Consider the following 72,089-nt stretch of genomic DNA (forward strand, 5'->3'; position numbering starts at 1 on the left):
ACCTACTATACGAGATGCTGGAGGAACTCAGCAGGTCAGGCAGCATCTATGGACAGGAATAAACAGCTGACGTTTCGGGCTGAGACACTTCATCAGGACAGGGAAGGAAGAGTGAAGAAGCCAGAATGAGAAGGCAGTGGGGGGGGGGAGATGAACGAGCTAGAAGGTAATGGGTGAAACCAGGTAGGTGGGAGGGAGAGGGGGGTATTAAGTGAGAAGCTGGGAGGCGTTAGATGGGAAAGGTAAACGGCTGGAGAAGAAGGAGACTGATAGGAGAAGAGAATGGACCATGAGAGAAGGGGAAAGGGGAGGAGAACCAGTGAGATGTGATCGGCAGCTGAGAAGAAAAGAAGGGATAAGAGGGCATCCAGAATGGGGAATGCAAAAAGGAAGAAAGGTGAGGAGTGGGGGCAGAAATTACTGAGTTAGAGAAATTGATGCTCATGCCAACAGGTTGGAGGCCACCCAGACGGAATATGAGGTGTTGCTCCTCCGGTTACTAGTAAGCCACAGCAGATAGCTATACATTCATACAGCAAACTATAACAATTTCATGTGTAACTTCTGTGCATGAGCCATTTGAAGATTTTGCAATGAAGCAACTTTTTGTCTTGTATCAAAAGTAAAATGTTTAATGTAATTACTGAACAAAACTTAAAAGCAACCCATGTTTGTGTTGGGAAAATTAAAACTTCAACTGAACTGAGATGTAGTTTTATATTTATCAATTTCTTAAAATGTATTGCACCCTTACATGAAACCTCAACTGGAGATGTATCAAACAAGATCTCAGCAGTTATGGAAACTTCCGTGCATTGAGCAGTAATGGGCATATATTGTAATTAGTCAATAGTGGGATTATTTTAATTATGTTCTCTCACAAAATAATGCCTGAGTCATGAGAATAAATGCAGTTCATCACTCCAGACTATACCTTTCAAGACTAGTACTGCTTTTCAGTCACACTGAGAACAATTTTTGCATTGCAATGACACTTTTTAAAATAACATAAAATACTGTTTTAAACAAGTATTTTGAGATCAGTGCATCACTTCTCATCTAGCTTCGCTCAGTCAAGCTTGACATAATCCTTAGTTAGACAATAGAGGACACATTTTCGGCCATCAGTTTTCAGCATTCTAATGAGCTAGGGTTGAATAACCAGTGACACTGAGGAGCATTAAAGTCTTTTCTATTATATGCAGTGTGGCCATGTGTGATTTCATCATCTGGAACAATCTGCAAGAGATTTACTTTGTTGAAATACCTCACTCTGTCTATAAGCATATTGAAATAACAAAATATATAAAATAACAAACTAAGTAAGTTTTTAGGATGAATTTGTTCCAATTGTTCTTGGATTATTTAATTTAATGTCATCAGTCATTTCCTGCCCTGTTAACATAATTACTGGCTGATGAATTTGATAGCGAAATTGGCATGATATTGATCTAAAAATGAGATATACATCAGGGGTTTGTACTTATATATATATATATATATATATACACACATATATATACACACACACTGATGGAGATTGTTTACACTGTAGCATATCTATAGATCAATACCTATTGATATGACCTTCTAGAATGTATTGAAAGAATGTATTTGTAATGTAGTAAATTTGTAAAGCCGTGTTTCTTAAGATCAATATTCATTTAAAAATTCTGATGAACTTGCTTTTAAAACAAAGCTTTGATTCTCAGCATATGTTATTATTTAGTATTTAGTACTCCCTGTATCACCACCTCGTATTCTTTAGCATTTCACTGGTATGCAAGTGATGTTACTTTAGCATACCGATTCTTCTGTTATAAGATGTCTCTTAATTATATGTGAACAATTTGAACTATTCTTATCTTTCAAGGGCACTTAATTAACAGCAAAGTATTTACAATTGTTTGGGTTTGCCTTTATTAATAATTGTACTGTCATTATAGATAAAAATCTAGCTGAATAATAAGCACACTTGGTAGTACTTTCCAAAAATGCAGTTTTTTGACACTGTTCATTCTGCAAGGTATTTGCTCATGATCATCAGTAAGGTAGCCATCGTATCTCTGCATCAGTAGAATACATACATGTCTAAAATTTAAAATTTAGTGATCTTAATAGCCTTTGGGAGTTGAAATTTACAATTGCACTAATGCAGGGTGGTAATTAGTTCTGCAAACTCATGATGTTAAAGCTCATAAAAGAGCCGCAATTTAGCACAAACTCACTTGTATTCTTTTCCCTTGTTGGTGATAGACCCTGGCACCACTCAGACAGTTAACAGAGCTTTCCAAATAAACGTAAGATATTCACTTGGAGGAAAAAGCCTGTGAAGGCACCCATTTGCTTGCTGCAAGCCAGAAGATGACAGTGTAGGCAAATCACCTGCCGTTGTCTCATGCAGCTGTCCTATCCACTTGTCATCCCTCATTGACCCCCAAGAAAGTCTTTGATCTTTTTGCTGACACCGGCAGGCCTGACTGTCAACACTCCCCTGGATTGCCATCCCCAGTGGAGGTATTAGCTCTCCCCTGTACCTGACTGTGTACAGGTGTCAGTTCTTCTTCTCAGCCTTGTGAATAAATGAGCAAAATAGCTCTCAAGTCGGAACAGGTGCAAATACTGAAATGACAGCCACAACAGCTTTTTATATGGTTCCAAGTTATTTCCCACCACCTTAGTTCCTTCTTTTATTTCACTTGCTTTGAAATATCACTTCATAATACCACGGAAATAATTTTTAATGTATAATTTGTTAAATCACCTCTATTTTACCTGGCAATGAAATTATCTATACTTTATGCTTGAGAACATTTAATTCACTTTGAAGCACTTTGGGTGAGATAATATCACCTTAAAAGCCTATGATATAATAGGCACATTTGTTAAACTGTACATCAATTCTGAAAGACCCCATCTTATTTCACAGTTATCTTTTATAGTTATTGTTTGATTGATTTAGGGCGTAAATATTATTAAGAAAAGGTTCAAAATTATGAAAACTTTCAATTAACATGATGTACCATAAATGCTGAATATCACCCAGCTTAATAGTGAAATTTTATTTTGAGTCACGTTTGTTTTGCTGGTTAATGTAGAACGGACAGCCTATGCGCCAATCACTATGAAGCTTTTAACTGAAGTTATAGAAAATTGTAATTCAGAGAAAACTGACATTTAATATTTAATAAAGATGGCAGTGTATGCTGCTGTTAAAAGAAGACCCTCGAGTTGGAGGAACTCAGGTAAGTGATGCTTCAGGTTGTAACACTGAAGCAGTGAATTGTTGGTCTTCCTTGCATTTGTTGCAGGAGCGATCTCTCTCTTTCTCCCCTGCTAGTGAGAGAGAGAGAGAGAGAGCCTACTTGAGATGTCAAAGTGTTGTGATGGACAGTAGCTGTTGGTTGTTTCTAGATCATGGTCCCTAGGGAACTTTGCTATTGCTTGCATGGTGGGAGGTGGGGACTGATGCTTTTTGCTGGAGCAAGTCGAGGGAGGGAGTAAGGTTGATATTTTCGCTGCTGCTTGTCCTTGGGAGGGGGAGGGAATGGGGGTGCTTTGGAGTTCCAACATTTTTCTGTCATTCATTCTTTGGGTTTTATTTTCTTCTGTTTTGTGGATGCCTGTGAAGAGTAGGAATTTCAGGTTGTATACAGTATACATTCTCTGATGTTAAGTTGAACCATTGAACCAGTAAACCATTAATACAATAAATTAACAGAACAATCCAAGCCAATATGATAGAGATGCTTAAATGGTTCTTAAATAAGCACTTGAACATGCAGAGAATGGAAGAATATACAAAAGACTTTGCGTAGACAGAAGTACTAGTTTAGTACTTAATTAGCTTAGCACATTACCGAAAGCTGAAGAGCCTGTTCCTGTGCTTGCACTGTTTAACAAAAATATAACAGATGAAGTGAGTTGGGCACTACAAATTTGGCCTTAAAATGATTGTTCTACAAAAAAGTATTTTATACAGCAAAGTAACAAAAAAGTATAGAAATCTGTAATGTATAAACTGTACACTAATTCTTAACTAACTGAATTAGATCTCATTAAATGTTATTGAGGGACCACTGAGCTATTCTATGCCTCAACCTGGTGTCTTGAAAATCATGATCATTACTTGGATTGAACACCCTGAGGAAAGTACATTAAATGCCCAGGCGTCATGATGTCCAAAAAGTGGTATGAATGGTTCGTATGATTCAAATCCCTTAGGGAAAGAATTTTTTTCCTCCTTTTGAAAAGAAAATTCGTAAGCCAAGAGAACTGTGTATGTATCTGCCGAAAAATGCCAGGACAATCCGATTTTTAATATGGGAATTATGTTGAGCAGAAATCTCACCACAGCAATGAAAAGTAGCAAGATATGCTTAACCTGTTGCAAGCTTCTTTTACAGATTGGGGTTCTCTTACCAAAGTAATATATAAACCATTCTATGACATTATGTTGTAAACATGATTCACAAAGATATCACATGACCATTCAGACTTCATATCTGTTTGTCTATTTTCAATGAATCAGATGGTACCAGGTCTGATTCTCAGCCCCAACTGTAATGCCATCTTACTCGTGATAGCCATATTCATGAAACATTTTTTAAAAATTCAGAAAGGCTTTAGGAAAAAATTGAACATAATTGAAATACGTTCGGGCCTAGCTGAAATTTTTCTGTCTCGAGGTACCAGAAGACTGGAGGATAATTAATGTTTAGCCTTTATTTAAGAAGGACAGCAGGGATACTTCAAGGAACTACAGTCCTGTGAGCCTTATAACAGAAAGTTATTGTGAGGGATTTTGAGAGATAAGATTTATTTGCACTTGGAAAAGAAAAACAAACTGTTTTGGGATAGTTAGCATGGTTTTGTACACAAGTTTGAGTGAGTTCTTTTGAAGAGGTAATCAAGAGGGTTGACAAGGGAACAGTGGTAGATAATGGACCTTAAAAAGGACCCATGTAGTAGGCTGATCTGATATGTTGGAATACATGACACCCAGAGTGAGCTAGACAATTGTCAGCTTTTCAATTTCTAAGTAAATTGATTATCAAAGTATGTATATGTTACCATATACTACCATGAGAATCATTTTCTTGCAGACATTTATAAGAAAATAGAAATACTATAGAATTTTACCAAAAAAAACCTACACAAAAGCAGAAAGAGACTGACTGACAACTGTATAAAAGACAACAAACTGTAAATAAAAATAATACTGAGCAATTAATTGTAAAAAGTCCTTGAAAGTGAGTCTGTTCATTGAATCATTGAATCAGTTCAGGCTAGTGATTTAGTTATCCGTGCTGGTTCAGGGCCAATGGTTGTAGGGTAATAGCTGTTCCAGAACCTGGTGGTGTGGGACCTAAAATATCTGTACCACCTGCCCACTGGTAGTAGTGAAAAGAGAACATACACAGTTGTTGGGTGTCCTTTGTAGCTGGTTTCTTGTAACAGTGCTCCATGTAAATGTACTCAATGCTGGGGAAGGCTTTGTCTGTGTTGGACTGGGCAGTATCCACCACTTTATTTAGCCTTTTCTATTCCTGGGCATTGGTATTTCCATACCAGGCCATGATGTAACCAGTCAGGATACTCTCTACTGTACATTGATGGAAGTTTGTTAAAGTTCTGGGATAAACTTTTGATAATGGTAGGTGGCAGAGTGTGTTAGTGGAGAGCAGATTTTCAGATCAGAAGCTTATAACCAATAATTTACTACAGGGATTGGTAATGGATTCACTGTTGTTTATCAGATATATTAATGGTTTGAATGAGAACCTAGGTAACATGATTGGTAAGTTTGCAGCTGGCACCAAACAGTGGTATAGTAGACAGTAACGGATACAACAGAATATAGATCAACTAGGAAAGTGTGAAGGGGAATGGCAGGTGGCATTTTACTCCAACAAGTGTGAAGTAATGCATTTTGGGAAGCTAAACAAGGGAGGGACATATTCTCTGAAAGTCTGGACTGTGGGGATCATTGTTAAACCAAGGGATCTTTGAATACAAGTACCTCGTTCCCTGAAAGTGACAATACAGGTAGATGGGGTAGTGTAGAAAATGTATAGCAAGCCTGCCTTTATCATTTGAGGCACTGAGTACAGAGTCGGGAAGTGGGGAGTTATAAAGAGAGATTGTATAAACTGGGACTGTTTTACCTGGAGCAAAGGAAGGTGAAAGGTGGAATGATAGAAATAAGCAAGACTATAAGAGGCAGAGACAGGGTAAGTAGCCAGAGTCTGAGTCATATGTCTGTCAGAAATTAGAAGGCAAGGACTTAAGGTGAGAAGAAGATGGTTTAACAAGCAACTAAGGGACCTTTTTTTCCACACAAAGAGGAGTCAGTTTTTGGAATGAGCTGTCAGAGGAGGTGGAGGAGGCAGGAACAGTACCAACATTTAAGAGGGGTATCTGACTGAGCAGGGCACAGAGATCCATCGGATTAATGCAAGCAAGTGAAATAGGTACAGGTGGTCAAAACAGACAAGCTGGGTTGAAGGACCTATGACTCCATAACCTTTAATTCTGAGAAATGAAATAAGACAATAATCTGAAATATAATATGTAAACCATTCACTTGCTTTAAAAGTCAGATTAAGCTACTTATAATGGTTGGCATAAACGTGAGGGATCAGATGTAAAGTACATCCAGTTCCTCTGCCAACTACACCAGTATTCTGCGGCTGGACTCTGCTGTGTCCTTGAGTTCACCTCCAGATGTAGTGTCTCAATGTGCAGATGAGTAAGTTAGAGAAAAACTGAAATGGAAAGAGGAGAAACTCTGTAAGGACCATTGCCAAAGATGAATCTAATCCCACTTGTATGTAAATGCATTATATTGTAGACATCTAGGCTGACACGCCTTATGATCATCTGCTGTTTAAACTGAAGAATACTATTAAGTGGGCAATCCTAGTAGATATATAGTTAGTTGATTTGTGTTGTCTGAGGGCCAACATGTGCCCTCCCAAACATTAAATTTTACAACCATTACAGTTACAAAGGCATTGCATTCTTAATGATTTATGATGTGTGTCCATGTGGATTTCTGTGCTGGATTTGTCTCAGTCTGTCTGTATATATTAATGGAAAAATGCTGCTGCTCTGATCAGCAATTAGTATTTTAAGCTGTGGAGAATGGCAAGAAGGAAATAGAAACAAAGGGAAGCTATTTACTGAATAGCAATACATTCCTGGGGTTTAATACTGCAGCATAAAGCCATAAAAACTCATGGCATTTAAACTTGAGGCAAATAGGCAAGTCTGACTGCAAATTATGATATTGGGAGAATATTTGATGAAAATTCTTTCCATAATGAATTTAAAAGTCCTGTGATTTTACATTATCAATTCAGTCCTTCACAAAGTGAATAGATATGCAGGAGTCAAAAGTTCCCACTTGATTTGCACAAGGCATGTAGAGGTCGAGACATCTGCTGGCCATGGTGAGTGGTTGGAAGGGCAGAAAGATTACATCTGTTTCAACGATGACCGTCTCTGTTCAGTGCATCAGTGCCTGCGATCCATGTGCCATGTGTCACTGCAAAGACCATCCTCACTTTGTGCCTTGAAGGTATTTGTCTAAGACCAAGGCAAGGTCTGCAGTGGAGTTGACGGCATGTAGAAGTGTGGGAGCAAGAGAAGAGGTGGCCAAAGGTAGAAGGAGATGGGTTATACAGCTCTTGTTACATGCGGATGCAGTTCAACTCTTTGAGTGAAAATGCCGCAAGTTTGAAGTTTCTCCTCATCTCCTCCTACTTTAGGCCACAAACTTATCAATCACCCCTGCTGTGGACCACTTTCTGGAGGTCCAAAACGCCGACTTCTACAAAGAAGTGTTCCATATGCTCCACAACCGCTGAACTAAGTGTGTACATGTAGGAGGGGACTATGTTGAAAAATAAATATGCTAGGTTTCCTAAAATTGACTCCTTCTACCTTAGGCCACGAACTTATCAATAACCCCTTGTACATTAGAATCTATGAAAAATAATAAATACCAATGACGGACAATTAATGTGCAAATAATAAAATAAATAAACTGTCATGAGTCACAAAGCTGTTGAAAGTGAATCAGTCCTCCAATGCACTCAGAAAGAATATAAGGCAATTAAAACAATAATGAAGGTATTGCTGGAAAATGCATCAGCTTGTGATGGATATGCAGTGGGTTAGGCTTAAGGCTTATGGGTTGGGAGGGGTTGTTTGAAGGAAGTAACCAGACTACACTTGGGAGGAATTGTGTTTCAGAAATTGTGAGGAGTTCCTGGGAAATAGATGAAGGCTGTCGATCTCAAGCACTCCTCCTTTAAGATGGTGGAGACAGGGCCGAGGAGGGGGGTTTTCCACACTAGGAATTTCTTTTTCCCATGTTCACCCAAGTATTTAGAATGCTCTGACCAGAGAGCTGAACAGATGGAGGTGGAGATTATCATTGGAAATTGTTACGTATTCCACAACAGAAGTAATTTATTTGCATGCCATCCAGCCAGATCATTCCAGACACAGTATATCAATTCCATGCATGTATATTCCATTCCATATGCATGTATATCATGGTAGTACAAAAGGAAAATAATAAAAGAATGCAGAATATAGCATAACAGTAACAGAGAAAGTGCAGTGCAGGCAGGCAAACAAGGTGGAAAGGCTGTGATTAAGTAGTCAGAGTGATTAAGAATTATCTTTTTCAGGTAAGTGGTCCATTCAAGAGCATTACAACAATGGGATAGGAGCTGCCCTGTTCTGGTAGTAAGTATTTTCAAGTTTTTATACTTTCTGCCCACTAGAAGGTAGAGAAGAAAGAATGACTGTGATGGGTAGGGACCTTAATTATGTTGGCTGCTTTCCTGAGGCAGAGAGAAGTGTGGGCAGAATCCATGGAGAGGAGTCTGGTTTTCATGACAGACTGGGCAGTGTTCACAACTCTCTGCAATCCTTTGGTGATTTTGGGGTAGAGCAGTTGCCACACCCAGCTGTGACGCATCGGTAAAACCTGGTGAAGGATATCGGACACATGCTCAATTTCCTTCAGCTTCTGAGGAAGAGGATGCATGGGTGTGCTTTCTTGGCTATAGTGTCTATGTGGCTGGATCAGGGCAAGTTGTTGGTGATATTTACACCTAGGAACTTGAAGCTCCTCATCTGGAAGACCTTCAATTCCTTATGGCAGGTGTTTGGATTAGCCAAAGTTAAAAGAACCCAATGCTTGTGGATTCCTTTGATACTGGTAGAAAATGTGGGAGTGATAAACTTCTTTCCACAACACATAATACCTTGGATATATGAAAAATCAGTTTCAATTGAGACACTACATTCTAAGGAACTATGTAGCATTGCAGACAAACATTTGGCCATAGAAATTGGAGCAACAGTTTGCCATTCGGCCCCTCAAGCCTGCTTTGCCATTTATTAAGATCGTGGGTGATTTGATTGTGGTCTTACTTCTGCAATCCAGTCCACATTGATTGTGTTATTTCACCTCACTAAGGCTGATGCTCTGCTGATCATTAGAATTTTCGTCCTTTGTTTAAAGCCAGAAGCCCATTTATGCAGTTCTCTAGGTAATTAGAATAAAGCCCATTTCCTGCTGGTCAGTAGTGAGCATCATAAGCAATTAGTGCCAGAGTTTCTATGGAGTCCAATAGAGCATTTTTATTTTACAGAATTGAGTATAGTGAAGATTAAATGAGCACAGCTTCATTTATTCAACATTATTTTATACATAGAAATACATTTGTTATAGATTTAAAAGTTTATGCAAGAAAACAAACAGGTCAATACATTTTTTTAAAGGGATAGATTTTATTCTTCCAATGCTCAGACATTATTGGGCTGACTGAATAATGAATTCGATCATCTCTGTGCTGATGTAAACAATGGACATTAGGGTAGAGATGAAAAAATCTTATTGTGTTGGCAACTGTATTATGATGACATTTTTTTCAAGTGGAAAAATAAAACCAAGTAGTGCAAAAAGTGTGGAACAATGAAGGATATTTAATGAAAGCCAATAATATTAAGTTATATTAGATATAGCCTTCACACTTAACTTTACTGAAGTATAGTAATCAGCTGTTTGCTAGGAGACTGTTCATCATATTTACAATACTGTAGTGACCACAACACTTGATTCTCTACGTGCATTGATTGGGGAATATTGTATAGTTGTTGTGATAACTAAAAATGCAATTCAATAATTATAAAGTATGACAACAGATACAAATGTTAGATACTTTCCAGTGCTAATCCACAATATATTCTGATATCATTATCATTGTAAGAGTTTGACAAAATACAATGATGTCTGAAGTATAACATGTTTTATTCAATGTTATGTCTAACTAGTGTTTGTCCCAAGTTGTATAAGGATTTGATTAAGCCTGAAATTTGACCTTGGGAACTAAACAGGGCCTGTTATTGCCAAAGCCTGCTTGTGATTTGAAAGAAAGTAAGTTTCAGCAGCAGGTGTTAAAACATTTTTAGAAATAAGTGTTGCATGACTAGGCAAAAGGCAAGAGCAGCACATTGCAACAGAGAATGCCCTGATGTGAAACTTATGTTTTATTCTGCATCAACGCAATTGGAAAAGCACTATTTGAACAGACCTGTGTATATCCTTATTATTTTCTTTTCATCAATCTCATTTGAGGGTGATAAGACTGAATTTTCTTGATTAGCATTGTACTTGTCCATAATTTCATTTGGATCAATTTGCATTCAGAGCCTAGGACCAGAAGTATCTGTTACTCAAGTAAAGATCAAAGTAATGATGTTGCCAGGCATTATGGAAACACTTAGCAGACAGTATTATCGACTTGCAGAACTGGTTGTGGGATGATAACTTGCATCACTACATGTACCATTAGACAGGAAAAGATTTAAGTACATGTTGATCTGCATAAATAATCAACACTTTTCTGACTTGGGGGCCAGGAGTGGGTTGTGGAGAGGAATCTAATTGTTGGATCCTTTGTAATGGCTTTCCATGCACTCCACAACAGATTATTAAACCCCAATATGAATTGATGTGACAGTGAAGCCTGATACTATTTTTTCCTCATTCATTGCACTCACTAGAATGACTGAAATATCTATCAATCAAAGTTTAGCATAACAGCTAATTCATTCATTTATTCTATTATTTTAACATCCAAGAGTTCATAGACCAAGTTATTGAAGGATTGGTTGTTAAAGATGTCTGCATAGTGCAATACTGTGGAGAAGTGAAAGTAGATTCAAAAGTATGCACTTTCATTAAGATCAATGGAGATTCATAGAAATGACAACAATCTGATGTTTGAGCTATAACCGGAATATCTTAGAAATACACAACAGCATAGTCAACAAACACGAAGGGAAAATGATGGTCATTGTTTTGATATGAGTTCTTGCTGGAATCCCGGTTTCAAAAATATTTTTTATGTTTTTGCTTTGCTAGAGCTTCAGTTAAATACATTGAATAAACATGTCAGAACTAGACGTTGGTTATAAATTTTGATCTTTGTATCTTACATATATCAGCATTATTTACACCCGAAGCAGATGCCTGTGTTCTTTACACATGCAATTCTTCAATATCTCTGCCAAGTTAAGCACAGCTAACACTTAGTTAGGTATGAATTAATTTTAACTATTTTTCATTTGATGCTGAGCTGAGTTCACTAAATAAAGCTTGTGATCAGGAAAACTGAAATAATAAATTCTCCATGTTCTCTGATCAATAGGTTACATTGCCTAACTTAAAATAGTTTGTAACTCCCCCAGCATTGTATCTCCCCTGCAACCGTTCATTCCACCTTGTTGCTTTGCAGTTTTCAAAAACATATATATATTAAATGTTCCTTACCACACATGCAAGAACATCTGGTTTTCTTGAAAGTCTATAAATTTTGGCTCCGTTTTATATTATGCTCAGCAACAACCCATGAGCACTTTATTAGACCAGACCAACACCCCACTAGCATAGCCTAGCTTCCAGCTTCATGTTTACGTGAATGGGGGCAAGCAGCTCATATTCACCTCAACAGCTGCTTTAACTGGTGTGCTTACAGCAGACTCAAGGTTGCCTGTTACAGACTTCCAGGGTGGGGTCATATTAACATTCACATGTTTAGGATCAACAGAATCATTTAGATCCCAGCACAATTTAGCCACCTCTGGAAGTTCAACCCTACGCTCCCATTCTGAGGTGGGAGTGGGTAAGGCCGGCCAAGAGGGCTCGGGTGACACTGTATAGGCCAATCACCTGTACAGCTGGTGAAATAGATTGATGAACTCCAACCATGCCATCGACTTCAGAGGACAATCGAGACAGGAGGTCATCGATGGCCTATGCTCCACTTAGGAGCTAAAGGCCCAAGTAGGTAATTAAGAACAATTCTAAGCATTGATTTTAACAGGAACATGCAGTGATGGAGGAGAGAATGAAGTGGTCAGACAGGAATGTGTCATTAGAGGCTCTGTTCACCTAACCCTACGACAGAACTTGTGCTTTCCTTGTTGCAGGATTTCCTTCTTCAATCTGTTTATCTGATCTCCAATTCCTGGTCTAACCTACCTTTATTTTTCCAAATCTCCTCTCTACTTTAACTTTAGAAGATAAACAGAGAAATCCCACAGAAAGGTAACAGCTGAGGTGGGCTGAGGTAAAGGTGTGAAGTCAGGGGGGTGGGGGTGTCAAAGTGAGAAGGTGAAGCCTGGTATCACATTTTGTGATGTCATGTAGGAGTTGAAATTAGAGCCGGATATCAGGGCACAAAAAATGAGAAACAACTGAATGACCAGTCTTTGCATTGAGAACATGAACTGAGTCAAGGAATAGAAATAATGAATAGAGCCAAAAAAAATGTACAGAAGAAGGACGGGGAGCAGACGAGCAGAGTTTAAATGGCTCCAAGGAGAACAGCAAGCAAAGGACAAATTGGTTTTAAGCTGTGACTGAGAAGGAAGGAATCAACAAAACAAATTTAAATAAACAGAGCCAGGAAGAAAGATGAAAAGATCATTGAAGGTTGAGCCAGGAAGAACTCTACATTGCAGCTGAGTAGCAACACAGCTATGTATAGTTGATTAGTGACCATAATAGCTGGAAGGCACAGAGAATTGTAGCATCATTGGTCACAGTTGGGAGGTCTGTATTTTATGATGACTAATTATAAATATTTGAACATTTTATTTAAAAAATATGAGAAATGACCAAACTATTGCCAAGGAAAGATGTGTGGCAAAAAGTAGTGGGTATGTCCCAGTCCATCACAGGTAACACCCGCCCTCCCCCCCCCCCACCACTGAGCACACTTGCAAGAAGCACTGTTGCAGGAAAGCAGCATCCATCATCAAGGACCCCACCATCTAGTTCATGCTGTTTTCTCGATGCTGTGATCAGAATCCTCAAGGCCCACACTATCAAGTTCAGGAATCGCTATTACCCCACAACTATCAGGTTCTTGACCCAGAGGGGATAACTCACCCCAACACAGAACTGATTCCACTTTCTATGAACGCACTCTTAAGGACATCTACCACTTGTGATCTTGCTATTTATTTGTTGTTGTTATTATTATTATATTCTTATTCTGTACTGTATTTGCACAGTTTATTGTCTTTGCGCAGTGATTCTTTGCAGATTTTCATTGATTTTATTGTGTTTCTTTGCATCTACTGTGAATGCCCACAAGGAAATGAATTTCTGGTGATGTACATATCCTTCGATAATAAATTTACTTTGAACGTGAAATTTGCACCTTGCACAATATTTTTTTCCCAACTAATAATTAGTGCTTGGCATGGGAATTAAATTTTATTCTTTTGAAGTAATATTTCAAGAGATTTTTATTATACTTTGGACGTCCATTTTCAATTTGGAGCCATCTGATGTTTAATGCTGTATTGGATTCTGCTATGAATTTTCAATTAGAGATTACATTGAAAATAATTTGAATTACATTATAAGGAAATTTTGCATACAGTACATAATTATTTATATTTTTGAAATTATTTGTTATGTTTGTTTTGAAACATAATTGTGCATATAAATAATGCATCTTTAGCTTGAAAACACAAATTTTTAAAAATCAATAATTAATTGACCGTGAATTTTAGCTGACCACATTTGAATACAATTATTTTCTGAATAATCTCAGTAATCAGAGAATCAAAAAGGAAAACTCTGGTCCTGGAGCATCTTCATGCATGGCAGTGAATTCCAGGGTGGCTCATAAAGGTTATCACCTAGGAAACATGTTTTTCCTAAGCAAAAGTTAAATATTCAAACCAATACACCATCGACGTTTAATTTAGTCAGTCAAACCAAACATATTAATATTTTAACATAATCCAATGAGAATAATTTTTTCTTTGATCACATTTCACATGAACATTATGGAAAGGAGAGAAAAATCTTGAAAACAAAATAGTCTAGCATACTGAATAAGGTTAGTATTAAGTGGCCTATTTAATGTTTCTGGCATTTTGTAGCCCTGGGGATTCCATGGATGGATTTAACAATCAAGCTTCATGCTCCCTTGGTCACAAAGTTCCAGAAACAGAAAAATAATCTATACTTCCAAGCTGACAAATCTTAGTCGACACTGAGCTCCATCTCAATGGGACTTTCTATATCAGCATTAATCATCTGTTACATGAAACATTATGAAAGTAAATCTCTCGTGGCTAAAACTGAGATGGAATGTATTTGGTCAAAGATTTTCATCAATTATATGGAGTATAATGGTAGCTAGTCATTGCTTTTATTTCTACAACTACAACACAGGACCCTTGAATTTTAACTAAAGCTGTTTCTGGAAAAGTCATCAAACAATCTTTGGACCACATATTTGGTGATTTGGTTCATGTTACTGAAATTCTTATTCATCTGCAGAGTTGCTGTAGAGTACAATTGGCACTAAATCATTGCAGTTTATTTTATGTGCATGAATTCAGTTGCAACAACTTTTATTCTTTAACTTACAAACCTAAAACTCCTAGTTTGTCTCTTTCACTGTTTTTTTGTTCACTTGAGATTTCTGCCAGCAGTGCTTAAGGCAGCAAATGGTAATTTTCAGTTCTTTTTATGCGTATGTGCCTATCAAGGCACTCAATAATTTGGACCTAAAACAAACTTAAAGTACAAGCAGGAGTAGTCTGTTCACCTTGTTCTGCCGGCTCTGCTCTGCCATTCCATAAGGTCAGGGCTGATTTTTTTTAAACTCAGTACCACTTAACCCTTCTAGCTTGATCCTCTTAATAGCGAAAAATCTATTGACCTCTGCCTTGACTGTACTCAGCAACTGAGCCTCCACAATCCCCTTGTGTAGAGGGTCGGTGCCAGAGGATTGGATTAGTTTAACTTTGGTGGTCAATATATTATAGGAATTCATTTTAAGAGCTTTTCTATAACTTTGAGGCCTTTGGAAAACAGTCCAAGTAAGGTGACTGATGCAAGGCAACTGATGACAGAGAGACTTATTACCTTTCCAATGAGACTCAGATATTGCAATAATAGAATAAGATTTGATAAATATTTTTATTTTGGTTTTACTTTATCTCCTGTTGATCTTACAGGAGCAAAATTAGTGCTTTGACTTTCTCTCTTCCAATCCCCAACAACACATCCCAGCACAGCAATTCATTCAGACTAAAGGCATTTGGAATTTGAGGACCCTATGATAAATTATTTTTAGCATCATCTTTGTTAAATTCACTTAAATTCAGGTGTAGTAAGTTCTGAATCACGGTTTATAAATCTCAAACAGTTAATCAAGTCTTCCTATCACCTAATTGAAAAATTAGACTGACTTCCCTTTGTTGACACAACGAACCTTGAACTAAATAAAGTATTGGCTATTTATTCAATGAAGCATTCAAAAAAAAGAAATACGACACATAACATTTCCAACTATTTTTAACAACTCTTCCTTTATCCTGTATTTTTGTTGAAAATTGCTATTAGCATACAATATACAAATAACAGGGTAGTACTGTGCAACTTCATGTAAAATACAGTGGAGGGAAGCAACAGGCAAAATTAATTTACAAGTTATTAAATGGCAATAGTATTTAGAAAATATTTTAAAATATATGCATTTAACTTATCAGTCTTGACTAATGAACTATGTTAAAATGAGGGTGACAATGATTACTTGAAAAACTAGCCAAATGTGAGTTGCAGTCTGAAATTGCTCATGGTCTATACTAAGAAATTATTTATCCCTGGATGCAATGGCAATAGTATTTGTTGGATGTCCTCAAAACTAGTGAAGCTCTACACTTTTAATGAATTATAATAAAAAATAACTAAAATTAACTAATTCTATTTCATCCATGTTCCTTCAGCAGTCCTGACGGTGACAGCTACACTATTTAACATTATTTGTTGTAAGAGTCATAAGTGTTGGGCAGTGGAGTGTCTTTCTGGTTTTGTATTCCAACACCTTGAACTCTGGGGAATTTCATGTCAGTTTGCATTAAAAAATGTTTTTATGTTAAATTCAAACCAGCCTTCTTTAAACCCACAATACAGAGCTCCCAGAAATGTGGACTAGACCTCAAAGAAGTATCTGGGATGCTGTCCCCTCCTGTTTCAATAGCTTCATTCCAGTCAGCAGAGCAGGGATTATTTGCCAGGTCATATACAGTATAGTAGCAGTAGTAGTATTACTCGGGACAATTCTTGGATGCCAAGGTAATGAGATATTTAAAAATCAAATGTATATAGCCTTCTACCTAGCATCAAACGAACAAAACTTGGAAATGGAGAAAACTGATGTGTGCTCAGACACTTTACAAAACATTGTTTAAACCACATTTGAAATGTTCTATTCTGATCTTGTCACCATACAGTTGGAATCAGGTGGTCATGTTGGAAGAGAGTGCAAAGGAAATTCATCAGGATTTTGCCTGGATTAGAGGACTTTAATTAGGGGAAGAGGTTGAATTGGCCGGCTTTGATTTCTCTGAGCAAACGGGGTTAAAGGGTGACATTGCAGAGCTATGTTAAATTATCAAAATCAAGAGGGAATAGGTTTAGGGAAAAAGGAAGGAGTTTAAAGGCATCTGAGGGGTAAGTTGTTTTTTGAAGAGATAGGTTAATATCTTTTTACTCGTGACCAGAGAAGGATGAATGATGCAGTCACTAGATTTATGAGACGTTGATACAGGCATTTAAATAGACAAATATGGAGAAAGATACGGAGCTATTGTAGGCAAATGAGATTAGTGTAGATGGGCAAAATGGTCAACTTGGACATGATGATCTTAAAACATCATTTTTGTGCTATACAGTCCTATAACTCTATGACATGACCAAAGGCTGCGTGGTATGTTAATATTTTTTGAGGTAGATTCAAGTTGGAAACATAATTACTATTTTACTGCAGAGTAACATAAATCAGTCTTACTTCATATGAATATGTACTTGCCTGATGATAAGAGAACAAGCATGTGTGATCACAGAACAACAATAATTACTTCCTTTTAGATTTTCACTTTGACCTTGCAAGATATTTCAAGGCATTCTGTAGGAGAATAGATTTGATTCTGAGTAAAGTTTGGAATGGATCACCAAACATTTTGTTAGAGAGGTGGAGAGGTTTTGGAGAGGGAAATTCTGGAGCTGTAGCAATAGTGGAGCAATTAACTTCTGAAATGAACATCATTCAAGAAGTAAAGATTCAAAGATATGTAAGAACTAATGTGCTGACTGGGGGGTGTGCGGCAGGGATGAGGAGAGAAATGGGCCAATGAAGTGTCTGTAAATAAAAGGTAAGGATTTTAACTCTTGGTGTTGTTCAACTAGGAAGTAAAAGTGGGTTGGCACAACAGGATGTTGGGGAAGTTAGAGCTGGTCTGAGTTAGGACACAGGTGAAATTTTAAAGATTGAGGATCTAGGTAGATCAATCAAGAGTAGGCAGTTGAGAAGGAACAAGTGCACACATGAAGGTTCTAGCAATAGGTGAAATAAGACAGAGTAGTTTACAGAGGTGGATAAAGGCAGTCACAGCAATGATGGGTCAAAAGTTGTCCGAAGTATATTTGCACTCAATAAGACACTAGAGATAAACAGTATCCAAATAATAAAAGATGGACTTTTATTGATATAGTCCTTGACTCTGAGCAAGAGAAACTTGGATCTCATAAAGCATCTTCAATGACAGTAGCATGGCTCAAAGAATTAATACCCAATAACTTCAGTCACAAAGGAGGATAAAGTCCATTTACAGCAAGAAACCAGACATAATATTTTGGGTATTGACTGAGGGATAATTTTTATCTTGTATTGACTTCCCAGCGTTTCTTTCAAATAGAGTCATGGGATTTTTTTTACCTGTAGCAGAAAGGAGAGATAAGGCCTTGGTGTAACATTTGTAATATATGGGAAAAGTGAACCAGGGATTACTTAATGAGAGATGTTAAATATGAGAAAGTATCTAATACAGAGCCAAAATTTATAATATATGGATAAAATAATTTCTGACTATTTATTAAACAATTGTTTAGGATATTGAAAATTGCCATGCCTAGGACTAATAAAGATTTCAAGCTCTATTATAATTTTCATTTACAAAATAATTTACAATACCAGATAAATGTGTTGTTAAATTCACAGTGGAATTGGAGAATATATTCAATAGATAGAGTGCCTCAGGCATAATTATTTATTCACCACTTGGGAGCCATTTATTGCTTTTGTAAACTGTAACTCTGATTTTGTTTCAGTGATCATACCTTAGATTGAAGTTCAGTAATATCAGAAGTCAAAACTAAAAAGAAGATGACCTTGAAGGGTCTGACACTATTCTTAAATCAGGCTTTGTTCTAAATGTGGTTTGTGAGGTGGGTTTTGCTGTGCTATCCTTTCACAAATTGGATGGGATGGCAGTCAGATGTCTGGAGAAAATAAGGCAGCAAGCTCAACAGATTATCTTTCTCCCCAGTTTTAAATTCTTTGCATGACACCCCTGAAAGCATTTGCCCAAACATCACACTCAATGCTCTCAGGGTCTGGCCTCCTCCTATCTGCTCCTTTTATTATCGCTTCCAGCAATGGACGGCCAAAACCCAGCAGTAATAACTTCCTCATGACCCACTGCAGCATTTACCTTCATGACTATGCAGAAATTATGAACCTCTACACAGCAAATTATTGAACTTCCACACTACTGATCACGGGGGCTCCTTGATTATACTTGAGGATTGAATTCTACATAGAACCCAGTGCAGACTTTCACATGTTTTCCAGCACTTCTACTGGGAATCTGCATAACGCTCCAAATATATGGGCCTAGAAATCTATACTGGATGAAGTATGGTGAAATGCAGTTACTTACAATAGCTGCATACAAAGCTCTTGAGATTCCTGTACCAGGACGTTCAGATTTCTCTCAACACCAGCCTTCGTTGCTCTCACACTATTAAACAATATTCTGTTTTTCTATTCTTCGTACCAAACTGAGCGACCTCATATTTCCCCACATTGTACTCTATCTGGTGTAGTTTTACTTATATCCTTAATATGTCTTTGAAGTCTCTTTTTGTCCTTCTTACAACTAACTTTTCCGCCTAAATTTGTATGTCAACAGATACAATGCATATATTCCACTTACCGAGTTCATTAATTTAACTTGTAAACAGCTGTGGTCACTTTCAAGGTTGCTATTCCACAAATTAAAGCTTGGTAGCATGAACATGAACAATTTATTCATCCTTTCTGTGTTTTTTTGCCACTTAATTAACATACTCCAATTTTCTGTCAATACTAATATATTATCCCAGGTTCAAGTGAAGGCCATCATAATGGAACAGCTCTCTTTCTTCCTTGTGCCCCATGAATTGGACCCATTTCTCCCATACTATTTTTAAGTCATGCATTTAATATTCTGATCTCATTGGCCCAATCCCAAATTGTAGATAGTTCAGCTATAACCCCGAGATTCATTTTATGGTTCTGTCTTTTAGTTTGGCTCTTGGCCACTTATACTCTTTTAACAGGACCACGTCCTTAGTCCTCTCTACATTATTGGTTCCAAAGTGGAGCACACCAGCAACATCTTGCCCACCGACTCCATTCCTCTTCATCTCGGGGGAGGGGGAGTATGGGCATGATTAATCCTGACACTGGACAAGCATGACAGCAATGAGATCTCAAGCTCTCAACCACAAAGAGCATCTTTCCCTCATGTCTTTTCTGTCTCTTTTATTACCACATTCAATTCCACTCCCTCAGCTTGAATGGTGCTTGTTGCATTAGTTATTGTATGTTCAGGTTGCTCATTCTCCCTGTAGTCTCTGTTCTCATTCACACAGACAGCAAGAATTTTATACCTGTTGAACAAGAGCTAAGGATCCTCCAGTGCCATCTTTCGATCCAAGTACCATTCTCCCTCCCCTCTTGCTTGATTCACAGTCCCGCGGTGTCTCACCTAAGGATAAGGGTGCCTCTTGGAATAAGTCCCTAGATAACTTTGTCTACTTCTTGCTGCGTCAAAAAATCCGATCCTCAGACTCCAGCTCAACCTTGAGACAAAAATCCTTCTGCTGCTGACAACATCTGCAGATGGAGTTGCATGAGACTAGTTGGTTTCTGCAAACTCCTTCAGATAGCAGGTCCTATACGTGACATGTGGCCTAAATGAATTTATTTAGTTAGTAGTTAGGGGAGAAAGCTAGTTTTTTTTTCATAATTCTTTAGATTAATTAGCAAACAAGATTACTAACTGGACCAGTTACAGTTAACTGAAACAAGATTTCTAGTTAGTAATGGAGACACAAGAAACTGCAGTTACAGCACCTGCAGTTTCTTGTGTCTCCATTACTAACTAGAAATCTTGTTTCAGTTACCATTTTGAGTAATATTCATTTTTCTCTTTGTGTTTTATACCCTAAAAGGATATAAAAGTTACACTCCATCGGTCAATCATCTACCTCTTTTACTACAATATCTCACTTTGAAGGTTCTTCCTTTGAACTCCTGGTCTCTGCTGCTCTGGGTAAGTTCAAGCCTTGCTTAAGACCCAGACCTTGACCTTGACTCCAGACCCTTAGGAATGTGGTTCACTCCTAACTCTCTAGTGAAATGACCGCCTGGTTCAAGGGCTATCCTTGTCAGTGCCATCCACTTTCTATCAATAAATAAAGAGTAAAGTCCCCTATATGGCTGTCTCAAAGGTTAGGGTTCCCAAGAATGACTGACAGCATCTTCTGTAAAGTGTAAAGTTCAATGTCACATTTTAAGCAAAAGGTTATGAGGTATTCTTTAGTTATTTGAAACGTACAGGAAATCTCTCCAGGAACAGAAACTGGAGCCCAAATGTATGCAAGCTTTTAATTGATCTTCTCACAATCAAAGCCAGAGTTGTACTCTTTAGCCTCGATATTTATTAACCTTTAAGTGAACGACCCTGTCTTTAATTAGCATTAATTACACTTTGTAAAAATGACATATACTTCTACTTTAGCAGGAGAATAATTATGTTTTATAAGGTATAATGTTTTTGCCCTTATAAAACACTGTATCCTCTAACTTACCATGACTAACATCATTGCAATTTCTCTGATGATATACTATATATAAAATTGTACAGCTTCTTTGAATTTGTTCTTGAATTATGAGTAATGCTGGCAATGTGACCATTATTGCTGCATTTATTGCTCATCTATTATTGCCCTTGAAGAAAGTGAAAAGGGGGCTTTTCCTTGATCTGCAACAGTCCGGTGAGAAGGATAGTCCAACAATAGTTGTTTGGAAGCAATATGCTTTATCTGATGAGGTAACACCTGCACATGTCCAGCCTAGGTTGGTGTGAAACTCCACATTGACCTACTTTATCATTCTTTCTGAAGGAAGTCTCAAGTCTGATGAAGGTCTTGTGTTTGAGAGGATTTGCCAAAGAAGCCTTAATGTCTGCAGTGCAGCCTTTGGTAGTAAATCATAAGCCATAATGTATAGATCCAGGAGTGACTGGATGCTTACAATACCTTTACTCAGCCAACATTCCCAGCCTGTTCCATGATATCACCTATATGAAATGAAAGCACGTCCAGGTCTTGCACATTGGCATTGTCAAACGTGGGAGTCCCAAACTTGCTGAGCTACAGATGGTGCTGCATCTGTCAATGCACTCCGGCCAGCAACAAGGTTCTATCTTGCTGAGATAGCCCACAATTTGTATTAAGGAAACTTGAATCCTACAGATTGGACCTGAATAGGACCTGGGACCTTATTGATTTGCAAAATGATTATTGCAAGGTAAAAACACAGGGTATATTTATTTCCATATATATTTTGGATTATGTTTTTTGTTTATGAATATGTATCAATGTTTTATGTGTTTCATGTATTTTTATTTTAAGATAACTAATCATTTACTTTTAATTATCAATTTCATTTTAATTGTTATTAAATTTCTCTGAAAATTGGAGACATTCTAAAACAATTAAAAATCTCTTAACTTTTATAATTGACTAAGATGGGGAGTTACACACATCAAAGTTGCTGGTGAACGCAGCAGGCCAGGCAGCATCTCCAGGAAGAGGTACAGTCGACGCTTCGGGCCGAGACCCTTCGTCAGGACCAACCGAAGGAAGAGCTAGTAAGAAATTTGTTGTTAGCCTTTGCTAACTATTAAAGTTTCCCCAGGATATTTCAGGGTAAAAGTTACTTCAGTGCACCATCAAAGGCTCTCCCATTGGTCAGTCCACCTGCCACTTCTACCCACAATCATTGTGGATGGGATGATGACTGAGCCTTCTCCAAGTATTCCGGCTGTTCAGTTTTTCGCCAAGTTCAAGTCTATGTGTGGTATGAGCACAGGGCATTGATTTGATGCATTAGTTGTGGGGCTGCAAATTTCTGTCTTTCAAATGTTGCTTCACTGACAATTGTGCGAACTAATCTTGCTATTTTAACATTTTATTTTCAAGTATCATAGATCCTGTCTCCACAGTCGCTTCCTATTCAACTTAGCTGGAACAAGTTTTAAGCTGAACCAACCTTATTCATCTGATTTGACAGTGTTTTGTTGTCGATGCAGAGATCATCCATTCTAGGCTTTGATGAGGCACAGTTTAATATAAAGTGTTACGGTTGTTTCAGAAGAACAGAAACAGAAACCTTTATCCACACCTATACCTGTGGCCTTCCCCTGTTGTCTACTCCCCACCCTTACCTTGAAGGCGATTTGTTCATGATCTATCTATTTAACACAATGGATGCACTTTGCAGCACAACAATGTTGAGTAATGCCCTCAATGTAAAGTTGGAAATTTGTCACTTCAAATACTTTCCACCAATGTACTGTTACACATGTGTATTTGTGACTGTCGCACTGGAATATGGAATATCAAGAAAGAAAGCAATGTGACACAATCACATATATACCAATTTTCACATCTATAGACGAACCATAAGACCAGATGGTATAGGAGCAGAATTGGGCCATTTGGCCCATCGAGTCTGTTCCGTCATTTCATCATGGCTGATCCAAATTTCCTCTCAGCCCCAATCTCCTACATTAACCCCATATCCCTTCATGCCCAGATTAAGCAATAATCTCTCAGCCTCTGCCTTAAATATACATAAAGGCTTGGTCTCCACAGCTGCCTGTGGCAAATAATTCCACAGATTTACCACACTCTGGCTAAAGAAATTCCTCCTCATCTCCATTCTGAAAAGGTGCCCCTATATTCTGAGGCTGTGTCCTCTGGTCTTAGGCTCTCCCACCATAGGAAAGATTCTCTACACATCCACTCTATCAAGGCCTTTCACCATTTGATAGGCTTCAATAATGTCACCCCTCTTCTGAATTCCAGTGAATACAGGCCCAGAGCCATCAAACGCTCTTTGTATGACAAGCCATTCAATCCTGGAATCATTTTTGTGATCTTCCTTTGAGCCCTCTCCAGTTTCAGCACATCTTTTCTAAGATAAGGGGCCCAGACCTGCTCACAGTACTCCAAGTGAGGCCTCACCAGTGTTTTATAAAGTTTCAACATTACATCCTTGTTTTTATATTTTAGTCCTCTTGAAAAGAATGCTAACATTGCATTTGCTTTCCTCACCACAGACTCAACCTGCAAACTAACCTTTAGGGAATCCGGCACAAGGACCCTTTGCACCTCGGTTTTTGTATTTTTCATTTAGAAAATAGTCAACTCTTTCATTTCTTCTGCCAAAGTGCATGACCACATACTTCCAGACACCATATTCATCTGCCACTTCTTTGCCCATTCTCCTAATCTGTTTGTCCTTCCATAGCCTCTCTACTTCCTCAAAACTACCTGTCCCTCCACCTATCTTCATATCATCTGCAAACATTGCAACAAAGCCATCCATTCCATCATCTAAATCATTTCATTGACATATAACATAAAAAGAATCAGTCCCAACATAAGTCCCTGTGGAGCACCACTGGTCACCAGCAGTCAGTCAGAAAATGCTCACTTTATCCCACTCTTTGCCTCCCGCCAATCAGCCACTGCTTTATCTATGCTAGAATTGTTCCCATAATACCATGGGCTTGTAGCTTGTTAAACAGCCTCATGTGTGACAACTTGTCAAAGACCTTCTGAAAATCCAAGTACACAACATCAACTGATTCTCCTTCATCTAACCTGCTTGTTACTTCTTCAAAGAATTCCAACAGATTTGTCAAGCTGGGTTTTTCCTTGAGGAAACCATGTTGGCCACAGCCTTTTTTATCATGTGTTTCCAAGTACCCTGAGACCTCATCCTTAATAATGGACTCCAACATCTTCCTAACCACTGAGTTCCAACTAACTGGCCTATAGTTTTCTTTCTCTGGTTTCTCTCCCATCTTGAAGAATGGAGTGACATTTGCAGTTTTCCAGTCTTCCAGAACCATTCCAGAGTCTAGTGATTCTTGAAAGATCATTACTAATGCCTCCACGATCTCTCCAGCCACCTCTTTCAGAACTCTGGGGTGTACACCATCTGATCCAGGTGACTTATCTACCTTCAGACCTTTCAGTTTCCCAGGATGGTTCTCTCTACTTATGGTAACTTTGCAACACTTCGTGCTCCCTGACACCTGGAACCTCCACCGTCCTGCTAGTGTCTTTAGAGCCAATGTGATGTTGACTAATAAATGAGATTTTGTATGTACAGTATAATGGTGAGTTGCCTGAATGGTATGAGGGATAACTTTCTCCAACTTGGAAACCAGTCCCCAGGTGCCAGTAATTCAGTTGATGAGTTTGAAAAGTCCCTGCTTCTTCATAATTCGTTGGCTACTTCATCACCATAGCTTGCATCTGATTCTTCTTTGTGTATTTGGGTATTTAGTGCACCAGTGAGCAAACGTGATTATAGTGGGTGCAATCCCACAGAGCTTTCCTTTAGTTAGACTGTGAATCTTAAAGAACTTTTGGTTGCTTCTGATACGTAACATAGCATTCTCAACTCTGATTATCTTATGTATATACCAGATTCAAAGGGCATTGTTGTAGAATTCTCCATTTCATGTTCTTGTGTTTTATACTTTCATCATAGAATACCCTTCGTAAAGTTCTGCATAATGAATGACTGAAATACAGTGACCTCAAAATTTATTCTCAATTGAATATATCTTCTCAGCTTGGATCTGTACCATATAGCCTACAGTATAATAAGGGACTACTTTATGTTTTAGTCACATGTCATTGCATGCGCTATTAGGTGTGTATTGATCTGTACGGGTATGCCAAGTTCGGTTTCTGTCAGTAAAGAACCATGAACTTAACTCCCTTCTCCAGCGTTTTTATTAATAACATTGTTGTGTAAACAGCCCACATACACAACAAATTGGCAACGAGGTTAATGAACCTACGTCTTATCAGAACGCCGTGTTTTAATTGATAACGACATTTGGAAGAAGAGCACAAGGAACGAGCTAAGGAGCGGGAGAAGGAGGCAGAGTGAGGCCACAAGTCTGAAAGGAAGTGGGAGCACAGCCGGGGTCGGGAACGTCAGGAAACCAAGAGGCACAGTCGGAGCTGCAGCACATCCAGCTGAGACCACAGCCGGCGCTGACCCCCAGGGGTTGAGGGTCTGCCTGCCCCAAAAAGGAGACAAAAAGGAGCAACACACACACATCTAGATGGAGTGCACTCATGGCGCTAGCAAAAAGGACACATGAGTCAACAAAGAAAATAAGGGGAGAACGGGGCTTAATTAACATAACAAAGATGGCAATGATTGGAACCATTACAGCATTTGACAGTGGCATTGAAGACTGGGCAACTTATGTTGAAAGAGTGGAGTTATACTGTGAGGCTAATGGTGTTAAGGAGGAAAAGAAAGCCAGCATCTTACTCAGTATTATGGGAGCAAAAATCATACAGGCTGTTATGGAGCTTGTTAACCCCTGAAAAGCCAGCTGACAAAATGTTAAAGCAAATGGTAGACACTCTCCAACAGCATTTAAACCCCAAATCACTGATCATTGCTGAAAGATTTAAATTTCACTATCGGAATCAGAGCAAAAATGAAAGCATTACTGAATATTGTGCTGAATTGCACAAATTATCAGAACATTGTCAACTTGGAGCTGGTCTATTGGACGCATTGAGGGACAGGTTAGTGTGTGGCATGCACTGTGAAGAAGCTTCTGTGTGAAACAGACCTTACATTTGAGAAAGTGCTAAACATTGCAATATCAACGGAAACAGCGGCACGGGGTCCTTCCGAGATACAACAAAAATCTCTGGCATATGCCACAAATAAAATGTTGCTGAACGGGAATGAAGGAAAGAAATGTTACCATTGTGGGAACAGGTCACATGACCCAGATGACTGCTGGTTTAAAGACAAAGAATGCAGAAACTGTGGCATACAGGGCCACACTGGCAGAGTATGCAAAGCTAGTAATCAGCAGAAAAAAGGCGAAATACAGAGAAACAAGAAACCCCAGAAAGAAAAATACAACAAGGTACACAAAATGAAGGAAGGCAGTTCTGATGTAAATGAATCCGACGAAAGTGAATTGTCTTGTCTGCAACTTCACAGCGTGAAAGAGATAGATGATTGAAGAGTAATATGGATCACTCCACAAGTGGCGGGCGTGAGACGAAAAGTGGAGTTGGGCACAGGCTCAGCTTTAACAGTGATCTCTGTACATGACTACAAATGACTGTTTTCTCACATACCTCTGAAATGAACTAAACTACTGCTAAAAACTTACACAGGACAGAAAGTGTGTCCCAAAGGTAAAATTAAAGTGACAGTGACCTACGGAGACAAAGCACAGCAGCTGAACCTCTATGTACTGAAAAATGGAGGACCACCATTGCTGGGACGTGAATGGCACAGGAAAATCCAGTTGGATTGGCACACCATCAAGACACTAGTTGTGTCAACAAAGGAAGGCAACTTGGTGGGGAAGATGTCCACAGCTCTCCTCTCACCCATTGTTGATTATTACAATGATAAGGAGGAGCTAGACGGCATCGACGATGAGAACGAATACGGTATCTGTGGCCACGACTCAGATGAAGATACAGAGGATGCAAGTGAGACAGATATTGCCAATAAGCAGGATGATGAAGACTATCTGGAAGAAAAAGAGCAGATGTACCAGGAGAAATTGACATCTCTCAAAAGACAGCTACAGCAATTACAAGAAGGCACTTTACAGGAGTATCAAAAAAGGATGAAGAAACTAGATCAACAATACAGGGAAAGAATACGAAATGCAGAGCTTTTTCTGCAACTGGAGACAGAACAAGTGGAAAGGAATTATATTAAAGAGAAGAAAGCAGCAGTGAAGGAATTTGAAGATAAAAAGATTGAGTTAGAAGAAAAGAAAAAGAAGATTGAGAATGAGAGGCTAATAATGGAACTCACAGGAGATTCTATGGGGGTAAAGCCAATAATGACTAGGAAACTAAGGAGGAGACCTAATGACCCTGTTCCAATTACAGACAAAAGATGAAAACCTGCACCTGTGCAGTTAAATTACTTGTTAACAGATGAAGAGATAATGGAAGATCTGCAAACTCACAAGCTTAAAACTCCGAAAAGACCAGCATCTCCGTCTTCTCCTGAGCATCTTCCCAGCACTCCTGCTGGATCACCAGCACAAAGATATGAAGCATGAATAGAAGATGGAAAGTTATATTTCAATAAGGGATGGTATCATAGAGGTCAGGCTATCCATTTGGAATCTGAAGAGAATACGAAGTTTGGCTGTGTAATTAGCTCATTTGGAACAAATGAGATGTGGGTAAGGAAGACAAGTGATAGCACAAAGATGCGTATATATCTAGGACAGCTGCACAGAGGAGTCTTCATTATATGGAGGTGAACTGCTGCCTAGAGCTCTTAGCAAGTCGGAGGTGCACATCTTCTTAACTCCCTACGCTCAGAGGTCAACCTTTCATGACTTTTATATGGAAATCTGTATTAATACAAACAAGTTTATTGATAGACTGAAGAACACACTATTTGAAGACACTTCCCAATCCACCTCAGTTTTGATGATTGTACATATTTTTAAGAACAACATTCACCTTTTCATGGATTTTACTTTGCTTTTGTCATCTTTGCAAGATGGACGTGACTACTCTTTATGGCTGGAACCTGCCAATTTATGGATTGTTCAATTTATTCCAGACAATAGAGTGAAGACCTATTTGCTTCAGTGCTAGAGAAGACCCCCCCCCCCCACAGAGACTTGAGTTATAAATGGGTCTTAGACCAAAAGTTTAAAAAAAAGGCTTGTTATAATTTGATATTATTAAGTTACTAAGTAAACAAATGGTAGGTGTTTGTATGTTAAGGGTAAACATATTTGTTTAGCATAATGCCCCAGTAAAAAAAACAGTTGATACACTATTAAAATAAAAGGGGAGGAGTGTACCGAATAGCCTGCGGTATAATAAGGGACTACTTTATGTCTTAGTAACACGTCGTTTCATGCGCTACTTGGCGCGTATTGATCTGTACATGTGTGCCGAGTTCGGTTTCTGCCAGTAAAGAACCATGAACTTAGCTTCTGTCTCCAGCATTTTTATTAATAACATTGTTGTGTAAACAGGCCACATACACAACAGGATCCCAACGCTAGTTTATGTGAATGTTATTGGATTATCATCATTGCTCATTATGCAAGCCTTCATGCATTTAAGCTGCAGTGAATATGTGGGTTCTTATTTTGACTACTAAAGCAAATGTTTGCTCATTCCACTTTCTTTAATTACACATCACATGTGCATTAAATTAAATATATGCATCACATAGTTAAACAACAGCTATGCTCTCCCTTTTTAGAGAGATTTACATTGGTTAAATAAGTAAATATGACAGTCTATATAGTTCATTGAATCTCTCTAATCTTTTCAAAGAAATGTTTCATTGGTGTTACATCCAATATTTGGCTTACACAATTCTGGAAGCTTATGTTGTTTCTTTCCCAGCCTCCTCTAGATCAAGCTCTGAAACACATTCATACTCACAAAGCTTTACAATATTCTCAAAGGAATAAGTGAGTTACATGTACACTTCAAATTCTGCCTTCAATTTTCAACAAATCTCCCTGGGGTGCATACTTCATCTATCACTCCAACTTCCCATTTCCGAGTATCAGGTTTACTTAGTTATGCACAAACTCTGTCATGTTGTTTAGAATGTTTTTCTCCATGAGTTGAGTTGCAATTTTGTTTCCATCTCAGCTGTTTCCCTTTCACTCTTCCTTTGAGATTTGGCTGAACCAAGCACAGTGGAGTCTGAGTCTCCCATGCATTCACCGCCCAGCAGGGGTATAACCTGTTGTGGAATGTAGGGTCATTCCGTAGTCTAGTAAAAAGTTTGCTAATTGATGTCTCATTGTTAAACATGAACATTACATTACACTCCATTTGCCAAAACTATGCACACTGCTTTAACCTTTATATATCTCTTTGAATCCTTGTATTATTTCTCTTTGTTAGTGACCCTTGTGACATCAGCAAATTCAGCAACTAAATTATTTTTGCACCTTCGCCAAAGTCTTTGGATAAATGATAAAAAAGAGGCAATTTCACTCATTTTTGTGGAACTCTACCCCTTACATCTTTCCAGTCAGAAAGATCCATTTCTGCCTGCTCTCTATGTTTTCCTAGTAGCTATGTCGGTATGCTAAGTTGTTGATGATGAGTTTCAGATTTTATAACAATAATGTCACAATACCTTAGCAAATCTAAGAACATCTTCTGGTTCCCTTTTCTTCACCATAAGTTGAACAAATAAGATCTTCCTTTCAGAAAACCATGTTGACTGCCTGATTCGGTACAATTTTTCTAAGTGTTTGCTATAACATCTTTAATGCTGGCTTTTGACATGTCCTCTATTATCATATGCCTTGTACTTTATTCGTCAACCTGGACTGCATGTTTTCTAACATGATATTCTGCATTCTGATCTTTCCCCTTATTGTACAATCTCGATGTATTTCTGTATGGAATTAACTGTTTGGATGGCACACAAACCAAAGCTTTTCACCATATCTTGGTACATGTGACAATAATAAACCAACTGCCAATGTGAAGCTAATTGGCCTGTAGTTTTATGTTTTCATCACCCTCCTATTTCAAAAAAAGGAGTTACATTTGCTATTTTTCAATCTAACGAAATCTGCCCTGAATTCGGAGCTAGAAGGCTGCAAGTGAACGGATCATTTTCAGAGCCAAGGCAGCTTTTACCACTCGGGGTAAAAGAGAGGCAAGACTGCGCAGGCGTGTGACATCAGCCAGTAGTGCGCGAAAGGTTTAAAAAGGCAAGAAATCTTCAACGGTTTTTGATTCGGAGCAAGAAGGCTGTGAGTGAACAGCTGATTTTCAGAGTCGAGGCAGCTTTTACCACTCGGGGTAAAAGAGAGGCAAGACTGCGCAGGCATGTGATGTCAGCCAGTAGAGCGGGAAAAGTTTAAAAAGAGGACCACCATATCCAGTGGGCAGCAGAATGATAGGGCTTTGGCTCAATGGGCTTAGATGGTAACAGGACGAGGCAAGTTAGGTTTACCAGTGTTATTTGCGGAAAGGAGGAAGTATGTGTGTGAGGCCAGGTTTTTGTGCTCGGTGTCAGATGTGGGAGGTCCTGGAGTCTCCCAGCCTCCCAGACAGCCATATCTGCACCAGGTATGTCGAGCTGCAGCTCCTAAGGGGCTGAGTTAGGGAACTGGAGAGGCAGCTCAATGACCTTTGTCTTGTCAGGGAGAGTGAGGAGGTGATAGAAAGGAGTTATAGGCAGGAGGTCACACCGGGGCCACAAGGGACAGACAAGTGGGTAACAGTCAGGAGAGGGAAGGGGAAGAGTCAGGTACTAGAGAATACCCCTGTGGCTGTACCCCCTGACAATAAGTACTCCTGTTTGGGTACTGTTGGGGGGGACAGCCTACATGGGGGAAGTGACAGTGGCTATGCCTCTGGCACAGAAGGGTAGGAAAGGAAGAGGAAGGCAGTAGTGATAGGGGACTCTATAGTTATGGGGTCAGACAGACAATTCTGTGGACGCAGGAAAGAAAATTGGATGGTAGTTTGCCTCCCAGGTGCCAGGGTCTGGGATGTTTCAGATCGCATCCAAGATATTCTGCAGTGGGAGGGAGAACGGCCAGAGGTTGTGGTACATATTGGTACATAATGACATAGGTAGGAAAAGGGAAGAGGTCCTGAGAAAAGAGTACAGGGAGTTAGGAAGGAAGTTGAGAAGCGGGACTGCAAAGGTAGTAATCTCGGGATTACTGCCTGTGCCATGCGACAGTGAGAATAGTAATAGAATAAGGTGGAGGATAAATGCATGTCTGAGGGATTGGAGCAGGGGACAGGGATTCAGATTTCTGGATCTTTGGGACCTCTTTTGGGGCAGGTGTGACCTGTACAAAAAGGACGGGTTGCACTTGAATCCCAGGGGGACCAATATCCTGGCTGGGAGTTTTGCTAAGGCTACTGGAGAGAGTTTAAACTTGAATTGTTGGGGGGCGGGAACCGAACTGAAGAGACTGGGGAAGAGGAGGTTGGCTCACAAATGGAGAAAGCTTTTTGACAGGTGATAGAGAAGGGATGCACTCAGACCCAAGATTTGAGATGTGTCTATTTTAACACAAGGGGTGTTGTGAACAATGTGGATGAGCTTAGAGCGTGGATCAGTACCTAGCGATATGATGTGGTGGCCATTACAGAGACTTGGATGGCTTAGGGACAGGAATGGTTACTTCAAGTGCAGGGTTTTAGATGTTTCAGCAAGGACAGGGAGGGAGGCAAAAGAGGTGAGGGCGTGGCACTGTTGATCAGAGATAATGTCACAGCTACAGAAAAGGTGGATGCCATGAAGGGATTGTCTACGGAGTCTCTGTGGGTGGAGATTAGGAACAGGAAGGGGCCAATAACTTTACTGGGTGTTTTTTATAGGCCGCCCAATAGTAACGGGTATATCAAGGAGCAGATAGGGAAACAGATCCTGGAAAGGTGTAATAATAACAGAGTTGTCGTGATGGGAGATTTTAATTTCCCTAATATCGATTGGCATCTTCCTAGAGCAAGGGGTTTAGATGGGGTGGAGTTTGTTAGGTGTGTTCAGGAAGGTTTCTTGACACAATATGTAGATAAGCCTACAAGAGGAGAGACTGTACTTGAATTGGTATTGGGAAATGAACCTGGTCAGGTGTCAGATCTCTCAGTGGGAGAGCATTTTGGAGATAGTGATCATAATTCTATCTCCTTTACCATAACATTGGAGAGAGATAGGAACAGACAAGTTAGAAAACCATTTAGTTGGAGTAAGGGGTACTATGAGGCTATCAGGCAGGAAATTGGTAGCTTAAATTGGATACAGATGTTCTCAGGGAAAAGTACGGAAGAAATGCGGCAAATGTTCAGGGGATGTTTGTGTGGAGTTCTGAATAGGTACGTTCCAATGAGAGAGGGACGTTATGGTAGGGTACAGGAACCATGGTGTACAAAGGCTGTAATAAATCTAGTCAAGAAGAAATGAAAAGCTTACAAAAGATTCAGAGAGCTAGGTAATATTAGAGATCTAGAAGATTATAAGGCTAATAGGAAGGAGCTTAAGAAGGAAATTAGGAGAGCCAGAAGGGACTATGAGAAGGCCTTGGCGGGCAGGATTAAGGAAAATCCCTAGGAATTCTGCAAGTATGTGAAGAGCAAGAGGATAAGATGTGAAAGAATAGGACCTATCAAGTGTGTCAGTGGGAAAGTATTATGGAACCGGAGGAAATAGCAGAGGTACTTAATGGAATACTTTTCTTCAGTATTCACTATGGAAAGGGATCTCGGTGATTGTAGTGATGACTTTCAGCAGATTGAAAAGCTTGAACATGTAAATATTAAGAAAGAGGATGTGCTGGAGCTTTTGGAAAGCATCAAGTTGGATAAATCGCTGGGACCGGATAAGATGTGCCCCAGTCTACTGTGGGAGGTGAAGGAGGAGATTGCTGAGCCTCTAGCGATGGTCTTTGTATCATCAATGGGGACAGGTGGGGTTCCGGTGGATTGGAGGTTTGCGGATATTTTTCCTTTATTCAAGAAAGGGAGTAGAGATAGCCTAGGAAATTATAGACCAGTGAGTCTTAACTCAGTTGTTGGTAAGTTGATGGAGAAGATCCTAAGAGTCATGATTTATGAATATCTCAAGAGGTATAATATGATTAGGAATAGTCAGCATGGCTTTGTCAAGGGCAGGTCGTGCCTTATGAGCCTGAATGAATTTTTTGAGGATGTGACTAAACACATTGATGAAGGAAGAGCAGTAGATGTAGTGTACATGGATTTCAGCAAGGCATTTGATAAGGTACCCCATGCAAGGCTTATTGAGAAAGTAAGGAGGCATGGGATCCAATGGCACATTGCTTTGTGGATCCAGAACTGGCTTGCCCACAGAAGGCAAAGAGAGGTTGTAGATGGGTCGTATTCTGCATGGAGTTCGGTCACCAGTGGAGAACCTCAGGGATCTGTTCTGGGACCCTTACTATTCGTGATTTTTATAAGTGACCTGGATGAGGAAGTGGAGGGAAGGGTTAGTCAGTTTGCTGATGACACAAAGGTTGGAGGTGTTGTGGATAGTGTGGAGGGCTGTCAGAGGTTACAGCGGGACATTGATAGGATGCAAAACTGGGCTGAGAAGTGGCAGATGGAGTTCAACCCAGATAAGTGTGAGGTGGTTCATTTTGGGTAGGTCAAATATGATGGCAGAATATAGTATTAATAGTAAGACTCTTGGCAGTGTGAAGGATCAGAGGGATCTTGGGGTCTGAGTCCATAGGACGCTCAAAGCAGCTGCGCAGGTTGACTCTGTGGTTAAGAAGGTGTACGGTGTATTGGCCTTCATCATCGTGGAATTGAATTTAGGAGCCAAGAGGTAATGTTGCAGCTATATAGGACCCTGATCAGACCCCACTTGGAATACTGTGTTCAGTTCTGGTTGCCTCACTACAGGAAGGATGTGGAAGCCATAGAAAGGGTGCAGAGGAGATTTACAAGGATGTTGCCTGGATTGGGGAGCATGCCTTATGAGAATAGGTTGAGTGAACACGACCTTTTCTCCTTGGAGCGACGGAGGATGTGAGGTGACCTGATAGAGGTGTATAAGATGATGAGGGGCATTGATCGTGTGGATAGTCAGAGGCTTTTTCCCAGGGCTGAAATGGTTGCCACAAGAGGACACAGGTTTAAGGTGCTGGGATATAGGTACAGAGGAGAAGTAAGGGGTAAGTTTTTACTCAGAGAGTGGTGAGTGAATAGCATGGTCTACCGGCAATGGTGGTGGAGGCGGATATGATAGGGTCTTTTAAGAGACTTTTGGATAGGTACATGAAGTTTACAAAAATAGAGGGCTACCGTTAAGCCTCGTAATTTCTAAGGTAGGGACATGTTCGGCAGAACTTTGTGGGCCGAAGGGCCTGTATCTTGCTGTAGGTTTTCTATGTTTCTATGTTTTCTATGAATCTAGGGATGGAAAACTAAATGATCTCTCAGCCAATTCTTTTAAAACTAAGAGATGAAGTCTGTCTGGACACAAGAAATTTTCATTTGCATCTCCAACAATTTGTTCAGTATTTCATCCCTAGCATTTGTAGTTTTCCCGAGTTCCCATCTCCGTTCCAATTCTGATTTACAGATGAGCCTGGGATATCACTTGTATTCTCTGTAATAAAAGATAAAGTCAGATATTGCACAGATCCTCATGCAAGATATTCACGCAGGAGCCTTTTGAGCCTATCTTGTTGTCCCTTCCCATGTAGACTCATGTCAGTGCTGTCTTCTGTGCCCTCTCTGGGGATTAACTGCAACTCTACTTAGCCATTTCCTCAGATGCCACCAGGTAGAGGAACCACTATTACTCTACAACCATCAGGCTCCTGAACCATCGAGGGTAACTTCACTCACCACATCTCAAGCTATAGACTCACCTTCAAGGACTTTTTACAACTCTTGTTCTCAGTTGTATATTTTATTTGCACACTCTGTCTTTTATTGCACACTGGTTGTTTGCCAGTCTTTCTTTATGTATAGTTTTTCATAAATTCTATTGTATTTCTTAATTTTCCTGTACATGCCTGCAAGAAAATGAATCTCAAGGTAGTATATAGTTACACATAGCGACTTGGATAATAAATTTTACTTTGACTTTGACTGCTGCCATGGTCTCCAGGACTGTTGAGCCACAGGTGAGTCCACTGTCTTGAGATGGATTCTCCCTTTTCCCCTTCCATTCTTTATATACTTAATGCCAATTTGCAAAATATGCAACTGCATTCTTCTGATTTTTCCCCGTAACCTTTGACACCCTGAATAATTACGGGCCTATCAAAACCACTTTATAAATACCCAGTGACCTGGCCTCCACAGCCATCTGTGAAACTGAATTCAATTCATTCACTAGCTTTAGCTAAAGAAATCCCTTCTCATCTCTGTTCTAAATGCACATTCCTCCATTCTGAGGCTGTACTCTCTGGTCCCAGACTCACCCACTATAGGAAACATTCTCTCCACATCCACGCTAGTGGTCATTCAATATTCAATAGGTTTCAATGAGATCCATCCCATTCTTCTAAGTTCCAGTGAGAACAGGCCCAGAGCCACCAAACACTCCTCATACATCAACCCTTTCATTCCCAGAATCATTCCTGTGAACATCCTCTCGACCCTCACCAATGCCAGCACAACATTTCTAAGAAAAGATGCCCAAAACTGCTCTCAATACTCCAAATGTAGTCTGACCAATGCCTTATAAAGCCTGAACATTATATTCTAGCATTTATATTCTTGTCCTCTCAAAGTGAATGCTAACATTGCAATTGCCTTCCTTGCCACTGATTAAGTCTGCAAGTTAACCTTTATGGAAACCTGCACGAGGATTCCCAAGTCCCTTTGCAGTTGGAATTTTTGTATTTTCTCTATGTTTAGATAATACGCTATGCCTTTAATCCTTCTACCGAACTGTATGACCACACACTTCCCTACACTATGTTCCATCTGCCACTTCCATGCCCATTCTCCCAGTCTGTTTTAGTCCTTCAGCAGATTCCCTGCTTCTGCAACACTACCTGTTCCTCCACTTATCTTCAAATCATCCACAAACGTGGCCACAATGCCATCAATTCTATCATACAAACCATTGACATATAATGTGAAAAGAAGCGGTCCCAATACTGCCCCCTGTGGAACACCACTAGTCACCAGCAGCCAGCCATAAAATGCCCCCTTTGTTCCCAATATTTATCTCCTGCCCGTCAGCCAATCTGTTATCCATGCTGGTATTCTTCCTGTAATACAATGGACTCTTACCTTGTTAAGCACCCTCAAGTGTGGCACCTTGTCAAAGACCTTCTGAAAATCCAAGTAATTAACATCCCTTGACTATTTTTTGTCTATCCTGTTTGTTACTTCCTCAAAGAATTCCAATCAGATTTGTCAGGCAAGATTTCCCCTTGAAGAAAGCATGCTGACTTTGGCCTATTTTATCATGTGTCTCCAAGTAACCCAAAACATCATCTTAATAATGGACTCCAACATCTTCTCAACCACTGAGCTCAGGCTAACTGGCATATAATTTCCTTTCTTCTGCCTCCCTCCTTTCTTGAAGAGTAGAGTGACATTTGCAATTTTCCAATCCTCTGGAACCATTTCAAAATCTACTGGTTCTTGAAAGATCATTAAAAATACCTCCACAATCTCTTCAGCCACCTTTTTCAGAACCCTAGGGTGTAGTGCACCTTGTCCAGGTGATTTACCTACCTTCAGACCTCTCAGCTTCTCAAGCACCTTCTTCATTGTAATATTAACTACACTCACTTCTGCCCCCAACACTCTCAAATTTCTGGCATCCTGCTAGTGTCCTCCACAGTAAAGAATGATGCAAAATTTATTAAGTTGGTCCACCATTCTTTGTTCCCCATGACTACGTCTCCAAAGTCGTTCTCCAGTGGTCCAATATCCTCCCTCACCTCTTTTTTTACTCTTTATATAGCTGGAAAAAAACTTTTGATATCCTCTTTTATAGTATTGGCTAGCTTACTTCATATTTCATCTTTTCATTCTTTATGGTTTTTTAGTTGCCTTCTATTGGTGTTTAAAAGCTTCCCAATCCTCTAACTTCCCCCTAATTTTTGCTACATTATATGCATTCTCTTTTGATTTTATGCTGTCTTGATCTTGCTTTGTCAGCCACAGCTGCCTTATCCTCCCTTTAAAATACTTCACCTTTGGGATGTATCTTTCCTGCACCTTTTGAATTGCTCCCAAAAACTCCAGGCATTGCTAGTCTTCCTGCATTCCTGCTATTGTCTCCTGCCAATCAACTTTGGCCAGCAACTCTCTCATGCCTCTGTAATTCCCTTTACTCCACTGTAATACTGATACATCTGAATTTAGCTTCTCTCTCTCAAACTGCAGGATGAATTCTATCATATTATGATCACTTATCCCCAAGGGTTTACTTACCTTAAGCTCCCTAATAAAATCTTACTTCATTACACAACACCCTATCTGGAATTGCCTTTCCCCTAATGGGATCAACCACAAGCTGCTTGTAGGAATTCTACAAATTCCCTCTCTTGGGATCCGGCATAAACCTGATTTTCTCAATCTACCTGCATACTGAAATCCCTTTTACATGCCTTTTCTATCTCCCGTTGTACTTTATATCCCACATCCTTGGCTCCTGTTCAGAGGCCTGTATATAAAATTCCTATCAGGGTCTTTTTACCCTTGCAGATTCTTAACTCTACCCAAGAGGTTTCTAGAAATCTCCTCTTTCTAGGGATTTGATTTTATTTCTTACCAATAGAGCCACCTCACTTCCTCTGCCTACTTGCCTGATCTTTCAATATAACATGTATCCTGGGATGTTAGGCTCCCAACTATGATCTTCTGTCAGCCGTGACTCAGTAAAGCCTACAGTGCTATACCTGCCAATCGCTGTGCCACGTGATCATCTACTTTATTCCATATACAGTGAGCATTCAAATAAAACACCTTCACTCCTGTGTTCATCACACCTTTCAGTTTTGTCCCCATGTTATACTTCAACTCATCCCACTGACTGTAATTTTGCCCAATCTTCTGCCTGTCCTTCCCCACAGTCTCACTACACACTGTATCTACTTGTATATCAACTGCCCCATCTTCACCCTATCACTTTGGTTCCCATTTCCCTTACTAAGAAGTATTGCAATCTGCACAGATTTTAAGAAAGAATCTTGACAAACCTTTTTGGTAGGAAGATGGTGGCGCATCGCAGCTCACAGTGGCCACTCCGGTGGTGGTATCTGTTATTTGTCAAGTAGGGTGCCGTGCACAATCCTGATTTGATGGAGACGGACGTGAGAGCACAGAGGAACATCTGGTGAAACTTCTGAAATGCCTGCTTCGCTGCTGTTGCTACTGTGTGGTCTAGAATCTCCAGAGGAGAAGGCCCTGAGTCCTCGGCTTTGCTTGATGCTCGGCGGCCGGGGCAAGGTCGAAGTTCTCGGTAGAGGATTGCGCTCAGAGAGGCTGTGTCGGAGGGGCTGGTCGGAGGCTCGAAGTTTTTGAATGGACTCAGAGTCCGCTGCGGTCGGGTGCTTCCAATGGTGCTGCATCGGCGAGTTGGCGGCGCTTGGAGGTTCATGGCAGGGAGAGTTCCTCCCTTCTGCCCCCTGCGTGGGATAATTAATCTATCGGGACTTTGAGACTTTTTTTGCCGTGCCCATGGTCTGCTCTTTATCAAATTATGATATTGCTTTGCACTGTTGTAACTATATATTATAATTATGTGGATTTGTCAGTTTTAGTCTTGGTTTGTCCTGTGTTTTTTCTTTTGATATCATTCTGGAGGAACATTGTATCATTTTTTAATGCATGCATTTCTGAATGACAATAAAGAAACATACATTAGAAAATTGAAGCTCTTGGGATCCTAGGATAATAACAATGTTAGACACCAAATGAGAGGAACAGAGAAGAAAGTAATTCTTTTCCACCATCACAGATGAGCAGTCCCATCATTATTTTCTGCTATGGAATCTCTATCAAATTCTGTTCTACCACTTTAAGTGTTCCAGGACTGGTGTTGCTTCCTCCTCTTGGCCTTACTTCCCTTTCTATAGTCCATTCCCTGACTTTGTGTCAAGGTATGATGGATGACAATAGTATATGTTCGGCGATTTTTGTACACTTGCATGCCAGCAGCATGGAACCATGCAATCCAAACTTTCAATAGGATTATATTTTCCATGGATTTTACACAACAATACAATGAATTTACTCGCTGATTCAGGGGTCTTGATTTACTGGTTGGATGAACTTCCAAAAAAATAACATGTCGATTTAGGCAGATTTAAAAACAAATGTAAATACTTTAGCAGCAGGGGACTCATATGCTCTAGCATATATTGATACAGTCCCAGTTAGTTTAATTTCCAGGAGAAGAAACAAGTCCTAATGGAGAAACTTCTTGGGTCATCTCCAATGAGCTTTTGCTTTTTGCTGCAAGCTTTTACCTCCAGATTCCTCTGGGTGCTCCAGTTTCCTCCCGCATTCCAAAGATGTACCAGTTAGTAGGTTAATTGTTGGTTGTAAATTGTCCTGTGATGAAATCGTTGCATTGGTAAGCGGTGCAGTTCTTTTATCTGGAAGGGCCTCTGTACCCATATTAGCACTGTACCCCACTAATATGATAAAATAAAATAATCTTCCAGCAAGCACTGCTCGATGAACGCTAATGCTCCATATCCCTTTAGTCAAGTATTTCACTTTGTTGGCTACTTCTCCTCTATACAATTTTATGCTGAGAAATTCCTGTCTTTGGCTGCTTTGCAGACATATTTCCTGAACTGGCTGCCCCTTTGGCTTTTTGGTCTGCTGGACACACTCCACACTGAAACCTGAGTCCCAAAGAGAGGAATCTGAACACAGGTTGCCTCGGCATTTGGGCCTGTACATGTCAGCATGGTCATTAAGAAAATACTAAGCTAGTTTAGTTCTGCCTTTCACCCTAGGAGGGCAATTAACAGTCTGATGTAATGTAATAAAAACTGGTGTTCCCACAGGAAAGTCTTCGATGTTAAGCTTTGCCTAACTGGAAGCTAATAAGGTGTAACTGTGCTAACAACCAATACAGTTAGAAAGCTGATAAGCCAAAGTAAGCTCAAACCTCTAATATATAATATACAATAACAGATCAATTGTTTAATATGCTATGCTTATCCAGGACAATTTAGATTAATAGTTTGCAGGAGCAGTTAGTGTCTTTGAGCACTGTGATTAGAAAGGAACCGATGCTGATGGCTCTTTTAAATTTGTGCCAATATATTTGGAATTTACTTCAATCCATCAATGTCAATGAGTACTTGATTTATTTGTCAAAAGTTAAACCAGAAATTCATGGGCCAGTGATTCCAGCAATTGGGGGTGGGGAGAATCATACCCGCTGGGAACCTCTGCTACTGACCCCTGCATTTTTTCAGGAGTCTGCAAAAGGTTTTCTAATTAGGCTGCCACTAGCATGCAGCTACAATGGTAACTGTGACTGGAAAGATATTAAACCCAAGAGCTCCTGCAGATGCTGGAAATCCTGAGCAACACACATAAAACGCTGGAGGAACTCCGAAGGTCAAGCAGCATCTATGGAAATAAATAAGCAGTCGATGTTTCCGGCCAAGACCCTTCATCAGGACGCAAAGTCCAGTATACATGTTCAAGGGGAGAGCTTAGGGCCAGTCTTCAGGAAATGTCACAGCTGATCTCCATGTTTTAGAGGTCCACTTTTACCGGGGCGGCGCGGTAGCTTAATGGTTAGCACAACGCTTTGCAGTACCAGTGACCTGGGTTCAATTCCCATTGCTGCCTGTAAGGTGCTTGTAAGTTCTCCCTGTGGCTGCTTGGGTTTCCTCCAGGTGCTCCAGCTTCCTCTCACAGTCCAAAGACATACCGGTTAGTAGGCTGATTGGCCATTGTAAATTGTGCCATGAGTAGGGTAGGATTAACTTGGGGGCTTGCTGGGCAACACTGCTCAAAGGGTTGGAAAGGCCTATTCCATGCTGTATGTCAATAAAATAAAAAATAAAAAATAAAATGCTGCTAAAACGTACCAACTCCTTTCTTTGGTTCAGACCACAATCAGAGATTTTATGTCGTGTTAAGCATCTCCTTTGCAGAACTTCAAGGTCTGAGCAGATAACTTTGTCTACCACCTATGATCTGGCTGTACTAAGTGCCCAGAAAAACCCTGATCTGGGGAGCCCAACTCATTCCAACCACCTCTATGATAATGGGTATGCTGGGAAATCAGAGGCTGTCCTCTACAAGGAATGGCAGAACCTAGACTTCAGTCTGGAACCCTTGCATTTAGACGTTTGCCTAAATGCTTACTCTTCTGGTGCCTTGCCTGTCTGTCAAAACCTCTGGGGTAGCTTACCTGGAAAGCTGTAATTTATCATCTCCACTGAGTTTCTTGAAAGTTTTAAATTCTTTTTTCCAATATTTATCATATTTTTAATTGAAATAGTTGAAACCTTCAATACAGACACAAAAGTTAACCTTTTTCCTACAGGTATTCCCCTTTGTTTTTCTGAGGACACTAACTGTTTCTGGGATGCATTTACATTTGAAGGGATTTCTTGCAGTCTTCCTATCTAGCCACATTTTTGAATGATTCTAGCAATTAATATTGAGAAGCTACCGTATTTGCCTATGAAAAGCAACATATTTGGACTTCCTTCTACCTATATTTGCATATTTTCAGACAACAGTGCAATGATTTTCCATTTTCCCAGTCCATTGCTTGTGAGGTAACTTGCACCATTCTAATTAGTCCTACAGCCAGGCCTAGTTAACTCTGCCAAGGCCTGCCAGCAGATTTGTTGTCTTCTGGTTTTGTATAGTTCAATATTTCAATGGGAACGAAATGCACTGGCCTACCAGAGTCGGAAAATTATTTCTGAAGAAGCCTGTTGATTTCCGTTGCTGGTAACAAAAACACTTGATATTATGGTTGTTCTTTTGGCAGTCAGGTAATGTTAGCTTTAGGTATAGTGATCCCAACATCAGGGGAGGAAATGCTTGTGTCCGAAGAAAGCAGATTCCATCTACCTGGCTCTACTCTTCAGCCTGAAGTGAAGTCAAATACCAAAAGTAAATCAGATGGACATCTGGATTTGGATACTACCCACACTGAAAACTTCCTTTTCCAAAAGTTCCCTTCTGGAAAGTGGTATAGGGCTATTGAATGCTGAGAATTTTGGTGTGGCTTTCTGCCCTGCCACCTTATTTAGCCCAGCATCTCTCAATCAACAGGATCAATCCTGCATTGCCAGAGATTATCCACACCTTCCAAAGCTGCACTGGCCAGTTGCAGCAGAGAGGCTGGTTGGTGCCTGCAACTTGCTGTGTGACTTTGCTAGCTGCCATCATCCGACCCACTACACACCCACTTTAGGCATGATTACAAGCTCTCCCATCTCACTGAGCAGCTAAGGGAAGGAATTGAGTGTGCGGAATTGTATTAGATAGAATGCACTGGCAGAGACATTTTTCTTTTGCTGCACTTAAAATAGATTTTTTTTATTAATTAACAAAACTTTCCTGTAAATTTGAGGAGCCCTGTAAGTGATTACTAGACAGAAGATTTCTCAGGAAAGATTATATCAAAGAAAAGCAAGATAACTTAATGGAGTTAAGAAATCTATGAACTCAAGTTCTTTATTAAAACTTATTTTCTAATTAGAGATGTTGACTGATCAGCTATGTATTTTGAACTCTGATATTCTTTATGACTTCCTACATTTTCTTATTATCTACTTAAGTGAAACAATGAGCATCAGATTATTATTTTTATCTTTACAAGCAAGAATTTTCTTAAAGTTTTATTCTATGTATGTGAGTAAATGAAATAGTTGGGAGCAGATTCTACTTACAACTGGAGTCATTGGAAGTACTGGAAGATTGGCTTTGTTAAATGTCTTAATACCAAATCCCATGAATGCTGATATTACATCCAATAATGATAATTTGTATCTGCATGACTCTTCATTGCACTGAAACTTTAAAAACAATAGGTGACATTGATCCAAGATGGTCAGAATTGGTTCAAAAATAAATCATGTTTAAATATTTGAAAATGCAAATGTGTAGTTGAAAATGGAATAAATGCCTACTGCATCATTAAGATACTAATTGTCTCAACACAAAGTTTTTTGTAAGGTGTAATGAAATCTGCTTTTAACAATTTGTGACTTGACACAGTTGCTGCTAAATGATGGGATGATTTATGCAGCAGCTTATGTTGCTGTGCACTTTCTGCGTTATTAAAACATTGTATGATGGAAAGCTGTTCCAGACTAGTTAAGGATAATAACCTCAAGTTCTTTAATTATAAGCTATTGAGAAACTTAAGTAATAATTTTTAATCAAAGCAAAATAAATGTCATCATTTGTTCCTTTCTAAAGATGCAATATGTGGAAATGTCATACTTATTGCTGATGCATGCTTATTCATTAACTTCTAATTGCATACACCTTTAAATGAGACACACAAACCACATTCTGTTTCAAGAACAGTTTGTTTAAAGTCTGAGAGGCTCCATTATTAGCACTATTTAATTATGAAAATGGCAACCGTGGAGAATTCTGAACAAACTATTTCCCTTGATCATTAGCTACAGGGGCAAAAAAATGAAACACTTTCAACAATGAAAGGTTCATATTTCAAATGTATAGCTTCTAAAAGGGTATACACAGAAAATCAATTTTATTAAAGTCCTTCAAGGACTAAAGGGACGTTCATGCAGCTAAGCAATTTCAAAAATATGTCCACAGGCAGTGACAGTTTTGATTCATGTTTTAACAGTGTAATATTTTGACTGTTTTCAATATTGTCCTATGAGAAGGTCAGCTATAATTTTTATCATCACACTTCAATCAATATGTACTTATCATTGTTCTATTTTACCTTTAGTTTATAATCTTTTTGATCTGTGTAAAAGTATTTTGTATGGGATCTATATAGATTGTCATCTCATTAAGTAAAATACATTAATGGTCCAAGTCCCTTTTACAAGATAAGTGATTTAGGTCCAAACTAATAAAGATGGAAACTCATGCATTGAATGAGAGTTTTAGCAGTTGTGTTCAATCAAACCCATAACTGAAAAGAGTCGTAAATACCCATTTAGATCACATAGGAAAAATTACGTTAACATAGCAGATTACTGGTTACTGCGCATGCCCTTATCTGGCAGTACAACTTGGACTGTATTTATGTATTTATTTATTTATTTATTTATTTATTGAGATACAGCACAAGATAGGCCTTTCGAATTGCACTGCCCAGCAACCCTAATCATGGGACAATTTACAATGACCAGTTACCCTACGAACCAGTACGTCTTTGGACTGTGGGAGGAAACCTCAACACCCAGAGAAAACCCACACATTCCACAAAGAGGACATACAGGCTCCTTACAGATGACATCAGAATTGGACTCTGAACTCCAGTGCCCCGAGCTGTAATAGCATTGCACTAACTGCTGCACTACTGTGGTGCACTGGCCAAACCAAAATCAAGCAGACGAAAATTGTATAACTTTTGATTTACTTCCCCTTGTCAGTACGTTTTGAAAAATAAGTGAAATTATTTCTAATGAGACTGTGAAAGAATACCAGACTATTATAACCATCTGACACTAATTATATTTCCAATAGTTTGAAGTAATTTGCATCAGTAATTAACTTTACATCTTGTAGGTAATGGGTAGCAGGCTGCTGGAAGTGATAGGGGGAATATTTAACTGCTTGTGATCTGTTGAAAGGAAACATTGGCCAGGTTTTGACTGGAAAGGTTGTGCCTTCTGTGCTCACCCGCCTCATTCTCTACTCTCAATCAGAGCCCAATCATAAAAGGCCAATATTTTTCCACAGATGGCTCAGGAATCCAACTGGAAAGTCTTTGATAGTACTGGCTGATTTACTGAGAAGTAAGAAGTGTAGACGAAGTCCATGGGAGGGGAGGCTGATTTCCATGACGTGCTGAGTTGCGACCACAATCCCCTGTGGTTTCTTCTGGTCATGGATGGAGCAGTTGCACTTCAAACAGTGATGCATTCAGATGAGATGTGTGTTTTGATGCATCAGCAAAAGTTAAGGGAACATGTCAAAATCCTTTAACCTCCTGAGGAAGGAGAGGTACTGATGAGCTTCCTGTCTCTGGCATCAACGTGGTCGGATCAGGACAGGCAATTGGTGATATTCCCTCCTCGGAAGTTAAACCTCTCAACCCTCTCCACCTCAGCGTTATTGATGTAAACAGGAGCATGTGCAATGCGCCTCTTTCCAAAGTCATTGACCAGCTCTTTTGTTTGCTAACATTCAGGAAAAGATTGCTGTCATGACACCATGTCAATAGGCTGTCTATCTAGTTCCTGAACTCCAACTCATCATTATTTGCAATATCTGGTATCATTTGAAAACTTGTAGATGGAGTTAGAGAAGAACTGGGACATAGAGTCATCAATGTACAGGGCATAGGGTATGGAGTCGACGATGCAACCTTGTGGAGCGCCAATGTTGAGAATAATTCTGACAGATACCACAGGCATTTTCCACCATTAACATCACAATAGTTATTGAATTAATAACATTAAATGAGGCTTTTGAATTGTGAAGTGCAAGAAACACAGCGACAATGGAAGAAGAAGATAAAATACTCATGAAGAAAAATAAACTGCAATAGCTTAGCTCAAAAAAGCTTTGCACAATATATCCAATGGTGCATTTCTGCGGTAGATATTTGTTATTCATTGCATACATTAAAAATGTAAAGTAGTATTAAAAACAGATTGAAGTTCATTTTTGAACTATTGTTCCTTTGAACTCAATGGAATGGAATTTCAAAAATAGCATTTTTATGTGTATTTAGAGGATGAATTTCTACAATGTATTTATTTATTTAACATTCCTAATTCTTGAAATTGCTACGCTACAGAATTACTTTATTCTTTAAGATGTTTTGTGTTATAATATACAGGTGGAGAGAGTCAGTAATTCTGCATTTATTAGTGTTATCATTTTGGAGGACCTGTACTGGGCCCAGCACATAAGTGCAATTACCAAGGAAGATCAACAGTGCCTCAACTTCCGTAGGGGTTGGCAAAGATCTTGCATGACATCTAAAACTTTGACAAACCTTTATAGTTATGTAGTGGAGTGTATATTGACTGGCTGCATCACAGCTTGGTATGGAAACACCAATGCCCTCGAACAGAAAATCCTACAAAACGTAGTGGATATGACCCAGTACATCATGAGTAAAGCCCTCCCCAACATTGAACACATCCACGTGAAGTAGTGTCGCAGGAAAGCGGCATCCATCATCAGGAACCCCTGCTTCCCAGCTCATGCTCACTTTTGGCTGCTGCCAACATGAGCCTCATGACTCACACCACCATGTTCAGCAAAAGTTATTACCCCTCAACTATCAGAAGCGTGAACCCAAAAGAGAAATTCACTCAACTTCAATTGTTCCATCAATGCAATGTTCCCACAACCTATAGACTCACTTTCAAGGCTCTTCCTTTCATGTTCTCAATATTTATTGCTTATTTATTTATTATTACTATTTATTTTGTTTTTGTAATTGCACATTTTATTGTCTTTTACACACTGGATGAACACCCATGATGGTGCGGTCTTTCATTGATTCTATTATGGCTGTTATTCTATTATGGGCTAATTGAGACTACCCAGAAGCAATTGAATCTCAGGGTTGTATATGGTAACAAATATGTACTTTGAATTTTGAACCTTGAATTGAAAACACATTGGTAGGAGTTAGATGGGCAGTCTAGTGAGTGGTAGTTTTGAACATCTTGTTTGATTTTTCCCCCCTAGTTGTTCATCTTCAAGATTTTGCTATTTAATTTTCCATAAAAAGCAGAGGATCAGATATTAAGTGTATACATGTGTATTTATGAAGTTTGTACACTCTGTGGTGTAACTTATTGCGTTGTTTGCATTCGGACCATTTTCCTGCACTCACAAGCTCAGTCAAAGTTCAGAAATGTTATAATTTAATAATTTATCATAGGCTAACTTTAATTTGACATTCCATGACTCATTGACATTGTAAATAATAGTAGAATGAAAATGTACTTCACAACTGGCAGACAGTGCAAGGAAATGAAGCTGAAAGTGCTTTCTGTTGCTAGCAATTGGTAGCTTGTTGCATAACTGTGCTGTTAAAATTGAATTATGCTCTTGAAATATTTAAAATGCCAATTCATCACAAAGCTAGAAATTTGAATCAACTCCATGACAAGTTATTAAAATATATATTTTCTTTGCTGTACTTGCCTATAATTTTTAACTTTAATCCTTGCTAGTAGGATTTCAGATTACAGACAAGATTCTCAGGAGAGGAGTGAAGGCTGCTTGATGTAAAAACATGCAAGGCATTAAATCATCTAATGTATAACACAGACTAAAATAAAATTCAAATAATTAAACACTTGAAATCTGATATAGCAGACCTCTGCTAGTATCATGTTTCTTTTTATTTTCATGTGTGAATAGAGGTTTGTTGAATTGCAGAGTGGAAATATACCATTATCAAATTCACTGCAATATTTTCAATACAATAGCTACATAATTTGTTTTTACATCCCGTCTATGTCAATAGCATTAAACCTTTTAAATGCATCACATATGAGTATAGGGACATTAGTTTTTACTTGAACGCGTTAGAGAAGAATGTACAAATATCTTGTGACAATAGAAGAGAAATCTGCAAATAACTTTCAGCCTCCTACAATGGTGAGAAAGCTGCTTCCTTCAATTTCAAGTCCTCAAACAGACTTTCTAAAGTTAAATAAAGTGATATATTTTATGAGGTTCTTGGCTATCATTCAATGAAATAAAATCTGAAAAAAAGGCCAGTATGGCTTTGCGTTCAAGTTTTAAGGAAGGGTATAAATTTACTCTGTTTTTTTGGGATTTTTTTTTCATTTTGGTGTTTCCTTCAGGAACTCTAAGGTTAGTGCAAAACTGAGATGATAGTGCTTATGAGGCATTTGGATGCTAACTTTGGAATTGGCATTGTGAATTGGAGAGTGGATCAGACACTGAGCTGATGAAGACTATCATTGCAGACATGATCTTCTGATAATGGTCCTAGGAGAAGCTTCCTTGAGCAAAGCCAATGTAAACCCAATTGTAGACTTGGAAAATTACAAATCCACCATGAGTGAGTGAACATTTTTTCAAAGAGATGGGAGTAACGTAACAAGCTTGAGGAGAATTGAGGAAATACTAAAACATTGAACTGTAAGCAAATGAACCGAGATGAGGAAAACGTCAAACCTTCAGGTTCTGTGCTGATGAATGTTGTTTGTTTGCAATGAACAAAAGTATGGTGCAGAAGAACACGAGTCAGATCCTTAAAATGGAGAAATGAATAGTTGTGCAATTGACTTGAAATGCAATAGCATAATTAGAGCTCACATATTTAAAATCTGCAAACCTGCTATAGGGATTAGATTCCAATGATTCACTGCTCTTTACAAACGTGCTGTGTTCGGGAGGAGGGATTTCACTACGAATGATATTTAATTTCCTCTAAGACACTGGCGTAATTGGGAGAAGAATTGAAAATAACAGAGAATAACATAAAATTTGACCGGTTAATGTTTTGTTCACCAAAATGCCTTTAAAGTTCTGAGGCTTAGTGAAGAAGAATGAGAAGAAGAAGGGAACAACGACTGAGAATGTTGGGAAGAGGACTAAACCTTATGCTGCTCCTGCCTGCTCAGCCATTTAGTGGAGTGCTGGTGACCAGTAGTTCTGTAGGGAATGGAAAGGAACAATCTCTCTTCAGCAAAAGTGTCCAGAAACTCAGTGTGACAATAACAGATAAACAAAGGTGTGCTGCAAAGCAATCACTTGATCTCTGCTTGGTTTCCTCTTTTAGAAGAAACCACACTGTGAACACCAAATACGATCTCCTGAATTGGAAGGAATAAATTTCTACTTCATCCAAAATATTGTGGAGGTCACTAGATGATTGAAAACAATGAAGAATGTGAAAGATATTTAATATGAAGGGAAGAGTGTGTTGATGGTGTTTGAGGAATCAACCAATGTGGTACAAAGGGATTGGTCCTGCAAAAGAAGCCCAATTATACTGTATTATTATTGCAGAGTAGAATTGTCCCCCACAATTTTCTTTTGATTTATAGATGGAATGTGCTACTGGCAAGACTGGAGGTTGCTGCCTTTCCTTAATTGCCCATAAGAGAGTGATATGCCTCCTTAAACTGTTGCACTATTGCTGATGAAGTCTTTGCCAAAAATAAGCATTACTTCTCTCACTGCAGTTGCTGCCCGAGCTTGTCCACAATTTTTTGTTTGTGTTACAGTAGTTTTGTGGGGTCAGGAGTAATGGTGAGATATTTTCTTATCTGAATGGTGTGTGACTTGAGGGAGTCTCCAGGTGGTACTATATTGCTTCAGTTCAAGATATCCAGTTTGAATGGTATAACTTCCTAATCACCAATTTTGACGTGCAATCGGTTTTCTCCATGTATCTCCCCTTTAGTTGTTGTTCAGTCGTTAAGTCGAGTCTGACTCTTTGTGATGGCTTGGACTCCGGCACACCAAGCCTCCTTGTTGGAAACTGCCTCCCTAAGATCCCCTAAGGTCATACCCATTGTCCTCAGATATATTTTCGATGATGCTCATACAAAAATATATTTTTTTGACATGAAATAATATGGTGTTAAGTTTTGACCCAGTAGTTTTTTTTATCTTTTTTATTTCAAATAAAAATCTTTATCTCTGCTCAGCAAGTAGATTTTTCATCTAATCCTCTTGAATGCTATCTGTTTGCATAGATTTTCCAAATGAACCTGGTTAAAAAAGTTGTCAGAAGTATCATTCTACCAATGTACCTCTGGTAATTGGCAATGCCTTCACCTAGAAATAAAATAACATTGTTTCATTGGCAATGGGTTCTGGTGGTTCTATCTCAGTTTATAAGGTTGTCACCTTCCATGATATATTGCATTAATTACAACTATTAACTATTTCATCACCTTGCTCTTGCTTATTTTGGTTCCCAGAGCTCTCACTGCTATTGCCTAACTTATTCCCTGCCTAACTTTATTTGAGTTTCCTCAGTGATTATCTACAAGTTATTTCTACAATAAAAGAGTTTTCATGATTTCAGAAATAACATATAGTTGACCCAACCTTAAATATTTGCAGAGCATCAAGACAAATTTCAGCTCAAAGAGATTAGGATATTAACTGAATATTTCCTTTTATGTCCTTCAGTCACAAAACATTACTGCTACTGTCAAACAAATGTGAAAGCATTCCAATGCATATATTATAGCATCATATCTTTATTCTCACAAGGTATTTGTTCTTGCGAACACTGATGTTCCAAATGATGCATTGTGATTAAACTTTGATGTTACTTTAAGTTATTAATCACAGGCACTTTTTTTCTTTTCTTTTAAATTTTTAGAACAGTTTTTGTAGTGACTTTAAAAAGCTACCAGTTTTTGAGCATTAATTCTATCCTCCACTATTATTTCCTGAAACTTGAATGTTTTTATTTTGTAAATCCTCCCGTGGCACCACTATTCTCTATCATTTTGTCCTCCTTATTGAATCTATAACTTATCCCACTCTCCAAATTTTCTTTTCTGACTGCATCCTGTACAAACACTCTTTCCTCCTTTTATTCCACTTTTGGTGGCCAGACTTCAGCTGCCTGGACCACAGACTGCAATTATTTTTTTTTCCTGACCTTTATCACCTGTGTCACCTCCTATTAAAACTTACATTATGGGAAGCTTTTGATGGTCCTTCTGTTATGTCTAATTTGAGCTTCAGTAGATCTCAGGATCTATGCCATGTTAGAACTGACTATAAATGTAGGATATTCTTTCCTATACATTACTAAATTCTTCTTGAGGGTGTCTTGAGGGTGCAATCTGGGTCATATTACGATCGAGGAAGGTGTTTGTAGACCAGATATTGAACTTTTTACTGTTGGACTTTGGCCATATTCCACCGAGTTACAACACTGGGCGGCATGGGAGGTCGTTCCTGCCTGTGGCCATCGAACTTGCAGCTCCTCCCATGGAGGGTCAGACATCCGGAGCCAATAGGCTGGTCCTGGACTTATTTTCCATCTGGCATAGTTTGCATTTTGTTGTTTGATTGTTTGTGGTTTTTGTATTGCTATATTTATGCTCTGTTCTTGGTTGGTGCAGCTGTAATGAAACCCAGTTTCCCTCAGGATCAATAAAGTATATCTATCTATCTATCTTTACAGCTTATTACCAGAAGAAGTTCAACAGTGTTTAGCCTGACTCACCATCATTTTAATGTGCTTTTTTGTATGTTTGAGGGCTGGTAGTTTAGGAAAAGGCATAAACCCTTATTGTGCTATCCACTGCCAGCTGCTTGGCTACATTGCATTTCTCTGCTATATTCTTTCATGGTGTGTAGCTGCTATCAATCAGATTCAGAATCAGGTTTATGATCACGGATATACGGTACATATTGAAATCTGTTGTTTTATGGCACCAGTATAGAGCAACACATAAAAATTACTGTAAGACGATCAATCATGAAATAAAGGGCGAAAGAAGACTATTGAGATAGCATCCATGAGTTCACGCACTGTTCCGGAATCTGATGGAGAAGTTGTTCCTAAAACATTCTTCAGACTCCTGTATCTCCTCCCTGATGGTAGTAATGAAAAGAGATCAAATCCTGGAAGGATGGCACCTTCTTGAGGCTTTGCCTGCTGAAGGTATCCTCTATAATGGGGAGGGTTGTATCCGTGATAGAACTGGCTTATTCTACAATCATCTGCAGCTTCTTTGGATCCTGTGCATTGAAAACTCCATACCAGGCAATGGTGCAACTGGTCAGAATAATCTCCACCATACATGTGTAGAAATTTTCTAGAGTCTTTGGTGACATACCAGATCTCCTCAAACTCCTAATAAAGTATAGCTTCTTCTTGATTGCATCAGTGTCTTGAGTCCTGCATAGATTTCTTTGAGATGTTGATGCCCTGGAACTTGAAGCTGCTTGCTCTTTCCACCACTGAACCCCCAGTGAGGACTGATGTGTGTTCTCCTGACATCCGCAATCAATTCCTTGATCTTGCTGAAGTTGAGTTGCGACTCCTCTCAACCAATTGATCTCTCTCCTGCATGCCTCCTTGTTGTTATCTGAGATTTTACCAACAGTATTGACAAATTTGGGGTGTGCCTAGCCACACAATCATGAGTGTAGAGAGAGTAGAACAGTGGGTTAAGCATGCATCCTAGGAGTGCTCTGGTGTTGATTGTCAGCGGGGAGAAGATATTACTACCACTACTGATTGTGGTCTCCTGATGAGGAAGTCAAGGAATCAGTTGCGGGGGAAGGTACAGAAGCCCAGGTTTTGAAGCTTGTTGATTAGCACTGAGGGTATCATGGTGTTGAACACTGAGTTGTGTTCAGTATCATCATTCCCTCAGTACTGTTGTTGTCCAGGTGCTCCAAGGCCAGTGGAGAGCTAATGAGATTGCATCTGCTGTAGGCCTATTGTGGCAGTAGGAAAACTGCAGTGGGTTCATGTTGTTGCTCAGGCAGGAGTTAATTCTAGCCATGACCAACCTGGCAAAGCATTTTGTCACAGTAGATGTGAGCGCTACTGGCCAATAATCACTAAGGTAAATCATCCTGATCTTGTTGCACACCGGTTTGGTTGATGCCCTGTTGAATTAGATGAGAACCTCCCACTGCAGCAGTGAGAAGTTTAAGATGTCCTTAAACACTCCAGTCAATTTATTGGCAGTTTTTCCCTGCCAGGTACACCCCTCTTGGAGGATGTTCTGACATCAGCCACTAAGACAGAGACCACAGCGTTGCCATATGGTGTGGGGAGTCAGACAGGTATTGTATTATAAACACAAGAGATTCCGCAGATGCTGGATATCCAGAGACATGTGCACAAAATACTGGAGGAACTCAACAGGTCAGGCAGTAAGAATGAAAATAAGTATGTAGTTTCATTCTCCCTTTCAAAGCGTGCATAAAAGATGTTGAGCTCATCAGTGTGTGAAGCACTATCATTTATGCTGTTAGTATTAAGACTGTAAGCAAGAGCTAATTACTATTGGAGTTTTTAAAATAACACTATCAGTTTGTAACCTGAATGGAATAAATGACTGTGTCAGATCAGATGCAATGGAAACAGTCACTTCTTCTCTTCAACAAATTAATGTTAATTGTGCGCTAGGATACTGACAAAGAATTATGTTCTCTGCTGATCAAAGCTATGAAACAATAGACATTTTACCTTCTCAAAAAATGAGAGAGATTGAAAATGTCAAAATCCCTTCAATTCCAATACTTCTCAATCCTTCTGTGCGTCATTATCCTAAGTCTCAATCTCTCCCTGTGTTACCCCATACTTAATTTTCACTCTCTCTTTTGATCTTCCCCTTTCTGATCCTGAATGATCACTACCCAATTTTATCCCTTGCATTCCCTTCTTAATGAATTCTGAGCCCAGTGTGATTTTGAGCTCTCCATTGGCTGCCTTTATCTCCAGGCCCATCGTTTTGCTTAGGAGTCTTCAAGCAAGACTGTAGGCACACTCTCTAACCTAGTTTGAACTTTAATCCCCCATTTCTTCTTTTAAATCCATCTAAAAATATCCATTGCTAACTGCTGGTGTGAGATTGACAGAGTCAATTTTACCCTTGCTGTTTCCTAAAGATATAGTTTTTTTTTTCTGGCAGCTCAATTGAATCAGGAGCAAGAGAGGAAGCAATTCACAGGTCCCTGAGTGAGATCTTAAAAAGGAGCATTCAAGAGCTTTCAGTGTTTTCTGGCAGCCCAATCAAATAACAATTCATTAGCAAGGACAAATAAAAATAAGATAGGGACAAACGGAGCGGCTATTGTGTGACTGGACCAGTGTCAAAGTGGGGAAGATTTGGCTCAAGAGTCTTGGGCAAGGTAAGTGTCTGGTAACATTCTTCTTTTCATTCTTCAGTCTTTATCTGTTAGCAGATAGAGCAGTGAGAATGGCTGCAGGGGCTTTGCTGCGCTCCTGGTATGAAATGTGGCAATTCTGGGAGATCTCCAGCCTCCCAGTCAATCACATTCACACCAGGAGCACCGAGCAACAGCTCCTCAGACAATATGTCAAGGAAATGGAGCTGCAGCACGATGACCTTCTGGCTCAATGTGTGCTGGCAATGTTGGAACCCAAGTGTGGAGGAAGGCCAGACTCCAATGATGAGATGGCAACTAAAGTTTATTTATAAGGATTCCAGCAGAATGTCGGTGGCTTTGCCGAGCAACACCATGAGAATGTAACATTCTCAAAACTGCGACCTCGTGATTAGCTCCTATTGGGCAACCACTTAAATACTGCAAGTAACACAGAATCCCTGAGCCTATCAAAATAAACTTAAGTTTAAGCAAGAAGCACCAGGAGACTGCATTACAAAGAGCGAATCACTCAAGAAAAACAGAAGGAAAGCTAAATGATTAATGACTCTCGTTAAGCAACAATGAACGAGTTCGGGTGCTGGAGAAACCTTGGAGCCCAATGCTGTCCAGCTCCCCACACAGGCCCAAAGAGCTTATTACACCTTCGGCTCATAAAAAAAGCTGGGGAGGTGATAGATACGAACTACAGGGAGGTGTTCATCCCTAAGTCGCAGGAAGCAGACACCTGGGTGGCTGTCAGGAGAGGGAAAAAAACTCAGAAACCAATGCAGATTACCCCTGTGGTTGCCCCCCTCAATAAGAATACTGCTTTGGATACTGCTGGAGGGAGCGGTACCTGCTGGGGAGAGCCGTAACGACTGGACCTCTGGCACTGAGCCTGGCACAGTGGCTCCTCAGTCGGAGGAGTAGACAGGAGATTCTGTGGAAGCAATAGAGGCACCCAGATGGCATGCTGCCTCCAAGGTGTCAGGGTCAGGGATGTCTTTGATCAGGTCCACGACATTCTAAAGGGAGAGAGAGAGCAGCCAGATGTCTTTGTACATATTAAATGGCATAGGTAAGAAAAGGGAGGAGGTCCTGAAGAGAGAATTTAGGGAGCTAAGTAGAAAACTGAAAAGCAGAAGTTCCAGGGTGATAATTTTTGGATTACTGCCTGTGTCACGCACCATTGAGGGTAACAATATGATGGTTTGGCAGCTGAATGTGTGGCTGAGGAACTGGTGCAGGGGGCAGGGTTTCATATTTCTGCAAAAATTGGGATCTCTTCTGGAGAATGTAAGACCAATAAAAAAGGGATGGGTTACACCTGAACCTTGCAGGCAGGTTTGCTTGAACTGCCGGGGAGGGTTTGAGCTAATTCAGCAGGGGGATAGGAAATTAACAGAGCGGGTTGAAGATTGGACAGTTGGTATACAAGCAGAGGTAGTGTGTAGTGAGACTGTGAGGAAGGACAGGCTGATGATAGGGCAAAATTGCAGTCAGTGGAATGTATTGCAGTGTAATGAGACAGAATCAAAAAGGGTGATGAATACAGGACTGAAGGTGTTAGACTTGAATGCACAATGATCTTGTAGTGCAGTTAAAGATTTGCAGGTATGACATCGGGAGCTTAACATCCAAGGATACATATTGTAGCAAAAGTGTAGGCAGGTAGCCACAGGGGTGGGGTGGCTGTGTTGGTAAAAATGAAATGAAATCAAAAGGTCTCTGATGGCAGTTATAAACAGGCTTTTGAACAGTAGCCATGATATGAGCTGCAAATTACAACGGGAGATAGAAAATGCATGTCAAAAGGGCAATGTTATGATATTCATGGGGGATTCCAATATGTAGGTAGATTGGGAATATCAGGTGGGTGCTGATTTTGGATTCCAAGACGGAGGTGGGCCTTTTAGAGCAGCTTGTAGTTGAGCCCAGTAGGGAATCAGCTATTCAAAGGTTCAAAGGTTCATTTTATTGTCAAAGTATGCATGTACAATACAACTCTGATATTTGTCTTCTCCAGATAGCAATGAAATACAGAAAAGAGAAAAGACATCAACCTCCTCCCTGCATGAAAAGGAAAAAGAAACAAAACTTGCAAACCCCAAAACACCAAACCCCTCCCTCACCTACAAGCTAATGTATCACCCACATGGAAAATGGTGGCTGGAACATCGAACCCCAAGCCCCCAACCGCCCCCCCCATAGACAAAAACTAACAGATCACCCTCACAGAAAAAAACAACAAGAATACCAGATCCCAAATCCCCAACCTCTCCCTCTCACAAAAACATATTGCCTACCTGGAATCCCAACCTACCAATCAGCAACTAGAAAGAAAACATAGTAAATTGAAGGAGAGGAATATAAGTTGCAGTCCAATAATCTCATAAATCTTAGAATTTCAAAAGCATCCTCCCATCAGAATCGAACTCAGTCCTTCCATAAAGAGCAACCGCCTCACTGCCAATCTGTGGCCTTCCAAATGCCATCAACAAGGCTACTGACCCATTGACCCCAGCCTCCATGAGAGTGACCACCTTCTCCCCAATCGCTTCGATGCTTCAGGCTTCCTTGATGTTTCGAAAAGGAGTCAACCATGGCCCCTCACCCACTCTCAGGTCTTCTCCATGAGGTAGATCTCAGACCTCTCTGGGGACAGCAGAGTCCTAGATCATTCAATCGAGCTCCAAACTGCATGTCACAGTTTCCATAATCAAGACCAAAAGAACAAGCAGGTGTAGAAAAAGTGAAATAATTGAAGAGATTGGCTATCTGAAAGATGTCACCTGAGGAATTGTCGTTTGCTGGTGCCATCTTGACAGGAAGTTCTGGATTGGGTGTTGTATACTGAACCAGATTTGATTAGGGAGCTTAAGCTAAAAGAACCCTTAGGAAACAGTGATCATAATATGATAGAATTCACTCTACATTTTGAGATGGAGAAGCTCAAGTCAGATATATCGGTATTACAGTGGAGTAAAGGGAATCACAGAGGCATGAGAGAGTAGGTGGCCAAAGTTGACTGGAAGGGGACACTAGCAGGGATGATGGCAGAGGAACAATGGCTGGAGTTTTGAGTAGCAATTTGGAAATGGCAAAGATCCAAAGAAGAATTATTCTGAAATATTCTAAAAGGAAGTAATCTAAAGGCAGAATGGCATAACCACAGCCGACAAGGGAAGTCAAAGCTAAGAGAGAGCATATAATAGAGCAAATAATAATGGGAAGTTGGAGAACCGAAAAGCTTTCAAAAACCAACAGAAAGGAGGGAAAAGTTTAAATATGAAGGTAAGCTAGCCAACAATGTCAAAGAGGACACCAATTTTTTAAAGATATATAAAGACTAAAAGGGAGGCAAGAGTAGATATTGAAATTCTGGAAAACAGCACTGGAGAGCTGAAAATGACTAAGTATTTTGCACCAGTCTTCACTATGGAAGACACAAACTGTATGCTGGAAGTTTGATTACCATCAGGGAACAGAAATGAGAACAGTTGCAATTGCTAGTGAGAAGGTGCTTGGGAAGCTGAAAGGTCTGCAGGTAGATAAGTCACCTGGGCCAGTTATCTACATCCCAGGGTTCTAAAAGAGGTAGCTGAAGAGATTGTGGAGGCACTAGTAATGATCTTACAAGAATCACTAGATTTTGGCATGGTTCCGAAGGTCTAGAAAATTGCAAAGGTCACTCCACTCCTCAAGAAGTGAAGGAGGCAGAAGAAGTGAAATTATAGGCCAGTTAGCCTGACCAACCTCAGAGGTTGGAAAGATGTTGGAATCAACTGTTAAGGATGAGGTTTCAGGGTACTTGGAGGCACATTGTGAAATAGGCTAAAGGGGAGATCTTGCTGACAAACCTGTTGGAATTCTTTGAGGAAATAACAAGCAGAATAGACAAAGGAGAACCAGTGGATGTTGTGTGCTTGGATTTTCAGAAGGCCTTTGACAAGGTGCTGCACATGAGGCTGGTTAGCAAGATAAGAGGCCACGGTATTACAGGAAATGTACTAACATGGGTAGAGCATTGGCTGCTTAGCAGGAGGCAAAAAGTAGGAATGAAGGAAGTCTTTTCTGATTGGCTGCCAGTGATTAGTGGTGTTCCACAAGGTCAGGATCGTGACAGCTTCTATTTATGTTGTATGTGAATGATTTTGATGACAGAATTAATGGCTGTATTGCCAAGTTTGCGAAAGGTAAGAAGATAGACAGAAGGGCAGGTAGTGGTGAGGAAGCAGGGAAGCTGCGGAAGGACTTAGATTAAGAGAATGGGCAAAGAAGTGGCAGAAGGAACACAGTGTCAGGAAGTGTATGGCCATGCACTGGTAAAAGGAATAAAAGTGCAAACTTTTTTCTAAATGGGGAGAATATTCAAAAATCCAAAGTGCAAAGGGACTTGGGAGTCCTTGTGCAGGATTCCATAAAGGTTAATTTGCAGCTTGAGTCAGTGATGAGGAAGGCAAATGTGATGTTAGCATTCATTTCAAGAGTGCGTTTACGATTCTTAATGAGAGGGCGTGAAAGGTTACAGGAAGAAGGCAGGAGAATGGAGTTGAAAGAGAAATAGATGATCATGATCATATGGTGAAGCAGACACAATGGGCTGAATGGCCTAATTTTGCTCCTATACCTTATGGTCTTATGGTCTAAATGCACACTCCCCTCCACCCTCTAAATCGGTAGCACTCCACTCACCAAATGCTAGCCCTAACACTGACACTAGATGGCACAAAAGGCAGTGCTATTGTAGTTCAGTGAATTGGTCCTTACCTTGCAGAGACTGATTATTGTTCTGCAGATATGTTCCCTTCTCTGAATCTTAGCTCATTCTTCGTCTTTGCAGACAGTCACTGACATAATTTCCTTGGATAACTCCCTTAATAATCTCTATTCCTGTAGTCCACTCAACAATGTACAGCCCCTTTGCCTGGATCCACAAGTAGGATAAAGACCAATCATGCAATTCCATTGTATCTATAGAATGTATTTCTTCCTACCTCTGTTATTTCTCCTTTCATCAAACTTCTTTCCAATTACAACTGTGATGTCTTTTATACCTGTGACCATTTGCCAGTTTCCACTTTTCACCAGACATCCATTCTTTCAGCACATCAATCTCAGATGGAATATCGACCTTTTCTCCTTCTTAAGCAGAGCACAAACTGCCCCCAACTCCTCCACCACCAGCCTCTGCCACCTGGTTGAACTAATTCTCACAATGAACAATTCTTATTTTCTGTGTTTCCCTTTCCTTCATATTTCCAGCAACTGCAGCTTTTCCTTTTCCCTGTCCTTATTTAAGTCCTTCTGTACACATCTCTTCATAAATCTATTGATATTAACCACCATTCTCAGTGAGAATCATCACCACTTAAGTTGTTTCATCTCTCGTTCTCCAACTGAGCAATCAGATCTTTGTTCTTTACAACTTAAAATATACTTGCTTTGTAATTTTTTTCTAATCCTAATGCAAGGTCAGTAAACATTAATTTTGTCTCCCTATCCATAGGCACTGCCTATCCTGCTGAGGGAATTCAGCAATTTCTGTTTTTATTCCAGATTTCCAGCCTCTGTAGTTACTTGTTGTTCAAAATGTTATTCTATTTCCCATTTATTCTGGCAGAATTAGATTCAACAACTAAATGATTATCAATAAAGTCAGATATAATAGATTGGAATTATTAACTTGCATTTAAAAGCCATCTTTCATGGGCTCTGGAAAACCCAAAATTATTTATAGTTAACATATGTTTTATTATGTTGGTACTCCATTTGTCTCCTGTAACAAATGTAAAATCCAGGCTTAAGCTTACCCACATTGGATTATTTTATGTTTCTATTGAATACTGTGGGATCACTTCCCATTGCAAATTAAATTGCTTTGCTATATTGAAGATTTTTGGTCACCAAGAAGGATTCTTTTATTAATCCCAGTCAATATAAGTTTATCAAAATTGTCTTGCTCTCGATGTATAAGTAAGATATGTGAGCACATTGTAGATCAAATCTGCCTTTAGTTAACAATCCAGAAATGAATGGAAATTGTAACCACTTGGTCTTCACTTTGAAGATCCCCTGAAGTACATTGTTCACTCACCCATGGTGAACTTGAATTGATGATGTGCACTTACATTATCAGTAGAGGTCACTAGAGATCCATTCCCAGTTCTACTTGGAAGGCAGCAAACTGCAAATGCTGCTGTCAGTCTAGCAACAGGCATATTGCTCTGTTGAATGACAGAAAATTGAACAATGAAGCAGGAGATCCCCAGAGATGTCTCTGATACTCTGTTATTTCAAAAGGTACATTATTCTGTTCTACAACCAAACCCTTAATATATAACAGCTATGTTCACACATACTATCTATGTATATTTTTATTTTCTTCTTGCAATACAATATCTACGGTATCATAATGACATTAAAAATGAATAAAAGACACCCCATACACACACACACACACAAAGTCCTCCGTTGCTGCCTGTGCATGAGAATTATTGTGCTATCAAAACATTAAAATAACTGCAAAAAAGCAAATATTTCATTAATTTCCATAGAGTGTTTAATGTTAAATAAAGTACACATGTGCCATTACATTATCTAATTTCTCAAGTCTCTTCATATAAGAATGTAATTTTAGGAGGTAATACAGAATGCTCTCCATTAGAAGTCTATTCCTATTCCTAATATAAAATGATATTGCACTAACATTGCTTTCCACAGTATTATGTACAGAGGTCATATCCAATATTGAATCTTTTTTTTATCAAATGTATGCAAAGTTCTATATTGCATTAATAAAAGAAATGACAGGTGACTTTTCTCATTTGGGTTTTCCTTAAAAGCAATATCATATGGCAAATAGTTTATATAATGTTCTAGCAGAAATGTCTGAATCAAAATTACAAAAACTTTGTTAAAAATTGGGAAGTAAATTGGGAATAAAAGGAACAGATTGTTGCAAACTCAGCCAGTTTCATTATGGGTACTGGCCTCCCAAGCATCAACGACATCTACATCTTCAAAAGTTAATGCCTCAAAAAGGCGGCATCATTCATTAAAAATCCCCACCACCCAGGTTGTGCTCTCTTCTTATTAGAGAGGAGATACAGTCAACATCTTAAAAGCAGCTTCTTCCCCTCCACCATCAAATTTTTGAATGAACAGAAAGTCACCCCGTGAATACTGTCTTACTATTTTTATTTTCTTTTTGCAGAACTTATTTTATTTAACTATGTACCTATACATATATATATATATACACACACACACACACACACACACACACACATATATGTATATATACTTTGTACAGTGGCATGCAAAAGTTTGGGCACCCCGGTCAAAATTTCTGTTACTGTGAATAGCTAAGCGAGTAAAAGATGAACTGATTTTCAAAAGGCATAAAGTTAAAGATGACACATTTCTTTAATATTTTAAGCAAGAAAACTTTTTTATTTCCATCTTTTACAGTTTCAAACTAACAAAAAAGGAAACGGGCCTGAAGCAAAAGGTTGGGCACCCTGCATGGCAGTACTTAGTAACACCCCCTTTGGCAAGTATCACAGCTTGTAAACACTTTCTGTAGTCAGCCAAAAGTCTTTCAATTCTTGTTTGGGGGGAAAAGTTCTATTCAAAAGGTTCAAAGGAACATCTAAACAAACCTGATGCATTTTAGAAACAAGTCCTGTGGTCTGATGAAGTTAAAAGAGAACTTTTTGGCTGCAATCAGCAAAGGTAGGTTTGGAGAAAAAAGGGTGCAGAATTTCATGAACAGACACCTCTCCAACTGTTAAGCATGGAGGTGGATCAATCATACTTTGGGCTTGTGTTGCAACCAATGGCACCGGGAACATTTACTGGTAGAGGGAAGAATGAATTCAATTAAAGTCCAGCAAATTCTGGAAGCAAACATCACACCATCTGTAAAAAAGCCAAAGATGAAAAGAGGATGGCTTCTACAACAGGATAATGATCCTAAACACACCTCAAAATCCACAATGGACTACCTCAAGAGGCGCAAGCTGAAGGTTTTGCCATGGCCCTCACAGTTCCCCCCGACCTAAACATCATCGAGAATCTGTGGATAGACCTCAAAAGAGCAGTGCATGCAAGACGGCCCAAGAATCTCACAGAACTAGAAGCTTTTTGCAAGGAAGAATGGATGAAAATCCCCCAAACAAGAATTGAAAGACTCTTGGCTGGCTACGGAAAGCGTTTACAAGCTGTCATACTTGCCCAAGGGGGTGTTACTAAGTACTGTCATGCAGGGTGCCCAAACCTTTGCTTCAGGGCCTTTTCCTTTTTTGTTATTTTGAAACTGTAAAAGATGGAGATAAAAAAGTTTTCTTGCTTAAAATAATAAAGAAATGTGTCATCTTTAACTTTATGCCTTTTGGAAATCATTTCATATTTTACTTGCTTAGCTATTCACAGTAACAGAAATTTTGACCAGGGGTACCCAAACTTTTCCATGCCTCTGTATATATGTTTATATATATAAATAGTACTGTGCAAGTATCTTTGGCAAATGTAAGAAAACTCTGCAAAGATGTTTTTGATAATTAAATGAAAAATTTATAAATATCAAAAAAACATAAAGAGCTGTAAACAGAAAAAGAACTAAATCAGATCAATATTTGGTGTGACTGTCCTTTGCTTTTATTAAAACTGCATCAACTATCTTAGGTACCCTGTTGTGCAGTTTTATAAGAAAATCAGCTGGTAGATTGTTCCACGCATCTTGGAAAACGTGCCATAGTTCTGCAGACTTTGACTGCCTTGCTATATGTAGCTGTGTGTGTGTGTGTGTGTGTGTGTGTGTACATACATACACAGAATATAGTGTATTTTTATTGTATTGTATAGTATTTTTATGTGTCGCTCTCTACTACTACCACAAAACAACTACAGGTAATTTCATGACATATGTCAGTGATATTAAACCTGATTCAAATTCTGGGGAAAGTGGAACTATGCTTCTGCACAGTATGGGGACTTTTCCAGTCTAAGCTTGGGATGAATTTTAGGAATTATGACCGACTTGTTGAGTGATAATGGAACATCATTGTATATTCATTGACTATTGCCCTTGGTGGCCTCTTTATTAGGTACACTTGTACGCCTAATCATCAATGCAAATATCTCATCAGCCAGTCACGAGGCAGCAACTCAATGCGTAAAAGCATGCTGATGGTCAAGAGGTTCAGTTGTTGTAGTTTAGACTATAGATTAGAATGGGGAAAGATGTGACCTAAGTAACTTTGACAGTTGAATTGATGGTGCCAGACAGGGGTGGTTTGAGTATCTCAGAAACCGCTGATCTCCTGGGATTTTTGCACACTGCATTCTCCAGAGTTGACAGAAAATGATGTGAAGAACATAAAAAGAACATCCAGTGGGCAGCAGTTCTGTAGCTGAAAACACCTTGTTAATGAGAGAGGTCAGAGGAGAGTAGCAGACAGGTTCGAGTTGATGGGAAGGCGACAATAACTCAAATAATCACACGTTACAACAGTGGTATGCAGAAGAGCATCTCTGAATACACAACATGCTTTAAAATGGATGGGCTCCAGCAGCACAAAACCACACCGAGTTCCACTCCTGTACCTAATACAGTGGCCACTGAGTGCATTTCACCATCTTCAAAACTCAGGAGATAAAATGTTTTCTTTAAATAAATCAAATAATGCAGGATCAAAGATTACACACAATGTCATTGATGGCTGAGGAAGAAAGAATTTACTGTACTACTGATGAATAAAATGTTTGGATGAAACATTGCAAAGCTGCAAACTGTCAATATAGAAATTAATGCAGAAAATATTCTTTGTGAACCAAGTTTCATCATGAATTCACAAAACAAAGGAACTCCATTTAAATTCCTTAGATCCATTTTCTCAGCTTCATATTTCTTTTAGACAAAACAATTCTTTCACAATTTCCAATTTGGCTGGGGTGTCTCAGTGCCAAAATACAAACCCTTGCAGGTCTGATCAATTTTCCTTTAATCCAATTTAGCTCATGACAGATTTTCCAAAAACAATGTACAATGCATTAAATGTGCCGATAATTTAAGGAAGATATGATACATTTAAAATGTATTAGCTCCATACTTAGAAATAGAATTACCTTCAAATGAAATTCTGTGTATAATCTATAAGGACAACTATAAGTATTTTGAAACATTGAAGAAGTGACAGAAGTGTATGGCATGACAAAACTCGAATGAGTATTTCCTAAAAGTTTTGGCAGGACTGGGACTATACTTATAGGGAAATTTTAAAAGTGAAGGAGCTTCAATGGCTTTGCGCATTTTTTATTATATTGAAAGGAAAATTTAAAATTTGGTATCACACAAAGTGACTCTATTCTATGTGCCAATTTACCAGAAATTCAGCAAGGTTGGCAAAGTATAAAAGTGGAGTCAGAATTGAGTACGTACATGGGGACGTAATCTTTAAAGTAGCATAACATCTTTATGCATTTATGAGCTAACTCAAACCATCAACTGTTTGCTGGACACAACGTAGATCACATGATGTGGATAAGCAAAATTCATTTGCACATCCAGGGTGGATGACTGAGGTGGACATGCTTTCATTCAGAGCTGATGCCTTCCTCTAGTTTTCCTGTTCATTGCCAGCTGAGGTGTTGATCAGTCTGTATGTCATGCTTTAAGAACTTTACTTGCCAGTTGCATCCAACCCCACTCTTGTTTGCTGCTAGCCTTTCCAGATTCCCCTCAGTGTCTCCTCCTTCCCGATCACCAATTGCTGATGTACAATCCCCTACCAGCACTCAGTCATGCATCTTATCCCTCCAGTCACTTGAATGTGAGTCCATCCTGCCATATCCTGATGCACCCTTTCCACCACCACCCCCCCCCCCACCAGTCTTCTTCCTGCCCTCTCACCCAATATAACCCATAATCAAACTGACCTGGTCATGATGCCTGCGAAGTCATGCAGAAAGCTGACAATGCCTCCCCAAACCTTTCAGCTCACTAAAAGTCTTTGAAGGCAAAAATATTTTATTTCAGATTTTTTTTAAAAAAGCCACAAATTGTACCTTGTGCTCTCAGGGCTAACCTACCATCCTAAAGAAACTTAATCTATGGTTATTTTTGAAGTCACAAAAATTAATTTACCAACCAATTTGCATTATTTCCAACCAATCAGAAATTATTGTTTTCAAAGATATACTGTAATGTATGTTACACTAAACATTTGGTACTGAAATATTCACTGCTTTCCTGACTCAACATTTAATTTGAATACAAGCGCAGCCCACTTGGAAATGAAACAAGCCAGTCATTATGGCGTAAAATAAGTGATTAGTTCAGAGTTTCCTGCGGTTATTTTCATAGCCTTCAACAAGGATATAGAAGGCAGCAGGCTTTTTCACATAATTGTGGTGGGTGTACAATTGTCCAAAGGGTGGGGAGTGGTAGTGGCATGGGTGATGGAATCAAGGGTGAAGGTGATCTTTGCTGAGTTTTGGTGCTTCTGTTGGACCAGCAGATACATACAGCAAGTGGTTATGGGCCTTTCTTCAATGATCTTTGATAAAGATAACCCATTAGTATTTGCTGATGCCAGAGAATGCAGCAGAGCCTAAATACTGTTGGTTTTAATGGAAGTGGGTGTGTGAAGGTTAGCATGGTCTTGGTAGGCTGAAGATCCTGTTTCCGTAGTTACATCTCCATAATTCTGGACAAATACCTGGTTATTTGCATTGAAAACATGCCAAACAGCTGACACAAGGGACCCAATGGTATTTCAGACTCCTGCAAACCAATTTAGGCTTACTGGCTGTATTGACACCACAGTATTCAAAAGAAACAATTAGATTCATATATTAATAAATTGTTATGAGGGTGTTTGGAATAAACCATTGATATTCAGGAATCCGAATGCATAAATTATTAAATTCCAACCAGAAGCAAGTTAGGTCTAATTACACGGTAAATTAGCTGCAATGTCTTTCTACTGAGGCAAGAAAACTATGTGAAATTCACACTGTTGATTTATAAGTAACTTGCAATGATTTTAATTTGTTTGTTAGCACAAAATTTCTAACCCAATCACCCAACTCCCACTTCATATTCCATTCAGTGCACCCTATCCAATCCAGTAATGATTTGCTTGTGCTGCACCCACAGATGCTAAGGCAAAAGGAGACCGTCGTCAAGTAAGTATATCACAGAGAGCACAGTAAACCTACATTATAATGAGGAGTATTATAGTGTGAGAATCCTTTATAGTTATTTTTCCTACTCAAGAAGATATAAATAATTGATGTTCCACCAACGGAGCTGAGAATGCTGTGGTGAACTACTCGTGTAATTAGTGCTTTGGTTGGATGCAGTAACGGTTACTCAATAGCCATACTTCACAAATCTCGCTTCCTTAACAACATTTAAAAGCATATGAGTGGAGAGGCTGGAAATCCAAAATAAAAAACAGAAAGCGGTGGAGATACTCAGTCGGTCAAGCGGCATCTGTGGAGAGAGGAACAAGGTGAATGTTTCAGGGTGATGACCTTTCATCAAAATCTATTTAGCAACAATTTAGTGTGTACATATGTAAAAAAAAAAGTACTTCTTAATAAAGTATTATATTAAAAGACAATGCTAATGCCTCCAACAGGCATCTCATCACATTGAAGCCAAGCCTATGACAAAAGTCCCCACACATTACTCTGGCAGCAGAGTAACGTCAGTCTAATACACCTATATTTTCTAGGTAGCAAAAGACAAACTGCTGAAGAAAGTCAATAACCGAGGCAGCATCCGTGAAGGCAGAGGAATTGGTGATGTTTCAGGTCAAAACCCATATCCCACTGCCCACACTCATGCTGGCTAACCTCCCCACCCCTGACTCATCCAACAGCTTCCTTTTTGCTCCAGATTGTGGTATCTGCAGTGCTTTTTTTAATGTTGATTTCAAGGTAGCTTACTCAGAAAATGTCTGGAAGGGAGGGGGGGATTTTCATTTGTAGTAAACTTGAAATAATCAGAAATAGAGTTCTAAAAACATTCAAGTGTGCTTGAGCAGATTTCCTTGGTAACTAGGTTCCATGCTGTATACAGCATCCCGAGATGTTGACTACATACAGTACTGCATTCCAGGTATACAAGTCTAAAGTGTAACTGCATCCTAAGCATAAATAAATCAGAATATGAATTAGATATAATGGTATGATTAGCATGATTCTCAGCCAAGTTATGATTACACATAATGCATATATTTTGTCATATGCAGGATGAAAAGCTAATGAACAGCTCTTGTGCATCTACAAAGTAACTACCTTGTAGAGCAAGCTGTTTAACTAGTCTCTGCGAAGAAAAGATTTTGCTGAAAAGATACATAATAATAGTGCATGGATTTATATTATTTGGAAACCAATCTCATGGTAAGCTTTGATATTTTTCAACTGTTGCTTGTTATATGTGTAGCCTTGCGGATGTAATAATTTTGATAAGCTTGCCTACCTCCAGTTTTCTCACCTTATCTCTTCTCTGCTGAAGATGGAGACTAGTGCATGGATAACATTTGACAGCTTCTGGCAACTGTCCCAGGTTTTGTCTGCATGTTGTTTTCGACACCCAGTATCAGCAAGCTGTTCTGAACTTTAGGCATCATAACAGGTTTCAGCTATGTTTCACATGATGTCCACACATGTGGATTCCCATCAGGAATCACCTTTTAATCATCTGGCTAGGGAATGCTGACAACTGTTTTCCCTTCCTTGGGCCAGTTGTTATACTCTCATTAAAACAGTCTCTAATACCATCTAATTTCACAATTACACGGAACCAAATTGACATTTTTTTTACTTAATGCAATTCATTATCAACATGTTTTTTGAGAAATCCTTAAAAACTGAGTTTTCATTTATACAATACCTACTCGCAAATTCCCGAAAACACTTCACCACAACGGTATGTAAGATGAATTGTCATATTGATTAAACGGAAAACATGGCTATGAGTTGATATCACAGAACACAGAACTTGACAGCACAGTGCAGACCTTTCGGCCCACAATGTGTGCTGATCAATTCCAGAATGAATCAACAAACCAACCATAGGCTAACGAATTAAACAAATTCTGAGCAACATATTGCAGGACTTTATCACCAAGACATAGAGTACAGCAACAGGCCCTCAACTCACCAAGTTTGCACTGACCATCAAGAACATCATGTTTACACCAATCCTACATGAATCCCTTTTTATTCTTCCCACATTTGATTGAGATTCTGCAACTCACGTACAATTGTTAGTTAATTTACTGTGACCAAATTAACCTACCAACATGCATGTTGTTGGGGTGTGGGAGGAAATTGGAATACTCAGAGGGAAGCAATGCAGTCATGGACAACACTCGAGGCCAGGATCTTACTGGATCACTGGAATGATACTGTCCATTTATCCACCTTTCAGTCGTTCCTAGGTAGCTTTGATACCTCCTGGCACACTGTGGCTGTTTCTCTAATGAGTAGTTTCTGCAACACACTGGTGCCGTATTCAGTTTGTTTAGGATTTTCTTTCCTTTCTTTTAATTGGAATAGGATTTATTTGGAATGAAATGGAGTTTTAGACGAACTTTGACAATCATCTCATAAATCCAAGATAGATTTAAGTCCATTCACCATAAAAGAAAAGCATCCATTTTTATGGAATGTCTCACTCTGTAGCTGTCCCTCTGAGCCTGAAAGATCTGTATGCACTATCCAGAAAGTTTGATCCTAGATGTATTTATATTTATTTTCTAGTTTAGCCTATATGAACATTGGGAGCATAAACATTTAAAAGTGATTAAACATCACAGTTGTTGGTCACTGATGGGCAAATCATACAGAAAAATGGTGTAAAAATTAGGAGAAAGATTGGGAAGTGTTGACCAATTCGTAGAAGATACAAAAGCAGAAGGTTTTGATCACAGTAAAAGATTATCAGTAACAGGGCACATTGGAAAGGGCAGAGAAGAGGAGGGCACAATTTCTTGTTAAAAAGGTGAGATGTTATGCTTTGAGATATGAAACTAAAGTTAATATTTGTAGCTTGTATGGAAGGACAAAGAAATGCTTGAAAATCAAAACTGCAGATGTTGGAAATCTAAAATAAAAATGTAAAATACCAGATTTGGCAGATCAGCCAGCATCTGTGGAAAGAGAAACAGTTAATGATTAAGGTCCAGGACCCTTTGACGGAAATGGGTAAGTAAAAAACAGGTTAGTATTTAGTAGCAGGCAAGGTGGCATGCTTTATATCCCTTCTGTTCTATTTATTACTCTCTGAGCTTCTCTCAGCTCCTTGAAGTGTGAGTGCTGGTAGACAAGTTATAAGCAGACCAATCAGAATTTGTATTCTGCAAATAGCAGCATAGAGCCCAAAGGCATGATAAATTTTCACAAAATGTTCTCTGTAAATTTGCAATTTAGTGTGGTGCTTTAAAGAAAGCACAATGAAATTAGTGGGAATAAATGTGCTTGCGTTGACCAGAGTGATGGCAAAAATGAGAAAAAGCGGCTGGAAAAACTGTTATCATATCATTCCTGCCGAAGGTGAGAAAGGTTCAGATTTCAGCTTTTTCCAAAGACTACAGGTTACCAAAAGGGTCAAGGAATGGAGGGGCTTTTTTAGTTCACAAAGAAGTGAGTTATCAAAATTATCTCAAACAAAATGTAAAGCAGATGTAGAGACGTGTTGGTTCCTGCCCAATGGATTGATCTGTCAGACAATAATCGGCGAGGTGTCTCTCTGTCAGTTGTGAGCAGCAATAGTCTTTTTCTCAACTCTCCTTCTTCTTAAGCCAAGGTGCTCGGGCAAAGAAAGTCAAGTCATTCCAACTCAGAGTGCTGTCAGCAGCTTGTTTTCACTTCTTATGGACCAATGCAACTATCATTACTGTAAGAGGGATGCAAGTGCTCCCTGCTTACTACCATCTTAATCACATCAGTCCATTAACCAATAAATAACCCAACTAAATTCACTTTGATTAGAAAACTCTTAAACTCTTTGGCTGAAGGACCAAATCTTTTTTCTGTTGTCAAGAACCACCCATCTTCCTGTCACATATGGACAGGGCTGCATGTAAAGAGAAGTGTAAACTGTGTTTAAATAATGCATAAGAAAACAGTTGTTTACTTACAGATGCCAAAGATGTCTGCTGCTCCCAGTACATGATCAGTTTACTACTGCATAATGTCTTGAACTTGTGCACTGACAATTTTCCCAGAGGCAGCTTTGAACTAAATATGTGCTGCACTGTAACCAGTGTCCAAGAAGAAAGGCTTCCCAGTTTCCAGATCGCTGTGCAGGATGGGTTTGGATGATGATTACCTTAATTGAAAAGTAAATTTTGAATTTCATTGGAAGAAAATAAACTAGTGCAAATGTACCTTTCCCTTGCTTGTTTAACCTATTTACTGCTGATTTCTACCCATTTAAAGTTCAGCCATGCTTAAGTGGGATCTGCTCTAAACTTGCTGTAAACTGGGGCCGCTTTTTTGGATCTCAGATGCAATGTTATTCAATTGTGTGACCCACGTGGCCGTAATTCTCCTGTTTGAAGCAAGTGCCATACCAAAAGAATCACTTATTAGTTAACATTTAACTTCAACAAATCACCATGTCCTATGATACTGTTCAGTAATAAGGATTTGATCGCATCATTTACAAAAAACACTATACCCTAACGTTTCCTCTTCTGCTTTGTACTTCTACTGATTTGCATACTGTTGTCATATTGTCTTCTTTGGTTTCTATTTCTATCCAGAAACATGTTATAATCTAATGCAAAAAATTATTCTTCCTTGCCTTATTCAATCTCCTTGGAAAGAATGTTTAGGAATGTAGTTTTGAGGAAGCAAGTGCAGTGCAGCTATTTATACTGTTAAAAGGATTTCTGTACAGTAGCATTCATAATGGTGTATGCCTGAGTTCAATGATATCTCATTCTGTGATATTAATACAGGTTAATAGTTCTATAAGAGTAACAGAATATCTTCTAAGGATTAATAGCTTGGAAAATAGTAATGGTGGTGTTTGCCATTCTTCTATATGCCCTCAATGAATTGTACTAGAAATAAGCACAAAGATGCTTAGGAGCGATAAACACATAAATAAAAGACTCTTAATTTAACAGTCTTGATGTTTTCCCAGTTATTTAATCTGAAATTAGTGAAACTACCCAAGTTAGACATAGATAATTGTGCATTTTTTGTGTTTATTCTATATAGCTATGCTGAGATATATTATATAAACATTTACAATTTGGTTCATCTTTTAAAAATTCATTTATGGAAATATTAGGAAGTTATTTAAATCTATTATTTAATTGTGCAGCATTAATCTATGTATTCAGCTACACTTACTACTAAACAATATTTGCAAAACTAAGAAGGGTAGTTTAATGAGAATGCAGAACCTACGGGAAATAGTCTGAATAGTGCATAATAACCTTTAAGAAACTTTAAATTTATTGAGTGCATATGCATTAACAATTTCAGATACAGCAAAGGTCTTACAATGGAAAGGTATTAAAAATAGGCTGGAAGTTGCCACGTGTTAAATTTCTCAATAAGTGAGAGTGAATAAAAA

General features: G+C 39.1%; 1 pseudogene; it reads left to right on the forward strand.

Moving 5' to 3' along the window:
- The first annotated feature begins 27,387 nt into the window (after positions 1 to 27,387).
- Positions 27,388 to 28,320, forward strand: LOC140210277 (sin3 histone deacetylase corepressor complex component SDS3 pseudogene; annotated as a pseudogene).
- Positions 28,321 to 72,089: the final 43,769 nt, after the last annotated feature.

The sequence above is a fragment of the Mobula birostris genome, chromosome 15, assembly GCF_030028105.1.
Source record: "Mobula birostris isolate sMobBir1 chromosome 15, sMobBir1.hap1, whole genome shotgun sequence".
Lineage (NCBI taxonomy): Eukaryota > Metazoa > Chordata > Chondrichthyes > Myliobatiformes > Myliobatidae > Mobula > Mobula birostris.